Below are 72,089 nucleotides of genomic sequence, written 5' to 3' on the forward strand. Positions count from 1 at the left end.
TACAACACAATTTGACTTCTTTTCTGGATCTTATTGAATTAAGAAATTGTTATTAACAGGGTATATGACCTACTCAGGGTCACATATTCACTATATGTGAAAGGTGGAATTGAATAGAGATGTTAACTCTGTGTATGTGTGTGTGTGTGTGTGTGTGTGTGTGTTTTCTCTCTCTATTGTCTCTATTTCACTGCTCTGAGCCTCTATATTCTCATCTGTAAAATGATATCCACAATCCTTATCTTGTAGCAATGTTTTGAGACTCAAGTGAGAATATAAATAGCTGCATCCTTAAAGTTCTATTTAAACGGTAGTTAAAATGATGATTATGGTTTGTTTCTTAGTTGCTTGTTTTTTAGGGAGAAGGGTGTAGGTGAAAGATGAAATAACTGAGGAAAAAAAAGTTTGAGCCTTCAAGCATTTTAATTTATTAAGTAATTCATGGCAATTTTCAACAAACCAAGAGTAGGCCCTTCCTCACGTTAGGGCTGAACCTCAAATAAAGAGGCATACAGACTTTTATGCATTAAAAGCAAATAATCAAATAAGACCAATTAATTAAAGAGAAACAATACAGCATTGGGTAGTCTAATTTCTAATTGGAGGAAAGATTAGGAACTTTCCAAATTGGTAAGGGGAGAGCAAATAGGTGCAATTCCCTGAATTCAGAAAAAGACATGTTCCGTGCATGTAAACAATCAAAAGAACTTGGAAACAGTGACTGATTGATCAATTTGGGGCTAGTTTTTGAATAAAAAATGTGGGTTGCTTCAGATGTACAATTTTGAGTAAACTCCTTGCATCAATCTTTGGATCTGACTGGGTTTCTGGCCAGCATAACCTAGGTCCTTAATTAAGTGTCTCTAAACAGCAGAGAGAGGGTGTCCAGTTTTCTGGTCATGTAAGGCTAGGCCCAAACAGTGCATGAAAGTAGTATACCAATTCCCATAATCAATTTTTTTAATAAGATAGAATTAGACTACACTCATAATTAAATAAAAAGGGAACTGAGCTAGCTCCAGAATTGAGTCACAAGATGGATTCAGTATGATTTGCTCAATTTTCATCATTAACAACTTGATCTTCTAATCTCTTCAATTCTCTCTGGAGGAGGGTGGAAGGGTGGGTGGGTGTTGTATATATGAGCTTTAATATTGAAAACCTCAATATATTTCTGTGTCTTGGGAGTGGCCATCAGCATGTGTGGTGATATCTTCTGCTGTTCTTTTAAGGTCATTAATATCTATTGTCATTTTGCATTTTAGGCTCAGGAAACCTCCAGTGAAGATCTGAGTTTTCCTCTTGAAAACAAATGAAATTGAACTAGTTTCTAGCACTTCAAAATGCTATATGTTAAGGGATGGCTGAAAGAATTATGGAACATGAATACAAGGAGAATGCTATTATGCTATGAGAAATTATGGAGGGGGTGGTTTCAGAGAAACCTGTGAAGATTTGTCTGAACTAATGAAGAGTGAATTGAAAATAATTAGGAGAATAATTACAATAATAACAACATTGCAAAGAAAAAGCACTTTAATAAAACATGTTATCCAACTCTTGAAAAAGAGTTGATTAACTCAGGAAGTAGTAGATTGAGACAAGCACACACAGAGAGTTATAAATAATGTAATATAATACAATATCCTACTATATTATATTATTAATATTACTATCCTATTATAACATCACCCATGTGGGAATTTGTTTTGACACAAGTTACAAGGACTTTGTTGTTTTGTTGTTAATGAGGGGTAAAGTGAGGACAGAAAAACTACTAACTGAAAAAAATTAAAATGCCCAAAGTACTAGATTTTGCCACACAAATATGTCTTTCATCATGCCATGTTGTATTCTTAAATACTCTTTCATCATCCCCATGTTATGAAATCCAGTGCATATATATCTGTTGGATACATCCAATAAGAAATGAATTATAGAATTTGGAGCTTGAATTGAGCTTATAGGGAGAGTGGAACTTTAAGATGAATCTGCCTGAGTTGTGCAGAATACATTGGCCAAGTAATAGGACAAACTTGGAAAAGCACGTAAGTTTGTTCAAAGTTCCAGAGTATTTTTTCCTTTTTTTAATATAAGCAAGATTTCATTTTTTAAAAATGGAAGTACAGTTTCCAACATGAAGAAATACTTTCTTCCAGGTACCCATCTCCAGCATGATCAAATGCATCATTGTTATGACTCTGGCAAGTATAGAGAAAAGCTGATGAAAATCTTGTACATGAAAATATTGAATTTTGGAATCTGGTTTGAAGGAGAAACTAGTTTTTGCTCCAAGCCCTTTCCAACTCAAGGAAGCGATGTGAAACAATGAAAACAAATTCATCACCAAATACTATACTTTTTCCCCCTTTCTCTTAGAAATAATCAACATCCTGTTTAAATGTAATAATTTGTTTTCCTGCCTCCAATGCATGCTATCTCCAAATCATATTTTGGACTATTGCAGGAAAAAAGAAACTGGTAATATCCCTTTCCAACAAATGAATCTCATTAAAATCAGAATGAGACACACATCAGGTTTCTCACCTTTCTATTATGATTTGAGATCCACCTCCATTCCCTTCTAAGGTTCATTTAGAAACTATGGAGTGACAAATAAAATTTGTTAAGACTGATTATGTAGTGTCATTCCGTACTTCTTTATGCAGTGGACAGGCCTAACAGAACTTTCATTGAGCAATTCAACTAACAAAATAGCTACTCATATTTTACTCAAGTAACCAGCAAAAATACTGGGCAGACTATTCATTATTATAATGTTTGTGTTCCCTGTACTGCAATGCCCCTGGCCTTGGAATATTTCTTGAGAGCTACTGCAGGAAAATTCTCTGTGCTTGGCAGAAGTCAAGAATTTATGATGTGGCTCTGAGCAGTACTGAGGCAAATAGCAAAAACTGTTATCCTTAGTGCACTTTTGCAAGGCAACTGGTTAAAAGGCAAATCTGATCTGAAATGCTGCTTTCTGGTGCAATGCAACAATTACACTTCACTTGAAAAACCTGTCCCACATCAAGCTCAGAACTACATGGTTCTGAGAAACCAAATATTTCTTTTAAAGTAGAATTTCCCAAAGGAGTCATAAATACTGGAATATATTACCATAATTTTGCTAAGCCAGATAGAGTTATAGGGTGAGAATATCAATTATCATGACATAGCTGACTTTGACTAACAGTGTGACATAGTAGGTAGACTGTCAGGCTTTGTTTTAAATCTCACCTCTGACACCTCTTATCTGTGTGTCCATGGCTAGGTCAGTGGCCATAGACAACTCTTTAAGACTCTAAGTCAGAGAAGAGTTGCTATGAGATTGGGAGGGTGGAGGGGAGGAGAGTGCAGAATTTCCATGCTACAAATTCCCAACAGATGAAATTATAGGTCCAAACAACAATGGCAACAGGAGAAGCAACAAAAACAGTAAGTACAGCAAAGATAATAAAAACCTAGTAATTCCTCTCTCACAGGATTTTTGTAAAAATCAAATATGATATTATCTGTAAAGTATTTTGCAAACTTTTAAGCACTATAGAAATGGAAGTTATTATAGAAATGGCTGCTGGGGTTTGGCAGTCATGAAGCCCAGGGGTTGGAATGAGAGGATGCACTCAAGGTGACTTAATAGGAAAAATCTTTTATTCTTGTCAAGGCAAACAGTGACCAGTTCACCCATCTTCACAGAAACAGAAAAGACATTACTCAGGATGGCATGTACACAATGCAGGTGTCTCCCTAAGGCTGCGCTGCAGCTTTGGAGCCTAACCTTTAAATTCTGAGATCACAGGATTTTAGAACTGGATAGAATCTTAGTGATCATTTTATCCATACCTGTTATTGTGTAGATATGGAAACTGAAGCCACAAAAGAATGACCAGTTTGTCCAAAGACATGAAAGTAGTAAGACAAAAATTCAAAATGTGAATCCAGTTCTCCTAACTCCAAATCTGAGGCTCTTTCCTTAACTAAGCATAAGTGGAAGTGTATAGAGACAAAGCATATTCTTATGGTTTTCAGATCCTAGTTTAGTAAGCAACCCCAGATAGTTCTCTGGAATTTAGCATGTTTCCCTTCCAGCCTTGCAAATTTTAGTGTATAGATGGCATGAATGCTATTTTTGTGTTCTGGGCTGTGCTCATGTAGAGTAGTGTAGCCAATTACCACACTATTGTGTAGCTAGAGGACACTCTATTAAAAAACCATCTTTCCTGTTGAAGTGCCTCAAACTGATCTGTCAGAGTCCTATTTCTTTGGTACTATATTGAAATGAAACAACGTTGAGATGGGGAATGCACGAAACCTTCATAATTCATTAACATATTCATGGAAATTATTTTGTCAGCTTCTTTTCTTACAGAGCACATAGATGAGAGTGGACCATTGAAGTAAGTAGGATATAGGATAATTAGAAAACAGAGAAAGAAAGCCTATGGATGTGGATGGACACTTCTGATGACAACATTCCAAGAGACCTAGGTAGTACCACACATTTGTAGACATAGTTTGATGAAACAAGTCTCTTTGTTGTTTTTTTTTTTTTCATTATGTTAGGGAAAAGAGGAAGACTGAAACATTTATAGGATGAATAGATGGATGGGCCAATAATGACAGATGATAGAAAGAAGAAATAATTGTTTAATTATTATTTTAATCACATTTCCTCTGTCAAGAAAAAAACAAAAGCTCTTTGGATGGAAAAAGCTAAAAATGACTACAAGGAACTCTACGCAATTTAAGCCGAGAGAGACTGAGGAACTATCTAGTTGCCCTTAATGAGTTCAAGTCATTGATGGTCCAGTACATTCTTAAATACTAAAACAACTGGTAAATAAAATTTCTTTGCTATTATCAGTGATCTTTGAAAAATTTTGGAGAAGAGGGGCTTGACCCCAGCATTAGAGAAGAGCTAATGTTGGAATAAAAAAGGGAAAATAATGGAATATACAAATTTTATTCCCAGCAATGTAACTTTGATTCATGGCTAAATTCTGGAATGTATTATTAAAGGGATAGTTATTGGATGTCTCCAAGTGATTCAATGATCACATAAGAGCCGGCTTGGTTTATTCAAGAGCAAGTTATGTCAGATTAGACTCAGTTTCTTTATTTCTGAGGTCTTTAGATCAGATTTCATGTGATATAGTTTAATTTGATTTTAGGAAAGTATTCGAAAGAAAAGTCTCTCGTGCTATTATTGTGAATAAGTTAGTAAGATGTCAGCTAGAAAGACATAGTAACTAGATTTAGTACTGGTTCATAGTCAGATGTATTTTAAAAAATGACATCAGTAATTGAATAAGAATTTGAAAGGGGGTCTCCAATGAAATGTCAGTGGTTAACTCTAAGTTATCTAACAGTTTTAGCAACGGTATAGGTGGCCAAAAAGATAGGTGGTTGGCTTGCCCATTCCTAAAAGACATGATTTGTAAAGGATAGCTAACATATTGAGAAGAGTCAGAATCCCAAAACATCTTCATAGAACAAAGGATGGGGCCAAATATATTAAGATGAAATTTGAATCTGCAAATACTCAAGTGGTTCTGTAATTTCTTCAATTCAGTGGTTCACTCCAATAATGCAGATAAAAACCTCTTCATGCCTCTTCATCTTGTGCTTCTCTCATTCATGCCTTCCTAAAAGTTCACCACAAAAGGTCCAACTGTCTTACTGGAGGCCTTTCTTAATTCTTTTCATCTGGAAGAACAAAAAGTCCAGAATAACAAGGGAACTAATGAAAAGAAATGAAAGGGAAAGTAGCCAACTGTGGTACTAGCACTAAGAATATGGGTAAGTCATTTTGCCATTCTGAGTCACTGTGTCTTGGTTTATGAAACTGTGGAGGTGAATCTCAAAGATCTCTAAGACCCTTTCCACCACACAGTAGATTTTTTTTGGGGAGGCAATAGGGGTTAAGTGACTTGCCCAGGGTCACACAGCTAGTAAGCGTCAAGTGTTGAAGGTCAGATTTGAACTCAGGTCCTCCTGACTCCAAGGCTGGAGCTCTATCCACTGCACCACTAGCTGCCCCCACATAGTAGATCTTATCCTATAGTAAGTACCAAATAAGCAGTGATCAGGTGATCATCTATGAAGAGGCAATCTTGGATTCACAGACCCTGGTTTTAAGTGCTTAAGGAGGATTCACTCTAAGGCACATTGTTGCTTAAGTGCATATACTAAATGACTAAATGATTATGTATTCGTCTATTAATGTTAAATATCAAGTCCCAAGAAAAATGTAAAGGAACAGTTGCTAAATGAAAATCATGCTTTCTTTTTGTTTTGTTTTGTTTTGTTGCTTGTTTTTAAAGGTATATATTTACCATTAGGTGGGTCTGACAAAAGCATATATTCCAATAAATATTAATACTTCCTTAACATAAGTACTCCTAAGTCTTATAGGAAATAGGAATAAAACATGCTCATTATGGTTTATTTATATATTTTTATTGCTATCAAGTCCTTATTTCAGGATTCTTCAAAACCATTTTTTTTTTCTTTTTCAGCAAAACTGCTGTTTGGTTTCTAGGAAACATCTAGCTATCCATAACATAATAATCATAGCCAGCATTTATAGATCACTAAAGCCTTGCAAAGATATTACACATTATCTCATTTGTCACAACAACTTTATCAGTTAGGGACCATTTTTATCCCCATTTTGTTGTTTTTGTTCAGTGATGTCTGACTTCATGACCCACTTTGGGGTTGTCTTGGCAAAAAATATTGGAGTGGTTTGCCATTTCCTTTTTCAGCTCATTTTATAGACAAGGAACTGAGGCAAACAGGTTTTAGTGACTTGCCCAGGGTCACATAGCTAGTAAGTATCTGAGGCTGGATTTAAATTCAATTAGATGTCTTCCTGACTCCAGACTCAGCACTCCTACCACTGTGCCACCTACCTGGTATTTCACATCTCCATTTTACAGATAAGGAAATTACCCTGGGTCATATAGCTAGTAAGTTTCTCAGCCAGGATTCAAACTCAGGTCTTCCTGATTCCAAGTCTTACATTTCTGATCCTCCTAACTACCTCAGCTAATTAAGCACCACAATGGTCTAGAGAATATCATACAGTAGTTCACATAATTTTGTTAAGTAGACAAGAAATAAAAATTTTCCTTTACTTCTTTATTCTGCTAATTCATGTAGTTTATACATCTTCAGGTAATTTCTTTCCTTGAAATTCTTATTTTTGCTATCTTACCAAGCAAGGCAGGGTAGTGTAGTGGATAGAGAAACAGACTCAAAACCTGAAAGACATAAGTTTGAGTCCCTCCTATGACACTTTCACATTAAGGACAACTTAGCTGACTTCTCAGCCTTCTAGGCAACTCTTGAGCATTCTCAGTTTCTGAAAGGGTGTTCATCTTCATTGGTAGGTGTGCTTCCTTCATCTGATAATGAGTTCACCTTAACACAAAAGTCACAGGTCTGGTTAAATACTATCATTAATATTTGTCACTTGTTTTCTATAATACTTACTTCACCATTTTTCTTTTCCTTTGTATATTTTACTGCTTGGCTGATACTCTTAGAAATCATCATCTTCATTTCCCAACATGTTTCTCTCTCTTCTCCATCCCAGTAAAAAAGAAAAGACAGAGAGAGAGAGAGAGAGAGAGAGAGAGGTGATGTCAGATAAGCAAAGCTACCCAGAACATCAAATAAGTCTGACAGCATTTGAAATTTTCCACTCCCATAGCCCACCCACCGCCACCCCCAAACACACGCACATTTGAAAAGAAGGGAGAAAGTTCATTCTCATCCATGTTCTTCAAGAGGAAATTCAATTTTCTTCTTCAGTGGCAAACATATAATAATTACATACTATTCAGTTTTAATTTATGCTGTTGATGTTCTTTCCATTTGCATTACTGCATTTATTTCGTGTACTGTTTTCCTGGTTCTATTTACTTTGCTTTTCATCAACTTTTATCAGACTTCCCAGGCCTCCTCATAGTTTTTACAGTTCTTGTTTCCTATGGTCCAGTAATATTCCATTACATTCATATACCATAGTTTGTTTAGCCATGCAACCATTAATGACCTCCTTAGTTTACAATATTTTACAATTATAAAATATTTTGCTATAAACATTCAGGCAAATATGGGATTTTTCTCCCATTGATCATCTTGGAGTACAAATTTAACAATAAGATCTCTGAATCAAGAAATATTGACATTTTAATCACTTTGTTAGCATAAATCCAAATTGTATTCTTCATATATATCCACCTTGATTGACCAATTTAAAACTCTGACAATAGTAAATTAGTATTCCTATCTGACCTCAACCTTTCCATTGACCTTCACTATCTTTTGTAATTCTGGCCAATTTCCTAGGTGTGAGATTAAACTTTGAAGTTGTTTTGATTTCCCTTTTCTTCTTAGGAAGGGAGGAATGGATACTTATTAAGAACTTACTTAGTATCACGCTCTGTGCAAAGCTCTTTACAAATATCAGCTCATTTGATCCTGACAACAATCCTGTGAAGTAGATGCTATTATTATACTCATTTTAAAATTGAAGAAACTGAGACAGACATAAGTTAAGTAACTTGCCCAGAGTCATATAGCTAGTAAGTGTCTGAGGATAGATTTGAATTCACATCTTCTTGACTTCAGGCCCAGTGTTCTGGTGCAACCTTATTATTACTGATGTGAAGCAATTTTCCACATAATTTTAATTGTTTGCATTTTTTTCTATTTATTTAAGTACTTCTATATTTTTTGTTCTGTACTTAACTACCACAAAACTGCATCTTTATGCTCATAGCAGAAGTCATAAAGGAAGAATCTATGAAAAAATGAATCTCTATTTCATGATATTTTCTTTATTCAAGTATATAATAATCTTCCTTTCAAAATTGTCCTTCTTATCTGTGCTAACTTCTCATCTTCCTTCTGTTCTCTTCTGTTCATTTTTAAAAATGTTACAATGACTCTGCTTTTCATCACAATTGCTATTTATCTCATAATCCCCCTCCCAAATATATAGAATTAATTTATATTATAGAAGGAAATGTGGATATGACTTCTTTTGCCTATTTTTGTAAATAATTTTAGGATTTAATTTATTTGTGAATGTTTGATAGAATTTGCTTATGAATCTCTAGGGCAAGAAGTCCCCCAACCCCTTTGAGAGTATATTTATGGTTGCTGTTATTTTTTTTTAATTTCTCTTTCTGAGATCATGTTTTTCTAACTCTCTATTTCTTATTGTATAAATCTGGATTTTTTTATGTAAATATTCATCCATTTAAATTAAATTAAGTTGTATATTTCATTGGCATATAGCTGAAAAAATGTTTCAAATAACATCCTTTATTTCTTCTTCATTTGTTGTGAATTCTTATAATTTTTTTTTTCACACTGGTAATTTGGTTTTCCTCTTTTTAATCCTATTATCTAACAATTTATCAACATTTTTATAGATATGAAATGTATCTGTTGCATATAGAATAGCTTCTTGTATTTCTTTGTCAAGTGTTTTTCTTTTAATTTCTTAAATTTGTTTTCTATATTTAAAAAGTTTCACACCACATTCATTGATCTATTTTCAATCAACTAACAAACATTTATTAACCCCCCATTACGATCCAGGCACTGTGCTAACAGTGGGGATATAAATAAGGCAAAACGTAGTCCCTGCCCTCAAGAAGCTTAATCTAATATATACAAAGCAAGATATATACATGATAATTTTTTTTTAAAAATCAACAGAGGGAAAGAAACTAGAATTAAGAAGGGTTGGGGAAGGCTTCCCGTAGTAAATTAAAGGAAGTCAGGGAAGTCAACAGTTAGAATAGAGAAGGTAAAGTATTTCAGGCAATGTGGACAGCCCAAGAAAATAATCTTATCCCAGAGATGGAATTTCTTGTTCATGGAAGAGCCAGGATTCCAATGCAACTAGATCAAAGAGTAAATATTTGAAAATAAGGTGGAAAAATACTGGAAAGGTAGGAAAGGTAGGAGAAGCTATATTATGAAGGATTTTAAATGCCAAAGTATTTTAGATTTTATTTTAGAGGCAAGAGTGATTCACTGCAGTGTATTGAGTAAGGGGAGTGGGAAAACATGATTGATTTTCACTTTAGCCAAATTACATTAGTGCCTGAATGAAAGATGGGTAGGAGTGGGGAGAGATTTGAGGCAGGCAGACCCACCAGCATGAGGTAATACTGGCCTGTGCTAGAATGGTGGCATTATAATAATGGAGATATGAAGTAATGAGGATCTTCACTAAAGTGGTGACACTGTGAGAGGAGAGAAGGGGACTTATTCAAGAGATTTTTCAGGGATGAAATTAATAGGCATTGGCAACAGATTGATCATGGGATATGAGAGAAAATGGGGAGTCAGGGATGATTTCTAGTTTGTGAGACTGAGGGACTGAGAAGATGGTGTTGCCTTCTACTGCAATAGGGAAATTAGGAAAAAAGGTTTGGGTGAAAGATCATGAATTCTATTTTGGACATAGTTTAAAATGTCTACTGGATATTTAGTTTGAGATGTCTGAAAGGCAGTTGGAGATACAAAACCTGAGGTCAGTATAGTCTATATATTGATTTAAGAATCTTTAGTATAGACATGGTAATTGAATGTTATGGGAGCTGATGAGATCACTAAATAAAGTAATATAGAGGGAGAACAAAAGAAATTCCATGACAAAATCCTAAGAAACACCTATGGTTAGAGGAAATGATTTAGAAAATGATCCAGTGAAGGAGATAAAGAAGAAATAAAGGAGATAAAGAGGCAAAAAGTTATATGCTTTTCTCCATCTCTATTTGGCAGCATAAATGTAAGAGGGAAGGTGGGAGTGATCCAAGTCTAAGGCTTAGCTGAGTGTAACCAGGAATGTGATAAGAAAGCCTAGGGATACAAGAGAGGAACACAGCACAGAGCTAAATTGTATCACCAAGGGGTAAAGATGAGAAAATGATAGAGTGATTAGTGCAGGGAGGCTGGTCAGAGAGAGAATTGAGGAGTAAAGAGATTAGAAATCATGGAGTGGGTGAAGAGTAGAGTTTTGTAAGGGAAGACAGAGAGAGAAGTGAAAAGCCAATAGATCATGGGCATTTAAGGGGATTTGGGAAATTATTGAGCAAAGAGATAATGTATTTGTGAATGATGAAAAGACCAAGGGTATGACCTTTTGTGTGTGGCTAAGGTGAGATGGAGGGGTAGCTCATGGGAAGTGAGTAGGATGAAAATTTGAGCAGTTTGGAGATTTGAGAGAGAATCAATATGTATGTTTGTATCAAGTAGTATGAGGGCAAGAGTTAAGGAGGAGAGAAAACTTGTAAGGCATATACCAAACTCATTGAGGAAATAAAGGGTGAAACTTGAGCATGTATAGACAACAGCTATCAGAATTTTGATCAGGTGTTAGATGTGAGTATTAGGAACCTCAAAGAAAAAGAAATTACTGAGTGGTGGAATAAGGGAGGTGGGGAGAACCTGGAAGTGGCAATGGGGACCAAGTATCCCAACTCTTCCACTTTTATCAGGGAACTCAGAAGAATGAGTAAAGGTGCAACCAGTACAGAAAAAGTGTGGCCCAAGAGATTGTGTAATCTGGGGGAAGTCAGATTTAAATAAGAGCTAGTTCATGAAAGGAGTGGGACAAGAAAAAAAAATTGAAAATGAAGTTAAGAGGAGGCAGACCAAGATGGTAGAATAGAGGTAGCAATCCAGCCAAACTCTCCCATTATTGCCCACCAAATAACTTTAAAATAATATATCAAATCAAATTCTGGAGTGAGATAAATCATAAAAAGTAGAGGTGAGACATTTTTCCAGCCCAAGAAAACTTAGGAGGTCGGTAGGAGAGGTCTATGACATTGGGGTTGTTTTCAACCCAGAGAGCACAGAGAGGAGACATTAGTGGTGGGCTTTGTAAGTGACTGAGACAGTGTCAGCAGAAGCTTCAGAAGCTCTTACTGCCTAGAAATGGAAAGGAGGTTGCACAACTGGTCAGAAAAGATAATAGAAAACCCCAAGCTAGAAATAGTACTAGGTACAGTTTGGCAAATCTATTGCCTATACAGAATTCTAGGTTGCATTTCTAGATTGTATAGGAGCACTCATGGTCATTTACAATGGAGCAGGGACCCTGGTTACAGTTTCAGGGCATACAGGAGTACAAGGGCTTGTGGCTGCAAGGGATCAGAGTTCTTTCCTGGGGAGAAGACCAGAGTGCAGACCAGGAGAGAAGTGATGACATGTCTCTCAAGATTATACCACCTTGAAAGCACCTAAAACTTAAAGAACCCCTAGTACTGAAAACAGTAGCTGAAAATAATCTGAAGTTTGGGGCAGTGCCTCTCCACCACCAGAGGAGCAACTTTAACATAAATATCAAATTCAATAAATAGGCTGGAAAAATGAACAAACAACACCGAAAAAGGAACCTGACCATAAAAAGTTACCATGGTACAGGGAAGATCAAGACACAAACTCAAAAGAAGACAACAATGTGAAAACAGCTACAAACAAAGCCTCAAAGAAAAAAAAAATTGTTAGAAGTCCATCAAGCATTTCTGGAAAAGCTAAAGAAAGGTATAAGTGGTAGAGAAAAAAAAAGATACACAAAATTAAAGTGATGCAATAAAAAAATGAAGAGAGAATTAGCTGTTTGGTAAAAGAAAATTTAAAAAATATTGAAGAAAAAAGCATCTTAAAAGGAATTGGCTTAATGATAAAAGAGGCAAAAAAAAATCATAACTGAAAGAAACTCTTTTAAAAGTAGAACTTACTAAATGGAAACAGTACATAAAATAATCGATGAAGAAAATAATTTCTTAAAATTTAGAATTGGGCAAGTGGAAACTAATGACTCTATAAGACATCAAGAAACAATAAGACAAAGTCAAAAGAATGGAAAAAAAACCTAAAAGACAAGGTGAAATATTTGACCAGGAAAACAATTGATTTAGAAAATTGATTAAGGAGAGATAATTTAAGATTTCCTGGACTATCTGAAAGTTAAGGCCAAAGAAAAAGCCTAAGAATCATATTTTAAGAAATTAAAAAGGAAAATTGCCCCAATATCCTAGAAGTAGAAGGTTAAACTAGAAATTGAAAGAATGCACAAATCACCTCCTGAAAGGGATCCCCAAATGAAAACTCTAAGGACTATTCTAGCCAAATTATAGAGGTCCTAGATCAATGAGAAAATATGTCAAGCAACCAGAAAGAAACCATTCAAATATCATGGAACCATATTCAAGATTACAAAAGTTTCAGCAACTTCCATGCTAAGGGTACAATTAGCTTTGATAGGAATATTTTGGAAGGCAAAGGCACTAGGTTTTAATCAAGAATAATCTACCCAGCAAAACTGAGTATAACCCTTCAGAAAAAAAAGGATGATTAATGAAATAGAGTACATGAAAGCATTTCTGATTTACAAAAAACCCCAAAAAACACAGATGAAGAGAATTTGACATTTAAAAATAAGACTCAAGAGAAGCATAAAATGGTAAATAGGAAAGAAAAATCATATGGAAATCAACAAGGTTAAACTGTTAATATTTCTAAATATTTCTAAAAGATAATAAATTTAACTCCTAAGAACTTATCATAATTAGGGTAGTTTTGAATTGGTCTACATAGATAAAGGACATGAGTGTGAGTTGATTATGCTGGGAAACGAAGGGATGAAAAAGAGGTATATACTGGAAGGAGGGGGAAGGGAGAAGAAGGATGGGGAAAATTATCTCACAAAGAACAGGTGTGCAAGGAAGAGTTTTTATAGTGGAGGGAAAAATGGGAAGTTGGGCAATGTTTGAACCTTGCTTTCTTTAAAATTGGATCAAAGAGGGAAAATTATACACACACACACACTGAGTTGGGTATAGAAATCTATCTCATCTAACAAGGAAGGAAGGAGGAAGTGATAAAAAGGAGCATAGAAGTAAATCAGACTTTTGACAAGGGACAGAGTAAAAAGAGAAAAGGATAAACAGAAGAAAATATGATGATGAGAAACATGCAGTTAGGAAATATAGTTGTGAATGTAAATGGTATGAACTCATCAATGAAATAGAATTGGATGGTAGAACAGATTGGAAACGATATTCCAACTATATGCTGTTTATAAGAAACACATTTGAAAAAGACAAACACACATAGAGTTAAAATAATGGGCTGGAACAGAATCTATTGGCTTCAGCTGAAGCACAAAAAGGTAGGGGTATCAATGAGGCAGAAACAGAAAAGGCAAAAACAGATTTAATTAAAAGAGATAAGCAGGGAAACTATATTTTGCTAAAAGGTATTATGGACAGTGAAGTAATATCAAAAAAGCAAGTCTCTCTGACAAAGTTCTCATGTTTGAATATATGGAGAATTAAGTTAAATTCATAAAAAAATAAGAGCCATGCCTCAAATCATTAATGGTCAAATAATGTCAACAGGCAGTTTTCAGGAGAAGAAATCAAAGCTTTAGTTATATAAAAATGTCCTAAATCACTTCTGATTAGAGAAATGCAAATTGAAGCAACTCTGAGATAACACCTCACACCTATCAGCTTGGATAACATGACAGGAAAGGAAAAATGATAAATGCTGGAGGTAATGTGGAAAAAATGGGACACTGATGCACTGTTGATGGAGTTATGAACTGCTCTAACTATGCTGGAGAACAATTTAGAAGTAAGCTATAAAACTAGGCACATTTTTTTTTACCAGAAGTATCACTACTAAGTCTGTATTCCAAAGAGTTTAAAGAAAATGTAAAAGGATCTATACGTACACAAATATTTTTAGCAGTACTTTCTATGGTGACAAAGAATTGGAAATTGAGAGGACTCCTTTCAATTGGAGAATGGAAGAACAAGTTGTGGTATATGATTGTCATGGAATACTATTCTGCTATAATAATGAGTTTAAGAAAAACTTGGGAAGATCCATATGAATTGATGCTGTGTCAACTGAGCAGAACTGGGAGAACATTATACATAGTAATAGCAATATTGTAACGATGATCAACTGTGAATGGCTTAGCTATTTTCAGCAATATACTCTTCCTTTTCTTCCCTTCCCTTTCCTTCCAGATGCACTATAACAACAGATAATCTAGGAAAACTATTTAATCCTATGCTAAATACCAGTAACAAAATTCTCATGCTGGGTCATTGCTGAAGTCCTTCCCTTCAAGGATTCTGCCTCTGAGAACGGCATTACTGAATGTTTTATGAAAGACTCTGGCTATTTCCCATAATATTTACTTTAAACAATTTTTTAAAAAATCTATTCAAAGTATTCCTTCTGAATCTGTCAATAATCTACTTCATCAAAACCATTCCTGAATGCTTCTTTTGAGCCGTTATCTGAACTCTTGAAGTATAAATAGTTGCACATATTTCCTTCCTATCACACAAAGGAATGTATCATTTGTCTTGAATTCATGTTTTTCAAGCTTCAAGGATTTTCCCCAGGTTTTAGCATTATAGCATTAAGTGAGCAAGTCAAGATATATGTTTAGTTTATAATTATTACGAAATCAGGATGTCTGAAATTGCGACTTGGTCCTCAGCCTATAAACTTACATCAGTACTCATGATGATTTCTTCCTCAGCTTCAGAAACCACATACTGTACCTATATCAGTAAGTGAATAGTTAGTAAGAAATCACTAGCTATTTATTATAAAGAAAATTATATGAGCTTCTTGTCCAGAGGGCGTTATAGAGGTGGGTTATATACGGAATATAAATACATGAAATAGTTGAACGTGTTTATAAAGTTACATAGCAACATTTAAAAATATATAAAACAAACTCTACATATGCATATATTTATACACATATGTGCATATATATTCACCAAATACCTGTGAATAATAAAAAAATTATATATTTAATATGTGTGTATGCATTTCTAAAATGCACACGTATAGTATATTTATGTGGTTTGCTTTTATATTATTTGTGTATATATGTATATTTATAAGTGTCTATATATGTGTGTGTATCTCACTGTGTGTATAAATCTGTGTACAAACATGCATGTAAATGCAATGCATATATTAGTATGCATATACACATATATACATGTATGTATATATACATGTATGTATATATATATGTATTATATGTGTATGTGTGTGTGTTCAGCCATTTTTCAGTCATACCTGACTCTTTGTGACCTCATTTGGGGTTTTCTTGGCAAAGGGTCTGGAGTAGTTTGCCATTTAGTTCTCCAGCTCATTTTACAGATCTGAGGTACAGAGTTAGGTGACTTGCCAAGGGTCACAGAACTAATAAGTGTCTGAGGCCAGATTTGAACTCATGAAGATGAGTCTTCCTGATTTCCAAGCCCAATGCTCTGTACAACCTGTCTACATACATACATACACACATATACATGCATACACACGTACATATGCACATACATGTATGTGCATGTGTGCATATGTGTGTGTGTATACCTGTGTGTGCGTATATGTATATGCACACATATCTCTGTGTGTGTGTTTGTGTAAAATTTTAGTTTACATATATGCCAAAGTGTTACTGAATAGGAGTGATAGATTAGTCACAGAAGACCCTGGGGAGCATGAGACTCCAAAATCTTATATAATTTATAAGTGCTAGGGAATTGCCTGAGGTACATAGATTTTAAGTATTTTTTCTTGGGTAACATAGCTATTGAGTGTTAAAGTCTATAATTTATATCCAGGTCTTCCTGATTCTAAGACATTGTCTCTTTACTGGAAGAAATTACTTTGAAATCAGTTTTTGAAAAAGTTTAATGGACTAGTAGAGTAGGGGAAGGAAATTGTAGGTGAAGAGAATGACTTACGTAAAGGCTCAGAGATGGTTCCATAAAAGAATAAATTATAAAGATACACAGGAATATTCTATATTCTATTGAGCAAAACTCTATCCAGAATCACAAAAGGATAAAGAGGCTAGGCCCAGCATTATTATCTAAATTCATTCTTCCTACAAACTTTTTACTACTTATAGTTCTTTAGAATATAATATCTTTAAGGAAAAGGGCTGTTTCATTATGTTTTTATGTCTCTATCACCTAGCAGAGTGTCTAGCACAGGTAACTTGCATAATAAATGTTTGTGGATTTATTATAGGTCTAGATCTGATAGGTGCAGCCCACAGGATGTCATTCTCCCCTTGCATAGCAAACCATTGGTCCCTGAATAGATACATGTCTGCTGCCTAATTTTGCATTGTGCCTCACTTACACAGAAAAGAAACAAAGTAGAAATCCTAAAATAATAATTAAGAGTATAATAGCCTCTTTTACATGCTGTTAATCCACTTATTCATAAAAAGAGACCAAGTAAAGTCTGGAGTTTACCATACAATTCTTAATTAAGATAGTTTTGAATTGTGAGCTCTGGGATTGACAGAGAAAAGGAAGCCTCACAAGTTTAGATATATTGGCAAAAGTAGAAGGGAAAACATGAAGCAAAACAAATCCAGTTAACCAATGTATCTCAGGCACAAGAAAGCCTAAGCATGATGATTTGTGATTTAAAGACTGTGCATGTTTCATTGTTCTTATTTTGTTTTTATTCCCAAAGGTGTATAAGATGTTTGTGATCTTAGAATTTTATTCACTCAGATATTCACACAAATTAGCTAGCAAAAGGTGGGGTGTATTAATAAGACCCATCATACCCATTTGCATAATGAGAGACAGATAGGCAGAGACAGAAACAGACCAATAGAATTAGAGATAAATTCAACTAAATTCAGCAAATATTTATTGACCCACTCCTTTCTATAAGAATTTCTCAACGTTGAAATGAAGTCAAGTAGATCTTTATTCAAGAAATGCAAACCACAGGGTTTATCAAAATATTTAATCAAATGATTAAACTATTAGAAGATGTAGGCCTCTAGAGGTAGAAACAACCACTCAGTTCAATATTATGACTCCCCAACACCAATGTCTCCCATGGCCCATCATTTCGTGTTATTTGTAGAAAGGCATACTCCTTCCCACAATTGGTCCCAGACATTCTTATAACTAATCAGCTGAGGGAACTCCACTCAGAAAACATCATTTCTTCACATCCATAAAAACAACATTCTAATCAGGATCTTGGATTGATTTGGTATACAAGCTTTCTCTACTTGGTCTTTCTCTTATCCTATTGTGAAAAAAATTCATAACTACTGTTTCCCTAATTCCTGTGTTTTATAACTTCCATTACAAAGATAAAAGATCATAGAACCACTACTTTTTCTTGATTTCTCATTCTCATTCATCCAACTCAGCTCTCCAGTTCTTATCCATTATTTGCCCATCAGCACTTCACTGTGCCTCCAGGAATCCCTAGTATAATGTTCCATAAGATATCTTTAATCGTATAGTTTTTCCTTTCATGCTACTTCTACCCTTTCACATTCACTGTAATAGGGTTTTCTTCTGAAGACACCTAATCCTTGCTAGTCTTTCAAGTGTCAGCAGCTTCTTCTCCCATACCCCTCAATACACAGAGTGAAAAGGGAGAATTTGCACAATCTTTGTTCCCTCTCTACTGCCAAATTCCAAACCATCCCTTTGTCACCATGACTCAACAGCCTGTCTTTGACTTTCATTTTTCTACTTATGTCATCCTCTCCACATTCTTCTTGTCATCTTGCTCCTAGTCAGTTTTCCTCTTTTTTTCAACAAATTCAGTGGAACATTGGAACATTATTGTCCATGTTATGCCAACCTTTACCTTTGTGAATGATTGCTTCATTATTCATACTTATGACACTTTAAACAACATAGTCTCTGATTTCATTAACTCCTCAACCCCATGGCTTCTCTTTCAAGTATTCCATGCCACTCCCAAGAGGAATCTCATCTTTAACCTCATCATCACCTCAAACTGTTCCATCTCAAAAATCTTAAACTCTGAAATATCAATATATAATCACAATCATCTATTCTTCACCTTGCCCACTGTCTCATTCTTCTGAAAACTAGTTTTGGTCCTCATTCTACGTTGTAGCCCATTACCTTTATTCTGTGCTCACTTTCTTTGCTTTCTAAGGATTTCAGGGTCTGGATTTGAGTCTTGCTAGCTGTGTGAGAATGAGCTAGTCGTTTTATACGAGTTTTAGTTTGGTGATACAATAGATAGAATTCTGGGCCCAGATTTGAGAAGACCTCAGTTTAAATCTCACCACATGCTAACTATATGACCTTGGCTAAGTGATTTAACCTTTGTTTGCCTCATTTTCCTCAACTATAAAATGAAGACAATAACAGTTCCTACCTTGCAAAGTTGAACAGAGGATCAAATTGCACTTCATACTGTGCTTAGAATATAGTAGGCACTATATAAATACCTGTTCCCACAACCTTCCCTATCCTTAATCTGTAAAAGGGGGAAAGAAATGAACATTTATTAATGGGAGATGGACACTCCCATAGGACAGTGTCCTCTCTAACACCTTCATTGTTCTGAGAATGAAGCATAAAGGAAAAAAGGGAATCTGAAGGATATTTTCTATAAGGCAGTAATTTAAGCCAACTAGAAGAGACAGCCTAGAATGGATACCTTAGAAGCTCTGGTTAAATGAGGAATACAGAGAAAAGAGAGAGGCCAGACAACTACAGGTGTCATGAATCAGAGAATTAAGGTATACAGTAGACAGAGGGGATGGATTAGGAAGAAAGTGAGAGAAATCCTTTTCTAGAAAGGTTACAAAAAATGAACTGAGTAGTTGAAAAGAGGAAGGGGGACTCTACTGGAATGAGAAAGAAAAAGGAGGGGGAAGAATTATATAATGGCACAAAAGCAGGAGAGTAAAATGAATTAATAAGTAAAACCCCAAATGAAAAAGGGCAGTGAATGAAAGGAGATGATTAAGGGTAAGGGTACGAGATCCAATGGAAACAGGGCCACCTTAAACAAATAAACAAAAAGATTAAGGTAAAGTAACTAAAGAAATATTGTACTACGTTTACAGAAGAAAAGGGGGAAAATTCTTAATTTAAAAATAAAAATAATATTAGAAATAAATGTATAGAAACACAAACCTAGCTTCCATAACTTTAAACGTAAATGGATTAAGCAATTCAACAAACTGAAAAAGAGTGACAGATGGATAAGAAAACAAAACCCTGCCATCTGTTTTCTTACAAGAAACACATTTTAAAAGAAGACATAGACAAAATGAAACTTAAGGTATAGATAAAAATACATTATACATCAAATGAATAAAAAAACCAGGACTTGTAATCATGCTACCTAACAAAGCAAAAACAGTCAATAATGAAGGAATAAAAATGAAACTATATTATACTGATAGAAACAAAGGACACTAACCCAATATCAGTTATGTATGTATGTTCTCCAAATGCCTTAGCTTCCAAATTCATAAAGAAAACATTATCCCAACTACAACAAGACATAGATGGTAACACAATAGTGATAGGGGACTTGAATATTCTTCTCCTAGTTTTGGATAAATCTAAAAGAAAGATAAGCAAAAGGGAAAATATGGAGCTGAACAAATTCCTGAAGAATTTAAAGTTCAAAGACTTGTGGCGTCTGCTAAGTTGGATAGCAAAAGAACATACATATTTCTCAGAACTACATGGCACTTTTACAAAAATTTACCACATACTACAGCACAGACATATTGCAAACAAATGTTAAAAGCAGATAATAATTAATATATTCTACATAGACCATAATGAAACAAAAATAGTAATTGGCTCAGGAATCATTGACAAAAGATACAGACCCAAATGAAGACTTAACAATGGAATCCTGAATAATGAGTAAGTCAAAGGACAAATCATAGAAACAATTAATAACTATGTAAAAGAAAATGATAATGATGAAGCAACATACCTAAATTTCTGAGATGTGGCTAAATAGTCTTCAGGGGAAAAAGCATTTTCTTACAAACATAAATTAACAAATAGAAAAAGGGAGGATTAATGAAATGAATATGGATTATTAAAAATTAGAAAGCCAACAAATAAGTCTATATTTCATCTTCAGCTCTACTTCATTTGATCTTTGTCCTTCCAGGTTACGTTTCATGACTTCTAATCTCATTAACATACTACTAACTCAAATCTTGGATACTCAGCACCTTACAATGTCCCTCAGACTCCTAACCTCTCTGGTTAAAGGGCTGGGCTATGGAATACTAAATCCTTCTAAAGTCTTCCTTTATAGAGGGCAGAAACTGGGCTCATTGCTCACTCCACTTTCCATCTGTAACTCTGCTTGGTTTTATCTTCACAGAACAAAATGCTCACACACTGGGTATGCCAATGTGTTTATTCCTGCCATCTCTTTGTCTTTCCAGCTTCCTTTTGTGTGTTTTCTTCTGCCCTTAAATTGTAAGTTGCAAAGAAGGAAAGGCAACTACATTCACATATATATATTCTTCAGGGTCAAGCTCAGTCATGGTTATAGCATCATATTGCAATTTTTCTTTTTATTATTATTTCCACTTAAATTTTTAGTTATTGTATTTATGTATTTATTTTATTGGTCCTACTTACTTCATTTTATATCAATTCATGCAAATATTTTGGGATCTTTGTATTCTTTATAATCATCATTTATTACAGTGAAGTAATAGGTCTTCATATTGGTGTACCATAAGTTACTTATTCATTCCCTAGTTGATTGATAGCTAGTTTGTTTCTATTTTTCTAGTACTAGAAAAAAGTGATTTTACTTGTTTATTTATTTTCTGTATATTGGGCTTATTTTTTCCTCTTCCAATCTTTGACCTTTTTGGTCAAAGGGGTACCTTCTCTAGGCATCGATATTTTAGTCAATTTCTTAATATAATTTCAATTTTTTCCCTGCAAGTGCTAGGAGCAATTCATAGCTACAGCAACTGTGCATTGGCATGATTTTCCTTCTATAGCCCCTCTAATATTGACTGTTCTCAATTTTTGTCATTTTTGTCAATTTTCAGGGTATAAGGTGAAACTCAAAGTTGTATTAAATTGTATTTCTCAAATGATAAGTAATTTGGAGCAAAATTAATTTTATTTAGCTTTAGGCCTAAAATATTTATTAATTTATAACCTGCAACACAGCAGAATTTAACACAGACTCATAAACCTATAGCCTGAGATAAATTTTATTTGGTCTTATATATAATGCTTGGAATGAAATAGGAAGTTTAATGATGTTGGTTATGAAGAAAAACAAGTAAATAATTTCCAGGGGTGGGGGAATGATTATAGAGTGTTAGGGTTCCACAACAAATTAATATGTTCCTTCAGGCTCAGATGATCAGATCAACCAGTCTTCACATCTATAAATAGCAGAATCTCAAATTTAACAAAGTAGCAAAGTAGGACCTAAATGTGGGAAAGAGGTAGAGAGACAATGTGCTACACTGGTAATTCATTGGATTTGGAGTTAGAGAATTTGTGTTCCACCCTCGACTTTACCACTTATTCCTTGGGTGAGTGACTTTATGCCTCTGGGCCTCCATGGCCTAATCCATGAAATGAAGAGTTTGCACTAGATGACCTCTGAGATCCCTTCCATACCTCAAAGATATGATCCTTTGACCTGTAGGTTGAATATTAGAAAAATCATTGGAAAATAAAGTTTGTTCCTGATCTCATCACAATGTAAGAGTAGGACTTGGAGCAAATGACTCCAATTGTCTTCTCTAGATCTAACATATTATGACTCTATACCAATTCAAAATAGTTTTCTAATATCAGATCTTGCTGCTCCCAGTATTGCTTGCTGTAGTCAACCCAAATTGGATAGTGATCGTTTCCTGCTAATGCCATTGCTTATTCTCTGGATGCTATCCCTCCTGCTATTATTCTACCTATCCCTTCTTCTCACTTCCAAGTCAAGTTTAAGTGATAATAGAAAAAAAAAAAAAGAAAAACATGGATGTTTCATTATGTTTCTTATAGGAAAATGTAATTCCTTTTAAGTCATAGGATGTTACTTTCTTGAGTTGCAGTATATCTGACTACCTAAATTCTTGGAGACTTTGAGCATGTGATCATCTGGCAATTTGTATGGACATTTTATTTCAAGATTTCTCATTACATTTAATTTCTGCTGTAGTTTTAAATGGAATATCTATGGCCTGGCTAGTTTGGGAATAGAGGCAGTCATTTAGCAGGCTGCATTTTAAGCCTATTGCAACTCTAAAAGGAGACATTTGATAATGATGATATGCTGATAAATAAGGGAAATTTAATGTAGTCCAGCTGAGAACCTCTTTTGTAATGAAAAACCTGGTTATTACCCTGGCCAAATGACTTCAATAGATAAAGCTGAAATCAATTATTTGAGCTAAAAAGTTTATGTGAATAATTATCATTTATTACCACTAATTTAAAAACAATTTTTCCTACTCTCTTTTTGACTATGGTTTTGGAAAGCAACCATTTCCCCTGAGTTGAGTAGCAACGTAAAATTTCACATCGCTGAGTGGTTAATTAAATTCAAACATGCATTGCATTAGATACTTGTGTTCATGCCAAAACCTAATCCATTATGAAGTCATCCTTCTATTATACCCCATGTTAACTGAGTGTGAATTGCAAGGGAAGTAACATAAAATAATAGTTATTGTGCAAATAGAAAATACCTAAATATTAGATATTGGTTTATACAAGTAAGTTATCAGATATCTCTCAAGCAATTAAGGACATAATAATAACTGATATTTATTTGGGAAGAATAAGTGGGAAATGTAATAACACGTATTTTTCACAGAATCCTAGATTCTTAGAGTCAGCAGGAATCTCAGAGGTTGCCTTGTCCAAACCATATCTGAACAAGATTCCTTTCTTCCTCGTTCCCAGGAAATAGTCACGTAACCTTCATGTGAAGATCTGCTGGGAGGTGAAACCAACTGCGTCTGAATGCATACCAATTTACTTTTGGATAACTCTAATTGTTAGCATGTTTTTACTTATGCCAAAATTAATTCTGCTTCTCTATAATGTCTCAGTTGTTTTGCCTATTACTGCCTGTTGAGGTCATTCAAATATGTATGAAGGTGGGGAATCTGTGGCCTCAAGGTCACATGTGACCCTCTAGGTCACAGAATTTTGTGAAGTTTGGATTCAGTCAAGGGGTCACACTTGAGGATGTAGAGGGCCACATGTGGCTTCGAGGCCACAGGTTCCCCACCTTTGACTGAGAATATGGTTATCATCCACCCACAAAGTCTTTTATTTTTCAGGCTAATCTAAATGTCTTGCAAACAATTTTTGAATAACTGGACCTCAAAGCCTTTCACCATCTTGTTCATTTTTCTCTAGTTATTGTTCAACTTCTTGATATCTTTTCTAAAATGTAGTGTTCAGAACTGAACAAAATATTACCAATGTGGTCTGGCCGGATGTGAGCTCAGCAGGACTGCCACCTCCCTACTATCGGATGGTACACTTCTCTTAATGCAGAGTATATCAACTACAGAGAGTAATCTAGTAATGCTGCCATATCTTTTTCACATAAACTTTTCATCTAGCAATATTTCTCCTATTCTACATTTGGTAAATTCCTTTTAAGTGTACAACTCTTACTTGAGGAAGTCTTCTTTTAGCTATAGTCTTCCATCTATCTTATTTCACAACCAAACTCCTGGTTGGGATTGGATGGGATAAAGAAAGGCAGGGAGAAGATGCCAACATTTATTTTCCCCTCCCTTATTGACTTAAGAGGCATTACCATCTGCTTTGTTGCTATACCCTAATGACCATCAGGATGTTCCATCTGAATTGGAGAAGAAACCTATGTTATGTATGTATTTGTATATATACATGCATATGCATATTTATATGTGTATGTGAGTATTGTATGCCACATTAGAATGTGAGCTTTCCAAGGGCAGTGATTGTTTTATTTTTTCCTTTTATATAACCATAATACTTTCCGCATGCATTCAACATACAATATGGATTCTAATCTCATATAACTCGACTAAACTATTCTCTCTTACAGATCTTTTAATTGCAACATCCAATAACTTCTCAGTCCTTATTCTTCTTGACTTCTCTGTAGTATTTTACACTCTTAACTAACCTCTCCTTCAGGATAATCTATCTTCCCAAAATTCCTAAGAGAGAACTTTTTTTGATTTTCTCCTCTTACCTCCTGTCTGATCACTCTTTCTTGACCTTATTTGCTGGATCCTCATCCATATTCTATCTCTTAACAGTGAATCTACAACTGGATCTCTCTCTCTCTCTCTCTCCTCTCTCTCTCTCTCTCTCTCTCTCTCTCTCTCTCTTCTTCTTCTTCTTCTTCTTCTTCTTCTTCTTCTTCTTCTTCTTTTTCTTCTTCTTCTTCTTCCTCTTCCTCTTCCTCTTTTTCTTCTTCTTCTTCTTCTTCTTCTTCTTCTTCTTCTTCTTCTTCTTCTTCTCCTTCTTCTTCTTCTTCTCTCTGTCTCTCCTCCATCTTAATAAATCAGCATAGGCAATAAAATGGATGTTATAAGTTTCAAAAGAGTGAAAGATTCAGCAGAGGTTGAGCAACTGGAGACTATACCAGGGTTTGCTACTAAATGCAGAACTTGAGACCAGTAAGAAGCACACCCTAAGAAGCAACTTGCTTGGCTCAGCCCAGCTGTGAATTGACCCAGCAGCCAAGACATCCTGCCTTGCAATCGAGAGAGTGACTTAATCATTGGCTATGCTGGAAATTTAACCTGGTTGGTGGAACGGGGAAAAGTGTTGAAGAGCAGCCACTTGTGATGCACGAATTCCAAAGAAAGATTGGGACACAAAGTCAGAGTGGATGGTCCAAAATTTATTAAGGGATGTACTTTCAGGGCACTGCAGCAGTAACACCTTTTGATGGAGAGCCAGCATCATGGCATAAGTCTGTGCAGGGGTTTAAGGTATTTATGTATTCTGCTGAAACCGTTTAAAGAGGGAGTGGGCTGAAAAATGTAGGATATATGGGGGAGAAAATAGGTGGATAAAGTAAGCAGGATATAAGTTGGTTGCTTGTCACTTCTATTCTTTACCTAATTTTAATTGGTTATATACTACCAGAATTCATTAGTGAATCCACCTGGACCTGGTGGAATTTTTCTTGCTTTTCCTTCAAGAGTTTACTTCATTTACTCTTGCTTGCTTGGAATATGAAACATACTACAACTTTATGTGATCTCTATACTTAGTTTGTTCTACTTTTCAACTGATTCCACACAATGATCACAACTTAATCTTTTTTAATCAGTAAGCATATATCATTACTCAAAAAACCATGAATATGTCCTCATTTTCCATTTCCTTATCTTAATGTTGACTTCTCTCCACAATCTATTTCCAAATTAACTCACCTTACTTCACTTCAGCTATACTATGTTTCCAAAAAAAAAGTATGCTACACATCAAAAATTGTATTTTTTTAAAAAAATGTATTATTCAAAAGAATGTGATTGCTCATGAGAATCTAAGGATGTTTCTTTTCATGTTGTTTGTTTTCACCACCATGCTGAAAATTTCCCCCATGCCTAGAATTGTTACCTTTCTTGGATCTACAATCTGGCTTCCTTGGCTATCTTCAAGTCTCAGCTAAAATCCCACTTGCAGAAAGCCTTTGCTGATCTCCCTTAATGCTAATGTCTTCCCTGTGTCAATCATCTCCAATGTATCCTGTCTATATCTTGGGTAGCTAGGTGGTACAGTATATAGAATGGCAGGCCTGGAGTCAAGAAGAATCATCTGACTGAGTTCAAATCTGGCCTCAAAAACTTAATAGGTTTGTGACCTTAGGCAAGTCTTTTAACCACATTTGCCTCAGTTTCCTCATCTGTAAAATGAACTGGAGAAGGAAATGGCAAACCACTCTGGTATCTTTGCCAACAAAATTCCAAATGGGTTCATGAAGAGTTGGAAATGACTGAACAACAACAAAAATACCATGTTGTTAAACAATAATTTTCATATTATCTTCCTCATTATACTTGTGAGCTCCTTTTGTTGAAACCCCAGGGCATAGCAGAGTGCTTGGCATATAGTAGATGCTTAATACATACTTAATGTATGTTCGACAAGCCTACTGAAAAAAGAGTAATGGTATGAATGATAAGTCTTGTATTTGACCTGTGTGATAATTGTGACTTTTGAAATATATTGTTTAATGTAGTTCTAAATGAAAGGACTCCAATATGGAGATAATTAGGCTAAGTGGTTCTTTAGACGATAAACATCTAAGCAATAACAGCCTGTACCTTTCTACTGGTACCCTGACTACACTTCTTTCTACCCTGACTCATTCTGATTCAATTAATAACTTCCAACTACTGATTGGACATGACTAATCCAGATGGCTTCTGTAAAGCCAGAAAAATTCAGGTTGACAGCAACTCCTTTAGTTCCCAGTTACCAAGAGAGACTCTCACTTAATTTCTTATCCTACATAGGAAACTCCACCCCAATCAAAACTGCTTGTTCATATCCTTTGACTGTTTATCAATTGGGAAATAACTTGTATTCTTATAAATTTGACTTAGTTCTTTCTATATATTAGAAATGAAACCCTTATCAGAGATACTGGTTATAAAAATTCCCAGTTTTCTGCTTCCCTCTTAATCTTGGTTGTGTTGGCTTTGTTTGTGCAAAAACTTTTCAATTTAACATAATCAAAATCACCCATTTTGCATTTCATAATGCTATCCCTAGTCTGGTCATAACTCCTTCCATTCTCCATAAATCTGACAGGTAAACTATTCTTTGCTCTCCCAGTTTGCTCAGAGTATCAGCCTTTATATCTAAATCATGTACCCATTTTGACTTCATTTTGGTACAGGGTGTAAGATTTTGGTCTATGTCTAGTTTGTACCACATTCTTTTCCAGTTTTCCCAGAAGTTTTTGTCAAATAGTGAGTTCTTATCCCAGAAGCTGGGGTCTTCGGGCTTATCAAATAGTAGATGACTAGAGTCATTGACTACTGTGTCCTGTGTGTCTAATCCATTCCACTAATCCACCACTCTATTTCTTAGCCAGTATCAAGTAGTTTTGATGATTGCTGCTTTGTTATACAATTTAAGATCTTGCATGGGTAGACCACCTTCTCCTGCATTTCTTTTCATTAGTTCCCTTGATATTCTGGACCTTTTGTTCTTCCAGATGAATCTTCTTATTATTTTTACTAGCTCTATAAAATATTTTTTGGTAGTTTTATTGGTATGGCACTGAATAAGTAAATTAGCTTAGGTAGAATTTTCACCTACCCGTGAGCAACTTATGTTTTTTCCAATTATTTAGATCTGACTTTATTTTTGTGAAAAGTGTTTTGTAATTGTGTTCATATAGTTCCTGGGTTTGCTTCTGTAGGTAGATTCCTAATTATTTTATATCTACAGTAACTGTAAATGGAATTTCTCTTTCTATCTCTTATTGTTGGGCTTATTTGGTAATATATGGAAATGCCAATGATTTATGTGGGTTTATGTTATAGCCTGCAACTTTGCTAAACTTGGTTATTATTTCAAGTAGTTTTTTACTTAATTCTCTAGGTATATCATGATATCATCTGTGCAGTGATATCTTTGTTTCTTCTTTGCCTATTTTAATGCCTTCAATTTCTTTTTCTTCTCTTATTGCTAAAGGTAACATTTCTGGTGCCATGTTGAACAACAGTGGTGATAATGGACATGCTTGCTTCACCCTTGATCTTATTGGAAATGCTTCTAGCTTATCTCCATTATATATGATGCCTGTTGAAGGTTTTAGGTACATGCTACTTAATATTTTAAGGAAGATTCCATTTATTCCTATGTTGTCTAGTGTTTTTAATAGGAATGGGTGCTGTATTTTGTCAAAAGCTTTTTCTGCATCTATTGAGATGATCACAGGGTTTCTGTTAGTTTTGTTGTTGATATGATCATTTATGCTGATAGTTTTTCCTAATATTGAACCATCCCTGCATTCCTGGTATAAATCCTACCTGGTCATACTATATTATTCTCCTGATAAGTTGTTGGAATGTTTTTGCTAATATTTTATTTAAAATTTTTGTACCTATATTCATTAGGGAAATTGGTCTATAATTTCTTTTCTCTGTCTTGACTCTTCCTGGTTTAGGTATCAGCACCATATTTATACCATGAAAAGAATTTGGTAAGATGCCTTCTTTGCTTATTTCCCCGAATAGTCTGTGTAGTATTCCTATTAACTGTTCTTTAAATGTTTGATAGAATTCGCTTGTAAGTGCTTCTGGCCCTAGAGATTTTTTCCTAGGGACTTCATTGATAGTTTGTTTAATTTCTTTTTTTTTCATAAATGGAGTTATTTAAGTATTTTATTTCCTCTTCCATTAATCTGGGCAATTTATGTTTTTGTAAATATAAATCCATTTCACTAAATTTGTCAAATTCCTGGGCAAGCAATTGGGCAAAATAATTCCTAATTGTTGCTGTAATTTCCTCTTCATTGGTGGTGAATTCACCCTTTTCATTTTTGACATGGTTTTCTTTTTTCTTTTTTTAAAAATTAAATTGACCAAAGGTTTACCTATTTTATTGTTTTTTTTTTCATAAAACCAGCTCTTAGTTCTATTTATTAGTTCAATAGTTTTCTTAATTTCAATTTTACTAATCTCTCTCTTTTGGTTTTCAGTGTTTCTAATTTGGTAATTAATTGGGGATTTTTTAATTTATTATTTTTCTAGTTTTTTTAGTTGCATGCTCAATTCATTGATCTCCTCTTCTTCTATTTTATTCATGTAAGCATTTAAGGATATAAAACTTCCCCTAAGAACTGCTTTCTCTGCATTCCATGAGTTTTGGTATGTTGTCTCATTATTGTCATTATCTTGGATGAAGTTATTGATTGTTTCTATGATTTCTTGTTTGACCCACTCATTCTTTAGGTTTAGATTATTTAGTTTTCAATTAATTTTTAGTCTATCTTTCCATGACTCTTTATTACATATAATTCTTATTGCATCATGACTTGAAAAGGATGCATTTAATATTTCTCCCTTTCTGCATTGTATTGTGAGGTTTCTATGACCTAAAACATGGTCAATTTTTGTGCATATGCCATATACCACCGAGAAAAAAGTACATTCCATTCTATCCCCATTCAATTTTCTCAAGAGGTCTACCATATCTAACGTTTCCAAAATTCTATCCACCTCCTTAATTTCTTCCTTATTTTGTGGTTAGATTTATCTAGTCCAGAGAGGGGGAAGTTGAGGTCCCCCACTAGTATAGTGTTGCTATCTATTTCTTCCTGTAACTCCCTAAATTTCTCCTCTAAGAATTTGGATGCTTTACCATTTGGTGCACATATGTTTAGTAATGACATTACTTCATTGTCTATGCTGCCTTTTAGCAGGATGTGGTTACCTTCCTTATCTCTTTCAATAAGATCTATTTTTGCTTTTGCTTTGTAAGAGATTAGGATTTCTACCCTTGTTTTTTTTTTACTTCAGTTGAATCATAATATAGTCTACTCCAGACTTTTACCTTTACCCTGTGAGTGGCCCTCTGTTTCAAATGTGTTTCCTGTAAACAACATATGCTATGGTTTTCAATCCATTCTGCTATCTGCTTCCATTTTGTGGGAGAGTTCATCCCATTCACATTCACAGTTATGATTACATATGTCTTTCTGTCCATCCTATCCCACCTCCCTTGTTTATGCTTTTCTTCCTCCTTTTCTCCCTTTCCCTTCTCACTAGAGTTTTGCTTTTGACCACCAGCTCTCTCAATCTGCCCTCCCTTCATCAGCCCCCTCCCTTTCCTTTCCATTTTCCCTTACTACTTCTTCTCTCCCTTCTAGTCCCCCGTTCTCTTTTCTTTCCCCTTTCCCCTCTTACTTCTTATATGGATAGTTAAATTTGTATACCTGAGTATGTCATTCCCTCCTTGAGTCAAATCTGATGAGAGAAAAGTTCAAATAGTGCTCATGGACCTCTCTTATTTCCTTCTACTGTAATATGTCTTTGTGCCTCTTCATGTGATATAATTTACTCTTTTCTGCTTCTTCCTTTCCTCTTCTCCCATTATAATTTACCACTTCATTTTTTTTATCATCGCGTTAAAGTCAATTTAAACTCACCCCCCCGTCTATGTATATCCCTTCTAAATGATGTAATAAAAATACAGTTCTCAAGAGTTATAAGTATCATCTTCCATGCAGGTATGTAAACGGTATAAGCCTTATTGAAAAATACGTTTTTTCCCCTTTCCTGCTTACCTTTTTATGTTTCCCTTGAGTCTTGTATTTGAAAATCAATTTTTCCATTTCCATTCTGGTCTTGTCCTCAGTAAAGTCTGAAAGTCCCCTATTTCATTGAATTTCCATTTCCTCCCTTGAGAGATTATGCCCAATTTTGTTAGGTATTTGATCCTTGGTTGTAATCTAAGCTCCTTTGACTTATGGAATATCATATTTCAAGCACTCTGATCTTTTAATGTAAAAGCTGCAAGGTCCTGTGTAATGCTGGTTGTGGTTACATGGTATTTGAACTGTTTCTTTCTGGATGCTTGGAGGACTTTCTCCTTGACTTAATAATTCTGGAATTTGGCTCCAATATTCCTTAATATTTTCAATTTGTTATCTCTTTCAGGAGGTGATCAGAGAATTCTTTCGATTATTATTTTACCCTCTGGTTCTAGGGCCTCAATGTAGTTTTCCTTTATGATCTCCTGAAAGATGCTGTTCTGGCTCTTTTTTTTTTTTTCATCATGGCTTTCAGGTAGACCAATAATTCTTAAGTTATCTCCTCTGGATCTATTTTCCAGGTCAGTTGCTTTTCCAATGAGGAATTTTACTTTTTCATCTATTTTTTTCATTCTTTTGATTTTGTTTTACTGATTGTTGATGTCTCATAGAGTCATTAGCTTCCAATTGTCCAATTCTAATTTTTAATAATTGTTGTCTTTAGTTAGCTTTTGTACCTCCTTTTCTATTTGGCCCATTTTACATTTTAGGAAGTTGTTTTTTTCAGTTCACTTTTTTTCCATTTTGTCAAATTTATTTTTAAATGAATTATTCAATTTTTCTTCTATGTCCCTTATTTGACTTTTAAAATCCTTCTTCAGCTCTTCCAAGAAGGCTTTTTGGGCTTGAGACCAGTTCATATTCCCTTCAGAGTTTTCAGATATGAATATAATGGCAATGTTATCCTCCCCTGGATTTTAGATTTGAACTTGCCTTTCACTAAGATACTTTTTTATGGTCATTGTTTTTCTGTGTTGCTTCTTGCTTATCTTGTTTGCCATTTTTTTCTGGCTTTTAAAGTTGATCTCTGCTTCTGGCACACAGGGGACACTGTCCTAGACTTCTTGTGTTGGGGTCTAAGGGCCTGGTTACTGATTTGCTGAGGCAGAGTTCACCACTGGCTTGCTGGGATGCCTCCCTTCCTGTACTGGTCCCCTTCAGCCACAACAATAGGGATCTTTCCCATTAATCCCCCTAGCCTCACAAGCTAAAAGATTGATGTATGTTGTCTTTCTGCTGACTCTACCATTTCAGGATTTTTCCTGGGGCAGTATTCTCTGGGTTTTTTAAGGTCAATAAAGGAGGGTGAGAGTGACTTACTGCTTACTCCATCATCTTGGCTCCTAGATGTCGAAATAGATGACTTTCAAACTTTCAGTCTGTGGTCCTCCAAGAGCAGTGCTGCTGCTTTGGCCTCCGCTACTGCTATTGATTTAGTCATTCCCAAAGCCGGTTTCTGGTTTGTCTGGCAGAGACTGTATTGGCATGTCCTGCATCCCTGTGCTTGACCATGCTTCTCTTTCACCCAGCTCTGACAGACTCTTCCTCCTAACTTTCAAAGTTGTCTCTGGTGTCTGTGGGCTGAGAAGACTGGAGCCCACCACTGCCACTAGTGATTCAATTCCTGAGTGGCTTTGCTTAGGCCTGATCTGCTGCTGTGCCCTGTGCTCTGGACTCTCCTCTCTCAGGCCAGAGAAACAGACCTTTCCTGTTGACTTTCCAGGTTGTCTTGGGCTGGATATCTGCTTCATTCTGTCTCTTTGTGGGTTCTGCCGCTCTAGAATTTGTTTAGAGTCACTTTTTAGAGGTATTTGAAGAGATTTGGAGGAGAGCTCAGGTAAGTCCCTGCTTTCATTTTGCCATTTTGGCTCCAACCACCTCAACATTCACTTCCATAAGATTTTGAGTTCTAAATTTTCTCCCTTTCCCTCCACTCCCTCCTTCTCAAGGCAGTGTGCAATCTGATAGTATGTGCATTCATACTAAACATATTTCTGGATTAGTCATGCTATAAAGAAGAATTAGAACCAAAGGGAAAATGAGAAAGAAAAAACAAACAACAAAAAAAAAGAAATAAAATGGTATGCTTTGATCTGCATTCAGACTCCATAGTTCTTTCTCTCAATGTGGATTACATGTTCCATCTTGAATCTTTTGGAATTTTCTTAGATCTTTGTATTGCTGAGAAGTGTTAAGTCTATCAAAGTTGGTCATCCCACAATGTTGCTGTTACTGTGTACAATATTCTGGTTCTGTTCACTTCACTGGGCATCAGTTCATGTAAGTCTTTTCAGGTTTTTCTGAAGTCCACGGATTCATCATTTCTTAGGGAGCAATAGCATTCTATTACATTCATATACCACAACTTGTTTAGCCATTCCCCAATTTATAGGCATCCCCTCAATTTCCAATTCTTATGCACTACAAAAAGAGCTGCTGTAAATATTTTTGTACACGTCAGACCCTATAATCTTGTCAGTAGATGCCTTCCTAATGTGAGTAACCCTAGCCCTTTTTGCTTTGTGGCAGAACCTGTCTATTTATACACATACATACATACACACACACATGTGTGTGTGTCTATGTATGTTGCTTCATTTTTACTTGCTTGCTGTGTTACACAGCAATGAAGTCCAGGCTTGCACTGGCTTCCTGAGTACCAATTTTTTGTAAATCCTCAAGTCCTGCTCCTTACTCTACCTGAAGCCATGAGGCCAAATAGAGGAACCTCAGACTGAAATTCCATATTCTCTGCTCCCCTTTTCACAGTGTCCCATTGAGGATGAGATGAGCATTCCAATTCCCCAAAGACATTCTTGAAGAAGTGAAAGGTCAGTTTATCCCCTGTCACCATATTGATGGGAATAGTCATCCAAAGGGCATTCTGTACTTTAAAAAATAAAACAAACAAAAAACAAAACTTCTATGGCATTCAAATGTAGCATGCTGCAAAATGTTTTGGTTCATACTTTTTATTTTTTTCAAATCAATGTACATACACCTTACAAAATTATTTGGGGACATAGGAATCAATTTTATTCTATATTTAATGGCAGGGCCATGTCTCCAACTCTTGAAGTACAACAAAACTAATCATTGCTCTTACAGAATCAATAGTTTCTCCATAAATAGTATGATTCTGAAGGCTGACTACATAATACTGCTTTTTTCCAAAACAAAGTCATTTTTCTGGCTTAAAACAAATAGTACAATATAGAAATCTCTCTGAGGAGATTCATCCCTCGTGAATATCACCTGCTAATGCCGTATTTTGAGCATGTCCTTTAGAATAATAATTTAATGTATATATTTAGAAATTATGGGGCTATCCAGAAAATTCTCACATTGGTAAGTTGAGGCCAAAAGCTCACTAGACATATCTGAAGTCACAGGAATCCATATGTGATAAAAAGTCTTACTTTCCCTCATCTCAAACATATAGTAAAACTACTAGCTAGAATATTCCTGATATAAAAATAGAAATACGATGAACAATTTCAATGTATCATTTTAAACTAAATAAACATTGCATTTCTAAGGACAGGTTTGTAAGTAAACTAGATTTTTGCTAGCTTATGTCTCCCTATGTGTTTAATCCAAAATTACAGAACTTAATTCAAAGGCAGATATGGATAGTCCTGGCTGAATCAGGCAGCTCACGTTGTTGTTGTTGTTGTCCTAGGCCTCAAGGGTATCAGGGGAGAAGATGAGCCCTCAGCTCTCTATCTTTGCAGAATGGAACAGGTTTCATATTTGGGGCAAACATATGCTACAATAAGTGCCTGGAAGATAATTTAATTCTTGAGAGGAGAAAAAATAATCTGTTTAGGCACTGGGCTTTGTGTTCAAAATATCAAATATGAGTATCAATATGAAACCAGCAAAACACATTGATTTTAAAGGTTTTGCAAGCTGTTAAGCTTCTTAAAAGGGCACAGAGCAAGGATATAATGATTTTAATTCCTTTCATGTATTTCTTATTAGAGTTTCCAAGTAGAGCTAAAAAATTCAGGCAGAAATGAACTTTTTTCAAACCACTTGTGCAAAATTTTCTCCTGGATTTTTTTTCCCTTCTCACTGGCTTTAGAAGCAGGTCTTCAGTCCTTCAACTCACATCTCAAACTATTTTTCCTCCTCATGCTAACTTCTCTGGCAGGATGAGATGGTTCTTTTTCATTTCTTTAATCAATCTGTAATCCTTTGTAAGACACCTTCTATGTGTCAGGAACTGTACTAAGTCATCAAGAAGTTTCTCAAGGAGGTAATGGGAAATAAATAAATGAGTATACACACACAAACATCCATACACATATGTACATATATAGTATATATGTATGCATGCTTGTATGTGTATATATATATATGTGTATGTTTATGTGTGTATGTGTACACACACACACACACACACACGCACACATACATATCCCTTGGAGGGGTGGTAGAGAAATGAGAGAACAAGGAGAGGGATGCAGAGAGGCTTCATGTGAAAAGTGGAGTTTAAGCAGATATTTGAATTAAACAAAGAATTTTAAAAGCAGGAGATGAGGAAGGAGTATGTTCCAGGTTTGCAAAGACAAGAGATAATATGTTCAGTGAAGAATAATAAGAATTAAAGTCTTTAGTCTTATTTGAAGCTTCATACAAATTTCAATTCCAAAATGTTATTACATAGCTTTCTATGAGAAACTATATCGTTCCCTCCTCCCTCCACCACCATACAGTCTGTGACTTCATAATAGGATTAACATGACAAGGCACTGATAAGTACAATATAGAATTGGGAATGAGGGGGCAAAGGAGAGGTCCAGTAATGTACTTTAGGAATATTTGCAAAGAACAAGGACATAATCAACTCAGGCAAAAAGATTGTTGTTGTTTGTTTGTCCTTCATTCTCTCAGAGGACGATGACATCAGGAAGATGTCTTGACTTGTAAATGAATTGAATTTAAGTGAAGGAGTGCTTAGCAAAATCATAAGCCTCACTTTCTCCTCCAGAGCCATCCAGGTCTGGTGGCAATATATAAGTCAGGACAATTGAAGATGTCCCTGGATACAGTGGGAGACCTTGGCCTTTTAAACTAAGGTCTTTCCCAGGTCTCAGTTTGACTGAGGCCATGCTCATTCAGTGATTAATGCTAGGTAAGAAATGAGACAAAGAATGGCCTCTTTTACCTAGTTAAAAGAAAAAAAAGGGGAAAAAATGGATGAGGAGGACAATATTAGGGAAGGAGTAGATATCAGCGGAATTGGTGTATCTAGCAATATTTTATTTTTCCTATTCAAAAACATTGAAAATTATCATGAGTAGAAATGACTGTAGAAAATCTGAACACTTAAGAACTATTTTCCACACAATGAACATTCTTATTTCTAGATTTGGTGAAGGTATGAATTTTCTCTACATGACATTATTATCTGTAAGAGGGAAGGGCCTTTTTTTGAGGAGGGAGGGACAGGAGGGGGTTGTAGAGGTATAGTGGTTGGGTGAGAGTGAGTTGTAACAGCAGAGTCAAAATGTCAGAATGAAAGCAGTGACTCGTTTGACCTTTCCCCCAAACTCCTCCAAATACCTGTAAAAATGCCTCTAAACAAATTTTAGAGCAGCACAGCCCACAAAAAGACAGAGTGAAACAAATTTCCAGCCCAAGACAACCTGGATGGTTAATTGGAAAGGTCTATTACATCTGGCTGGGAGAGGAGTACAGATCAGTGTGGGTCATGCAGGCAAAGACCAGGTCTCAGCAAACCTGAAGCAGGCCTCAGGGGACTGAATCAAGGGCAGCTGTGGTGGTTTCTGGACTTTTAAACCCACAAACACCAAAGATAACTTAGAAGGTTAGTAGGAAAGGTTTGTTGGAGCATGGTGAGAGAAAAGTTCAATACAGCCTCAGTCTTGGCACAGCCCCGGGGCAGCAGCTGCTTCCTGAGTTCTTGGCCCACTGATAAAGGGTGAAGCAAGTGGCTTGTGTGAGGGGGATTGCAGAGATCTCTTTGCTGGTGCTGAGGCAGGATTCTCTTGCTTTGCCCATGCTTGGATCTGGGTCGTACTTCTGGGTGGTGGTCGTGGGTCAAGAAGGAGAGCTGGCATGGTAGAGCTTGTGGCCAAGGTACAGAGAGAATCCTCCTCACATTTCCAAGGCAGAAAAGAGTACTTGTGGTCATTCATAGACAAAAGCACAGTCTAGGAAAAGAGTAAGCACCTCGCTCTTGATCATACCACGTTGGAATAAATGAAAATTTACAGGTCCCTAGAAGTATCTCTGAAAACAGCTGCACAAAATCCTCCAAAGCTTAGGACAGTACATTCTTCACACTGGAAGCAAACCCCTACCTTAACAAAGAGTTTAATAGTCAAGTAATTGGCTGGGAACATGAGAAAACAGCACAAAAAAGTCAGACCATAGAATCTTACTTTGGTGACAAAGAATATCAAAACACACAACCAGAAGACAGAAAAGTCAAAGCTCCTACATCCAAAGACTCCAAAAAAAAAATTTCCTCCAAGGAAAGGCTCAAAAGGGATTTTAAGAAGCAAGTATGACAAGTAGAGGAAAAACTGGGCAGAGAAATGAGAGTGATGCAAGAAAATTATGAAAAAACAAGTGAACAGCTTCCTAAAAGAGACTCCTCCCCCCAAAAAAAAAAACTGAAGAAAATAACACCTTAAAAAATTATCTTAATCTAAATTGTAAAAGTCCAAAAAGCCACTAAGGAGAAGAATGTCTTAAAAAGTAGAATTGGCCAAATGGAAAAGGAAGTCCAAAAGCTCACTGAAGAAAACACTTCCTTAAAAATTGGAATGGAGGCTCAGATTCCAAAAATCTAGCCACTGCTCGGATTTTAATAATCTAGCTACTGCTTACTCATGTTTGGACTCCTTAAGAGTCTGCCCAATGTGACAATGTTCTAATAAACCTTGTCTTTGGCTGAAAGAAGGCTTGGGTCAAATTCTTTTGAGCAGGACTCACATGTTGTGATTTTGGGGTCCCAGTACCCCTGAACTCCTAAACTGCATCATTTTGGTGGCCTGTATGGGGAAACTGCCTAACCCCAAATTCTTCTCCAGCCAAGACTGGAAGGTATGTAAGTCTCCCCCACACACACACCTTTCTTGCTCTGCAGTGAGGTTTGTTCTCCAAGCACCAAGGCTTGAAGGTGCTTTTTTGGCAGACAGTTATGAACTGTCTCTCACTGTGCCTGATGTTCTCAGGCTCTCAGTCCACTAGGTTGGTTCAAGGCCGTGGACCTGAGTATACCTTCCGCAGCATAGAAGACAAGGATGGATGCCCTATCTGGAAGAGTATTTTCAATTCTGTTAATTCCCTCAGTGCTGGGGAATTGGGGAAAACTGCAGTTGTTTTTTGGTTCCCTGAGGCTAACTTACTCCCTTCCCTCTGCACCTCTGAATCCTCCTTCATGGAGTTTACAGAGAATGTTAGAACAGCTAAAAATATCTTGGCATATTCTGGAGGTTTTGAGATTCACCATTAAGGAGTTTTGAAACACCTGTACAACCTGGTCACTCCCTTCCCTTGAGTCAAAAGGGTATCCGTTAACCCCTCTCATAGGAAAAGAAAGTTTCACCCTTTACCCCTTACCTTTGCTTTCACCCTCTCCCACCTAGGAAATGAAGGAGGGCAGAAGGGCAGCTATGGCACAGGTCCCCCGATAATGGCCTTGGGCTCTAGGGCAACCTTTGCTGGAAGCATCACCCAGGTTCATGATGAGATGTTGATTCTTTGGGTAAAGTAATTTGGAAGTGCATTTAACAAAACTGGTCACCTGATTTCTAATGGGTTTGTTTCAAGTTTCAAACTGGTAAACTTTCTGTATCAGTTATGTTAAGCAACTTTTTGTAATTTTGTTACTGCTAAAATAATTTAACTATTGTCAGTTATTGTTTTAATGTGTAAACTAGCCTAAAAGCTTTTTTGGTTATGTGTGGCTTGCTGAGAATTTGCAAGTGTATAGAAATATCTAATGGTTGGCTTTTTAAACCAGGACAAATTTAAGTTTGAAATGTAAATCCTGGAAAAGTTTTTCCTAAGCTGTGATTAGTGAAACTTGCTGTTTGATGTAACAGCTTATAGGATTTTATTTTGAGTTGTCTGATGGATCACAATCCATCAATAATCAATAATCCACCATCATGAAAGAAATGCCATAAGCTACTCAGAGAATGTGATACTGATGGGAAGTCAGAATTGGGAAAACCTGAGAGGACAATTTTAGCCTTAGTCTAAGATGGGATCCTCCTGGCTCAGTTTCCCCATTATGTTCCTTTGAAAAGGAATGTTACCCACCTGGCTATTCCTGAGTCTGGCTACGAGGTGGGTTTGATATGCATGGTTGGAAAACTGAATTATCTGAATCCAAACAGAGCTAAGGATGTTTTATTCTCTCAAAGTTGGGCCCTAAATCTAGTCCTTGTTTTGTATATGGGCCCTGCAGTTTTTTCTGTCAGATCCAGCCAATGTCCCCCCATTGTTCCCTGGATGCAGCCTGCACTTGGTTCCAGTCAACCCCCCCTTTGGGACCCCCTTGAGTTAGGGACAGCTCTATGCCCTTTGCCAGCAAGTAGCAGTTTCAGAAGCTGAGACCTTCATCCCTTACCAAAAGAATTGGGGTCCCATTTGTTTGGGGGAAATGATGGGGTTGGGATCTGGGCCCCAGAAAGGAAAAACCTTGGACTTTCCCACATGGCCAAATTTTTGGTGTTTGCCTGAGGCTATAATCCCATCAACTGGCCTTTCATTGTGGCTATACCCAATCTCCCTACCACTGTGTTACCTCCCCATGGCCCCTGGCCTTTTCCCACCCTTAATCCTAGCTGCACTCCATTCTCCCTAGGCCACAAGAACCAGGTCCCAGGAGTTCTGTTCACTCTAGTTTACTGGCCACTCCTAGGTCCCTCCCACAGTCTTTCTATATATAAGGTCCACCTTGTCTCCATTAAGATGCTCAGACTCTTAAAATCTAGCCATTGCTCAGACTCTTATAATCTAGCTACTGCTTACTCATGTTTGGACTCCTTAAGAGTCTGCCCAATATGACAATGTTCTAATAAACCTTGTCTTTGGCTGAAAAAAAATTAGAATGGAGTAATTAGAAGCTAGCGCCTTTATGGGAAATCAAGACATTGTAAAACAAATTCAAAAGAATAAAAAAAAATAGAAAACAACTTGAAATATCTCACTGGAAAAACAACTGACTTGGAAAATAGATACAGGAGACAGAACTTAAAAATTAATGGACTATTTGAAAGACATGAGCAAAAAAGAGCCTAGACATCATCGTTCAAGAAATTATCAAAGAAAACTGCCCTGATATTCTAGAACCAGAGAGTAAAATAGAAATTGAAAGACTCTACCAATCACCTCCTGAAAGAGATACCTAAAGGAAAACTCCTAGGAATATTGCAGCCAAATTCCAGAGTTCACAGGTCAAAGAGAAAATATTGCAAGCAGCTAGGAAGAAAAAAAAAAACTATTGTGCAAACACAATCAGGATAACACAAGATCTAGCAGCTTCTACATAAAAGGACCAGAGGACTAAGAATATAATATTCCAGAGGTCAAAGGAGAAAGGATCACAGCCAAGAATCACCCACCCAGCAAAACTAGTATAATCCTTCAGGGGCAAAAATAGACATTCAGTGAAATCGATGACTTTCAAGCATTCTAGATGAAAAGACCAGAGCTGAATAGAAAATTTGGCTTTCAAATGCAAGACTCAAGAGAAGCGTGAAAAGGCAAACAGGAAAAAGAAATCACTAGAGATTTATTAAAGTTAAACTGTTTACATTCCTGCATGGAAAGATATTTGTAACTCATGAGATCTTTATCAGTATTAGGGTAGTTGGAAGGGAAAAATTATAGCTAGCTAGCTAGCTAGATAGATAGATAGAGGGCATAGGGTGATTTGAAAATGAAAGAGTGATATCTAAAAATAAAATTAAGGATTGAGAGAAGATTATAATGGGAGAAGGAGAAAGGGACAGGCAGAATGGGGTGAATTATCTCACATAAAATGGATAAGAAAAAGCTTTTTCAGAGGACATGAATTGGGAGAAGGTAAGAGGGAATGAGTGAATCTTATTCTCATTGGATTTGGCTTAAGGAGGGAATAACATACACACTGAATTAGGTATGGAAATCTATCTTACTCTACAGAAAAATAGGGGGGAAGGGGATAAGAGAGGGGATGATAGAAGAGAGGACTGATTGGGGAGGGGATAATCAGTAGCAAACACTTCTGAAGAGGGACAAGGTTAAAAGAGAGAATAGAATAAACAGGGAACAGGGTAGGATGAAGGGAAATAGAGCTAGTTTTTTACAACATTACTATAGATGTGTTTTGCATGACTACACATGTATAATGTTGCTTGCTTTCTCATTTTATTTTTTAAGGAATTCTTCTCTTCAGTGAGTTTTCGTGTTTCCTTTTATTTTTGACCAATTCTGCTTTTTAAGTAGTTGTTTTCTTCAGTTAATTTTTGTCCTTCCTTTTCTAAGCTGTTGACTCTCTCTTGTATACCTCTCATTTCTTTCCCAATTTTTCTTCTACCTCTATTATTTGACTTTTAAAATCCTTCTTGAGCTCTTCCAAGAAGACTTTTTGGGCTTCAGACCAGTTCATATTCCCTTTTGAGGTTCCAGATGTGGGTTTGCTGACAGCGATTTTTTTCTTCAGAATTTCTGCCTTCATCTTTACTGTTCCCATGATAAGAATCTATAGTACATTTATTTTTACTTGTGGTGTTTGCTTATTTCCTGGCCTTAAAGAGATTGAGTTCTCCTTCTGGGGAACAGGGGGCACTGACCAAGCTTCTTGTGTTAGAAGCTAGGGTCCTGATCACTGGCTTTGTGTGCTGGGGCCTCCAATGTTCTTAGTTGGAGGCTGCAGGGCTCTGGCAGCTTATCTGGTGTTGGTCTTGAATCAGCAACACTGGAACCCTAGGGGTAGGGATGGGTAGTATGGCCCCTGGACATTGCCTTCAGCTTCTTTTAGATAAATGTTTCACTGCTGGGGATGTTTCTCAGTCTGGGGCTTTCCCCCTTGGAGCTATGTTTCCCAGTTTTGCTGAGTCACTGGGAGACTTGACTGCCATAGAACACAGCATCACATGGTGGTTTTCTGAGACAGTTTCCATGGATTCCCCTGCTTGTACTGAGGCATTCATGGGTCCTGGTGTTGGTATTTGCCTGTTCTACCACCTGAGGCTCAGTATCTCCCCCAGTATGCTGAAGTGGGGCTTTCTGCTAACATCTCCCATTCTGTACTTCTCCCCCTCTTCCAGGACAAGATGGGCCTTCTACCAGGCTACTGCATCTCATCTTTCAGCTGGTTCAGCTCTTCCAAGGTTTTTCCTGGAGTGATATTTTCTGGGCTTTCAGAGGTTAATAAGGAATGGTGAGAGCAACTTACTTCTTACTCCACCATATTGGCTCCCAGAAGCAGATCTTTGCTTGCCTTCTCAATGAGGGTGGGTGGGGAGGGAGGAATGGAGAAATTTGGAACCCAAAGTTTTAAAAACAAATATTAAAAAATTGTTTTCACACGCAATTGGGAAATAAGTTATACTGGCAATGGATTATAGAAAACTATCCTGCCCTATAGGAAAATAGAAGGAGGGGATAAGAGAACAGGGAGTGATACAAGGGAGGGCAGACTGGGGAAAGGGTATTCAGAATGCAAGCTCCCTTGGGGTGGGAGGAGGGGTAAGATGGGGAGAAAATTTGGAACTCAAAATCATGTGGAAGTGAATGTTGAAAACTAAAAATAAAGAAATTAATAAATGTATAAAAAATTAAAAAATAAAATAAAAAATAAGATGAGATTGTTATTAATCAATGTGTTTTTATTTAAAGTATCAATAATTAAAATAATGTTTATACATGGAAAAAATAGTGAGTTATAAAGATAGGTAATTTTAAAAAAATGATGAATTATTAAAATACACAGAAAAGAACAGAAGTTTAAAAAGAGGTTTTGTCAGTGGGAAATGTTGGCACTGCCATAATAATTTGAAAATATGCTTTAAATATCAAGTGGTAGATATGAAGATTTGTTGTTTTATCTGGTCTTTGTATAGGGAGATGTTTATTTTCATTGAGTTCAGAATTCTACAAAGGATTTTTTTTTGTTAGTCTGCTGGTGGCATGGTAAATTTTTTTCAAAAAGAAAGAGCCTTGAATAAAACACGTCATTTAGGAGGATTATATAGCAGGTGTGAGATACTATATACCTAGACTAGGGCAGTATGGATTAAGAAAGAAGCAAATTTGAGAGGTAGGTCAGTGGATAAAGAAGTATATATTAAGCACATTCTACATTTCAAAGTGTTGTGTTAGGTGTGAGGAATAAAAATAGAAAAAGCAAGACAAGTTTCTGTTTTCAAGGACCTTACATTCATTTGAGGAAGACAACACACAGAGGAAAGTTCAGCTACAGGTCAGATGAAAAGGTATGCACTGGCAAAGCAGATGGGAATACATCTTCTTTCATGGTATTTCCATTGACAATATCCTATCCATTTCTTATAGCGAACCATTGGACAGTCTTAAGAACTTCGGAGGCAAGATCTTTTCCAATACCTCAGTAGCTGTGGCTGCTGAGAAAGCAGGTACTAAAACACTGATAGAAGCAGTTGCCAAGTTCCACCTAAGAGAAATAATTAATCTCTATTATATTAATAGCCCATTATTAATTAGTATCTAGGCTTTTTATTTCATCATTCTGGGACCAGCCTCTGTAGGTCAGCCAATCTTTGAAGGACAGGGCTGATAGATGAGATTGCCTTAATTCTCCCAGAACACCCTCTTCAATCTGGGGCTGGACCCTACCCAACTAGTAGTCTTTACTTCTGTTTAGAATGAAAATAGAATCTAATCTAGAGGAATTCCTGACCTAAAGGAATGACCTCATGCCCTTATACCCCTTGGCGTTTAGGGACACAGCTCAAGAAGGAGAAAACCTAGCAGAGTGGTCTGCAGGAGAAGAATTCCTCTGTACAGATTGCTAGAGGCAGCTGAGTCTCATAATCAAGTCACATTCTTAGTAGAAGGAACTAAAGTCTTTTAGCCTTCTTCTTCATTTAAATGTCCACCAATCAGAACCAATTTCTCCTATCAGGAGCTTTCCCTTTCAAAAAAAAAAATGAAGGCATTCAATATATCTCCATTAGATGTCTTTGGTTGCAGAGAGAAACAATTGACTATCAATTTATTATAATAAATTATTATTAATCAACCTAATTAATAAACTGATTATTAATTACCTAGAAACTCTGTCTCTCAGGCTTTTCATTCATCACACATCCCTAAGAAAGAAAGACTAAATTGGTATGCTGGCAGATTACATATGATAAAGAGGTATGTTCACACAATTTGTCCAGTTATTGTGTCAATTGAATGTTTATTTGGTTCAATGAGCTCCTGTGCAGGACTCAGAATACATTTGGGAGGGCAAATTAATCAGTCATTTAGGAATTTGTTTCAATTGCTTTAATAAGATCAACCAACACCTAACTGACACAGCTTGTTTTGTTTTGTTTTTCTTTAAAGACCTATAATTTCATTGGTATGAGGATTTCCTGATAAGGAAAACCTCTCAAACAATGCAGTACAGTATATACTTAACAAATGATAATCTTAATTTGTTTTAGAAATGATGTAGTGACTTGCTAGGACAAATAGCCACTGTCAGAACTAGGACTTGAATCCAGACCTTCTGCCTCTGAAGCCTGCACTCTCTCTTTTAAAACACACTTATTCTCTTAAGACAAGACTTAATAAATTATCATGGGAGGAGCAAGAGTGGAATGGTTAGGCAATAGAGGGGGAATGAGCAAAGAAGAACTGGGTATGAAAAGGAGAAAAGAAAGAAAAAAATATAGGAGACTACTAATATCCTCATGTATTAGCTTTCTCCACCTTCTTCATATTTATTACGGGTGTTCAAGGTTTCCCCTTTCAAGGAATCTTCAAATACTTACCTCTTATCAAAGCTGGCGGGCCTACTTTTTAGATCTTTCATTTGCCTGAAAGGCTTACTTTTCTATTATACATATTCTAATTATTTTATCTTATACCTCTCCCCAAGTCTAGCATTTGTAACAAATACTATTTTGAGTGTTATATAAATGTATCTTTACATTTAGTGATACATAATGAAAAAATAACCATATATTCGTACTTACTTTATTGAATTTTGAATTTCAATGATTCCCATTAAAAACTGAAAAACTGGAAGCTCATTTCTTTGGGGTGGGAACCAGAAGTTACAAAATATTGTGTGTTTTTGTATCTATCTTTGTATTATATACATCATATATAAGTATGTTTTTAACAATGTGAAATGATATACTTATGAAAAAATAAGACAATACACAATAAACATTTGGGAAATTTTCCATTGCTTTCTGTAATTCCAAACTGTTCACTATGACAAAAACACTTTTTCATATCAAGAATTTCCTGGTGATTTTGTACGGATGTAAGTCATGAAATAATAGATCTCATGTGAATTAACATAATCCTAGCCTAAAGGGTAATTTATTACCCATGGATAACATAAGCCAACCACATTATGCTATCAAATATGACTTGTATATGAGAAGTAATATGGTACAATGTATATACTTAACACCTTTTTATACATATGAAAATATTTAACATCATTAACAACACCTATATACAGGACAATAAAAATTTTTTTTGAGGCAATTGGGGTTAAGTGACTTGCCGAGGGTCACACAGCTAGGAAGTATCAAGTGTTTGTTCTGAGGTCACATTTGAACTCAAGTCCTCCTGACTTCAGGGCTGGTGCTCTATCCACTGTGCCACCTAGCTGCTATGAGAAGCGATATGAGACATTACAAAGGGCATATACCACTGGGAAAGGATATGAGCCAGTTATTTAACAAAAATGCTGTAAAAATGATGGATAGCTCACATGGTATGTTTGTTACCTATTGTATACTAAACAAATAAAAAAGCTTTTTTAGGATAATTGTTTAACTATTTCACAAAAAGTATTTTGTTTAAAAAAATGGAGGAGAATTTTACAGCTTAAGAAGGCACGAAGAAATGGGTTTTAATTTGTATTAGTTTGTGGACTAGAAAAAGTGATGAAATCACAGATTCATGAAAACAAAAACTTTGCTCCTAATTCTCAAGCCTTCTTTTTGCCAACCACCTTGCCTAACATGTTATTCTTTATCTCTCCTTGCACCAGCCCCCTTCCCACCTCTCAAATCTAGCTAGAATCTTGAACTGTGATCCAATCAACAGTACAATTTTTCCTAGGGCAATCTACTTCCCTCCAGAGTTGTACTCACCATGTCTTTGACTTTCAAACCAAAGTTACCCTAGTGGGTATTCCTTGTGTATTTTATCTCTCTCATCAATATAAAATCCTTAAAGAGAAGGTAATGTACTTCCTTTTGTATTTGTATCTTTAGAGGTTTATCATAATTTTTGCCCCATAATAAACACTTCATTTATGCATTTCTCCTTCACTCATTAAAAAAAATGAAAAGTAGATAGGCTTGTTTTTTATTTTCATTTTGTCCCACATTAAGTCCTGACTATGATAGGAAATTGGGTGGAACTTATAGAGGTAATCAATTGGTTCATCAACCATGGGCCTGATGAGGTCTATATGTTTAGGGGTGCTGGGACTTCAAGATCATGACACTCAGGGCCTGCCTGGATGAAATAAACCCAAATCTTCTTTCAGCCAGAGAAGAGGTTTATTAGAGATAAGCCATATAGGCCAGACTCTTAAGGAATCTGAACATGAGTGATGCTTCTAAGGATGAGAGGGCAAGAAAGTCTCAGCATTTAACTGGGGGATAGGGTGGATCTTATAGACACTCAAGCAATTTTGGGTGACCAGAGGATGGGTGGCGAAGAGGAACTGGGTGACTGGGGGAGGAGTTTAAGGAGAATGGGAGTGACTGGGTAGGGTCACCCAGGAATAGACAATGAAGAACTAGGCTTTTATCAGGGTGACAAAGAACTGGAAGAGGTTGATAAGATCAAAGGTGGGATCAAAGACTAGGCTTCTTTCTTAGGATTTCAAGGACAGACTTCTTAGAGAGATAGAGGAAGAACAGAATAAGAATAAGAGAGAAGGAAAGGCCAGTTGAATCAAGTATAAGGGTTTTCTGGGGCCCATAGACAAATGGGAGCCAATTTCTTTTTGGAGAAAGGGGGAAAGGTCTCAGCTTGGGCCCATACCCTATCAGGCCCACATTGTGAAAGGACAATTAACTGGCTACCAGGATTTAATAGAAGAAGGAGAGTAGACCAAATTACCTTTGGGAAATTGTACAGTGCATTTAAAGACTCCCAGGTTCTCCCAGAAACAAAGGCCCAAAATTTGAATTTCACTATTCTACTGCTGATGGTGAATTTCTGCATCATATACTAACTACTAATATCTCTACCCTCCATAATCATTTTTCTGTTTTTGTTTAACTTTACCAAATGCTATTTTGAGTGTTATTTAAATGTAAACATTTATTGATACATAATGAAAGAAATAATCATATATTCATGTTTGACTTATTGGAACTTTGAATTTCAATGGTTTCCATTAAAAACTGGACAATTAGAAGCTCATTCCTCATGTTAATTTTGTATATACTTAGTATCAACTTTGTATATATTTGGTATCAACTTATTTGTGTCCATGTCTCCTTGATAGTTCCTTGAGGATAGGGATCCTTTCATTTTTCTCTTTGTATTTCCAATGCTTAGCATAGTGCCATATGCCTAGCGAGTGCTTACTAAAGTTTGTTGGAATGGGAGGGGAAGGATTAAGCATTTATATAGCACTTATTATGTGCTGTGCACTTTATGACTATCTCATTTAATCTTCGCCACAATCCTGTGAGGTAAGTTCTGTTGTTGGACATATCCAGGGTGACTATCTAGTAATTTTCTGAGGTAGACACCTAGATGCCTCAATTTGATTGATTGTTAAAAGTTGTGCATCCTTAAGCCTGCAATGGAAAGATGCGTGATGGATTTGAGGAAGTTGTAAGTTTGACATCACTTTGTGTTTGTAGCATATTATTAATAAGGAATTATTTATATGAAGCAGCATAAGGGACATCATTAAAGTGTTAGATGCCTATTAAAGAAGTTAACCTTGTCATGTTATCCACACAATTTCAAGAGATCCAAATTAAGTGCACTGTTATTTCATTTGGACCCTCATTAGAGGATTCTTGGGAGTATATGGGAAAGAGTTATAAAAAATAAAATGCATGGATGAGTCATTATCTACATTATCTACACAAGGGAGAGAATACTTGTAACGATAAGAAAATAGATCCACTATAGTATTAAAACAGAAAAGCTTAAAACTCAATTGGAATGCTTCTTAATCTATAGTCTAGAGATCCCTAAAATATATGTGAATACACACACACATACACATGTATGTAATGTACATACACACATTTATGTGTGTTTATATACATATATGCATATTTATATGCATAAATATGTGTATGTCCATATAAATACTCATGCGCACACACACACACACACACACACACACACATATATATATATATATATATATATATATACATATATATGTATATATTCAACATAATTGATTTCCTCTGCAATACCAAGTAATTTCTTTTATGCATTTAAAAATGTGTTTCTGAGGAGGGGTCCATCAGCTTCCTCAGACTGCTAAAGGACCTCATAAAACCTTGAAAGATGAAAACCTCCTGCTCTATAGGAATCACAGGAATATCAACTTGATTTAACTTGAGTTAAAAGTTACTTAGCTTCTATAAAATCTCCTTCTTCATGGTCTACTGCAAGTCATCTTTCAGTTCTCTGAGTGCTTAGCCCCCTTTCCTCAGGTCTTTATAAGGGATTAGAGATCAACAGCCTGAGCTGGGCTGAAGCTAAGAGATAGCATGGGAAAAATTCATCAAGTAAAAGCACAATTTTCACCGTATTAAACCTAGCGAACATTGGCTTTAGGAGATAATTGCCCCTCAAAAAAGAAGCGGTCTTTATACAGATTATTAGAGTAAGTATAGTAGTAGAAGTATAGGTATAATCAATTAATTTGGTGTTCAATTTTCATGTAATTCTTAGGGTAAAGATATCCTCATAACCCTGTTTACATGTTTCATTATCACCATTTTAAAACAACATTTTATTTCCCTCAGTTACAATTTAAAACAATTTTTAATATTTTTTTAAAGTTTTGAGTTTCAAATTCTATCCTTCCCTTCCTCTCTTACCTCCCTGAGACAGTAAGCAATCTAATGTAGGTCACACATGTGCAATCATATAAAACATTTCCATATTAGTCATTGTGTAAAAGATAACTTAAACAACAACACAGAATGAAAGAGAAAAATACTATGCTTCAGTTAAGCTATTTGATATCCTTATATGCTCTTAATGTTGATGTTGTTTTTTTCAGGTTGTAAACTTCTAGAGGGCAGGGCCAGATGTGACACTAGTTACTTATAAAGAAGGCATTATGCAACACATTAATTTAAATGACACTATATTAAGTTTAAGAAAACAGAGGATATTAGCTTATATTCTGAAGTCTCAGAAATAGGCTAGAATAAAATTACTAACTTCCCCCAGCCCTATTCTTTCTTATTCCTTCCAATGTTATTACATTTTTCCATGCTTTACTTTTAAATTTTGCCTATTGAAAGGAAAAGAAATTTCAAGGTAAGAAAACATAAAGAATACTGGTTCTGGAATCAGAGGTCTTGGGTTCAAATATCACCTCTTGCTTAGTACCTATGAGACCTCAGTAGCCTCTCTGGGCCTCAGTTTCCTCATCTATAAAATGAGTGAGTGGAATTGAGGGGCCTCAAAGTTCACTCAAAACACACATAACACAATCTTTTAATATTCATTTTAAAAAGAAAAAAAACTTAGAAAAAAATTCAGTTCTCTCATGATTCATAACTAGACATGAGGCACAACACCCATCAGAAGAAAAAGAAAACTAAAAAAAAAAGAGGAATGTGATTGAAATTTTAAAATAAAAACCATGAATAAATGGTGTTGTCTGCCTTCTAATTTAATGGAACGATTAGCCTCTCCCTGCTTTGTTCATGGGAATCAAATTAAGTTTATTGCATGAACAACTCCAATCTAGAATTTTTTTAAAAGAGTATTTAGCAAATAAATTCTGCTTGAAAGGAAAACTTTGGAAATCCCTTTCCTTGTCTTAATGCCAGAACTTAATTTTCCCCACGTGTCACAAAGTAAACTCAATCTTCTAATCACCATATTGAGAAAACAAACCTAGAATCATCATTTGGCCATGTGTTTCATCTGCCTAAAACAATCACAGAATTTTAGAATTTGAGATATGGAAAGGACTTACCTCCACGTCTATTTAGACTGACACATTCACAAAGGGAATTCCCACTGTAACTTTCCAGATGTGACAAATGCACAGCTTCTTGTAGAAAATTTCCAAGGAGAGGGAAACTAACCCCTCTTGAGACAGGCCGTTCTACTTCTTGACTGTTCTAATTGTTGGGAAGTTTTTGTTTTCACTGACACCAAACCTAATTCTGACTTTTTCTAACTTCCTTTCATTGTTCCCTAGTCTGTCTTCTGGTGCCAAATGTAAATGCAGTTCCTCTTCTACATAACAGCATTGCCCATATTTGATGATAGCTAGAGTTCTCCTCTCTAGCTCTTCTTTCTACCCCTCCCAGTCTTCTCCAGGTTAAATATGTCCAGTTCTTTCAGCTAAGCCTCATACATGATGGCCTGAAGGCTCTTAGCTCTACTGGTTGCTTTTTTTTTCTTTTTTTTTTTTGGGTACAATTCCCAGTTTGTCACTTTCCTGCTTAAATTATGGCTGCCAGGAATGAACACAATACTCTAGGTGAGTCCGACAAGGACAGAGTACTGGGAGTCTATTACTTCCCTATTGAGCCCCTCAATGCACTCTGAGATTGCATCAGCATTCTTGGATTCCAAAAAACACTCTATGATAATTTAGATTAAGCTTCTATCTCACTAAAACACCTCTTTCTTATCTCAGAATAATTTCTATTTAAACATACCTCCTCCATCTTCTACTTGTTAATTTCTTGTACCTAAACTCAAGACTTTACATTTCTCCCTCTTGAATTTCTTATTAGCTTCTGCCCTGTGTTTCATACTGTTGAGATGCTTTTGGAAACTGAGTTTTCACTCATTGTATTGGCTATGCCTCCCAATTTTGTGTCATCTGCATTGTTTACAGGTTGTATTTTGTTTTACTAATTTCAGCTTCTATTAGGGAACTTGTCTCAGCTTGCTCTCATGGTGTTTGATCACTCAAACAGGCATTATTATTATCTAGGTCCAAAACCTCACTTTGCAGAGTGCTTGGATACTTGGGAAGACACAAATTTTAGAGCTTGTAACAAAACTTCACTCTAAGGAATATGATATGTTGCCTTCATCTGCGAAGGGGTTTGAGAATTCCATGGTTCTCAAAACTGATAAGCAAATCAGAACTCAATTCAATCTTTTCAACAGTTCATTTTTACTCTGGATTATATACATGTGTATATGTACATATATATGTACTCCAGAGTGCCTATAGATAGAATGTATGTTTGTATATCTATACATATCCACATATAAACAAATAAGGATATACAGAGACATAGATTACATACATGTATATGTATGTATAAATACATGAATAAAAATAGACAATGGTCTAATAATTGTTTCCAATTCAGTGGGGTACCAAGGAACTTAGTAACATTTTTGACATACATGCACATTTACCTAACTTGTTTAATAGTTGTAGGAACTTCCAAAAATAAATTACACTTCAACCTCGAGTTATATCCTCATTTTCTACATTGCAGCTTAACTTTAAAATTGCAACTTTAGAATTTCAAATTAGCATTTACTGATATGATAATGGATAGTGTTTATAGAATGTCTTACATATATTATCTTTTGATCCCCATAATAACCCTATAAGGCAGATGATATTATAATTCTCATTGTAGAAATGAGAGAATTGAATATGAGAATGCTTAAATAACTTGCCCAAGGTCAGTCAGTTAATAAGTATCTGAAGCAGGATTGAAATTCAGGTCTTTCTCACTTCATGTCCAGTATTTTGTCCCTGTGCTACTTAGCTACCTAGTATGATGTGAAAGCTTTATTAAATCTACAGAGAATTAATCTCAGCTGCCCCAAATGTTTAATCTGCACTCTGGTGAGTGTTCTTTGCTTATCTTATGCATTACATTAAATAAATGTAAGCATTACACTAAATAAGCTTATGTGAAATAACTCATTTGCCAACCATTGCAAAGTGACAAGCAAACTGGTCAGTCTAAAGTAATTTCTAAGTTTATGCTGAGGAATGTGTATGCTTATACTCTATCAGATTTATACATTATGTTTATTCCTTAGCCAAATTCATATCATATGTTGTTAGCAGTTACCAGGAACACTAATAGCATAAAAATTCTGTACTGGCTCTAAGATAGTTATTCAATTTGTTATAAAGTTTGTTTTTCTTATCTACTTAAGATTTAGTCAAGGGGTCATAAAGAGTAAAAAGAATGCTCTAGAAATGGAAACTGGAAAATATTGTCTTGATTTCCAAAAGGTGGAAAAAGAGGCACTTTCACCAAACTATAGGATGGTAATTCCTATTATTCTTACAACAAAAAATGCAAGAATGAATTATTAAAAGGGTGATTTGTGAGCATTTAGAATGAAAAGTGCTGGTAACTATGAAGGTTTAAATAAAACCAGATCAACCTTATTACCTCCTTTTAAAAAAATGACTTTCTGAATGAAAAGATTAGAAGTATTCCATATCAATAATACATCTGCATTTTAACAAGATTTTTGACAGTTTTTTCTAGTATCTCTGTGGACAAAAGAGGAAGATGACAAATAAATGACAATAAACTAAGGTATGTTCAGAACATGTTGATTTGCTGGACCAAAGAACAATATTTAATGAACAGATGCTAAGCTTGAAAGAGGGCCTTAGCTGTAGGCTCCTGTCTTATCTCAATACTATTCAAAATTTTTAAAGACATGAAAAGATTGATAGCTTACTTAAAATTAATAAAAATAGCAATAAAGACTCACATTTGTATGGTGTTTTACAGCTTGGTAAATGCTTCATGTATATTAGCTCATCAGCTCCTCACAACAACCCTGTGGGGATAGTGCCATTATCAAAAAACTTGGCCCTGGAGAATTGAGAAAATGCACCTCCCTCTCCTTTCCAAGGGTGAGGGACAATGGGCATTAACGTCACAGATATTACCAGAATTGAGAGATCTCTGGCTTTTGATCTGATTTAGTCTGGTTATATTGAACTCTTTTTTTGTTTGTTTTGTTTTATGTTTAATTCTTTGTTATGAGAGATGACTGACTTGACAGGAAAGAAACAAGGCTTATGTAAGGAAATGAAAACAACACAAAAGCAATATTTTTGGTTTAATTGAATATTAGTTAAATTTTCAATTGGATTTTACCTATTCTCACTGATTAGGTTACTGTTGTGGGTTTATAATCTGCAGCTTGTATTTGAATCTCCCTGGGAATTCTAGAATAGAATTCTTTCAAATAAATTGTCGATCACTTAACTTATTAACTAAGAATTGACTACCAACAGCTACAAAAATAGCTCTTAATCTTATCCCAGGTTTAGCCATGGTGCCTTTGGGTTAAGGTTTTAATATTTTAAGTTAACATTTTTAATGGTCTGATATGAATAGAAACCTTTGAAATCTATTATTTTTGAATTCTTTGTAAGAAAAATTACTACTCTGTGAAATAGATCTATATTACTTACATTATCCAGCCTTAAACAGAATGGGGAAATACTTTATGTAATCTTCCTAATGGATAATAGTCTACTTTCTGGATGTGCACCTAAAGAAGAGATGGAGGATGGATCATGTGATTTTCAAGGTGGTAGAAGAGTTACTGCTTTCCAGCAATTCCAAAATGGGAGAAAAAGAAGTTATTCATCAAGAATAGAATGAAGAAAACTGAATACACATGATATGAAGAGAGGAGTTGTCAGGGTTTGGGGAGGAATTAGCACAATGCAAAAGCCCAATGAAACCACACTGAAGAACTTAAAATACTTATTTCTCCCGTTAAGTATCCACACCGTTCAGCTTTCTTGGTTCATTGATTCAGTGAGAATGTCAGTCTATAACTCAAAAACATTTATTAGGTGCCTATAATGTATCAGGAGCTATGATAAGCCCTGAAAATCCAAAGAAAGCCAAAAGTCACATGGGTAGGCTTATGATTCAAGTGTGAACTTACTCATCAATAACACAGAAATATTCAGGGGTTCTAACACAACACTTTCTTGACCTGGGTATCATTTAACAATGGCTAAAATTCATGACTTTAGGGGTGTGAAAGCATTTACATTTCTAAGTTCATTTAATCTACTAAAAATTCTAATATACATAGCATAATGATCTTTTCAGGAGAGGTAATGTGTGTGTGTTTGTGAGGTGAGGGGAGCAAGCACACTGGCCTTAGAATAAGAAAGACCTGAGCTCAGATACTGCCTCTGCTATGACCTGGTTTGATGGCCCTGGAAAAGCATTTAAAATCTTGGTTCACAAAGTAAAGCTCTTAAGATTGAAAGCTGTAAAAGAGTTAATGCAAAACATTACTAGAGGGAGCTTCCTTACTGAAAATTCCCTATCCCAATGAAATCATAGGTCCAGACACAAAAAGCAAAAAGAAAAATAAACAAAAAGTTCTTTCAACATACATAACAGTTTTCCAGTATTCTGTTTTCTAAAAATATGGCATAGCTCTGACTGTAAGCATCAGGAATTCTGAATCCAAAAAAACCTGAAAAAGCATCAGATGACATGAAATTAGTGCCATCATCTTTCTTCTACCCCAAAGACTGGCCATGCTTTCTAAAAGTTTTCTACTTCTGAAAACAAAGAGTGCATATCTATAATTGGAAAAGCCTGATTCATTATTATTACTATTATTAATAGCATTAATAGAATGACAATCTCTTGAGAACAAGGTTCCTGTCACTCTTCTTACCTACCCGGTAGAATGGTGCCTAGCACTTAATGGGAATTGATTGAATGAATGAGTGAATGAATGAAATGAAATATAGGTCTAGATTTCTAAATTTCTAATGCAATCTTTGGGATATCAATGGAAAACTAAAAAAAGTCAAATGTTATAAGCTATTTTTTTAAATGTCATGAACTATTTTTAAATGTCAAAATGTCATTTAAATGTGTGGCTTGTAGCCTCAAATATTTAGATAAAACATTTAGCCTCCAAAGTTCTCTGACTGAAGGAGTTTGTGTAAGCCATTTCAGCTGTAAGTTTCTCATCACAGTGGTTCTCTCCATGGATTACAGGCTGTAGATACAGTTTGAAATCGATTATTGTACTTCAGTGCTAGACTAGTTGATTTGAGATGCTATTAAAAAGTTTGGAAAGAGAGATGCAATCTGTCTCTTAGGTTCCCAGGTTATTCATCCACAACCAAAAAAAAAAAATCATTTCAAATGATTAAGTCAGCAAATAAAGACAAGGATACTTTATTAGACCTAGAATTCTTTGTCTTAAATAGGTTGTTAGATTGTTTCCCTTTTCCTCCTAATAAATATTTATTTTAAATGTACCTATGGAAAGCAAATGAAGCAAGAGTTATATGAAGTGCTTAGAACTCAGAATTTAGATGCTAACATTTCTAGTGGATTCTCAGCAATGTTGATATGTATGTATATGTAATGGGAGGACTGGCCAATGAGGGCCTAGTACAGTCTCCACATTACCTACATCACATACATGTACATATATGCATATGTATGTGTGCATGGTATTTTTTTTCTGTCTTCCTGCCCAAGGAGGTGATGTTATCTCTTTTATTTATTTCTTATAAAAGTGGAATTAGAATTACCCTCTAGCTTATTGTCTCACATTTCTTGTTATACTTAAAGCTTGTTTAAAGTAGTTCTGTACTCTCAAAGCTTACTAAAATGGTATCCTGATTATTTTTCCTTGAATCCTCTGACCTAGAAATAACAAAATGTTAACATGTTAAATATGTTTTCAATTATTTTTTGGAGTTGGAACATTTTTTCCATCTGCTATAATGCCCCCTCCTAATTTAATGAAATTAGTATTATTGGCCATTTGTTTTTTATTTCTGTAATTATAATAAAATGAGCCTAAGAATGGATAAGACTTAACCTTGAGAAGATTACTACATTGTCTGAAAGATTATTGGAAACTTTAAGAAGAAAAGAAAAGAAGATGAAAATATGAAGCAGATCATTCCTGTTAGGAGCCACTTATAAAATGAGGAAATAGGTGGCATGCAGAAAGAAAACCTTCTGCAGCATCTGAACATGAATATTCAGGGAAGCTTTGATCATGATCATTATGCAAGCCACCATCCATTGTCTCTAGGATATCTGCAGTGTATGGTTTAGTCAAGGGAATTATTTATTACATACGCAGTATGTGAGAACCACACAGGAAGACACCTCCCATCACAGGAAAATGTTTTAACTAGTAGCCAGTATGCATACCACTAAAACTTTGATGAGTATTGAAAAATCTATGGATTTTCCTCGAGTTTCAGGCTCTTCCTTTGTTTGAAAAAGTTAAAAACTAATCACAGAGCCTAAGATGAGATATATAATTAACCTTTAAAATATGCACAGATATTAAACATAAAAGCATTCTAGTTTTTTTATCTGAGAAAAAAATGTTGTATAATTGCATATAGACAGTTGCAATGTACATTGCTACATGATAGATTTTCCCATGATTTTTCTTAAGAAAACAAAAAAAAAATTTGTAGGTGTTATGCAGGTATACAGATTGTCTCAGCAAATATTCAAAAGTGTTCAAACCTAATGGTCATTGCAAAAGTTTAAAAGATACTATTTCAGGTAGGAGTCTAGATAAGGCCACTGCTTTTATTCTATACATTTTTCCTTCTTTAATGAAAACAGATGGTTTATACAAGATGTGAGGCAGAATGATGGACTAGAAAGAGTAATTACTGGATTTGTAGACAAAGGAACTAGGTTTGAATCCTGGCTTCATTTATCATTCTCTGAATGGCCCTTGAGTACATGAAATCTCCCTGGGTTTGAGTTTCTTGATATGTAAAATGAGGCGGTAAAATTTGATTATCCCAGAAGTCCTTGCTAACTCTAGCTCTTCAAATTTAAATCTGTTGGGACTTTTTATGGCATTCTAATGGGCTCTGTGCTAGACATATATCAAGTGTCGTATTTGTGGATTGATAGCTCGTGCACTTATTATATTTATATTGTGGTATTATATATTTTATATTTAGGAAGAATTTTGAATTAGAATAAAGTAGAATTTATGTTCCTGAATAATGACTTAATTGTTTATTCATAGTCATCCATCCAAACATTGCTGTGCTGTCAAACTGCCCCTAAAGTCCAATAATGATACAACATTGTTGCTTGGGATTGGTTCTAGTTACTCAAAGTAAATGCCTATGGGAGTGCAGGCTCTTATACCTTATATCAAGCTCAAAGCATAGGTCTCAGGTGTATCTAAGTGCTAGAACAACCAGAGTAAAGAGGATGATCAACAAAATATTGAGTGCAAGGTAATGATTTGGGAGGAGGCATTCATGGAAACACAGAAAATTAGATAGCTTGTTATCTATGTCAACGATAGGACAACTCACAAAAGAAATCAATGCTTTGAAGAACTGAACATAAAGTTTACCCTCCAAATTTACTGTTTTCAAATGATCAAACCAAGAAAACCAAAATGGCCTGTCAATATGGACTTTGATGTTCAGTCTCTTGAAAGTTAAGGGCCAGGAAGATGTGATAGTGTAATAAGAGTACTAAGCATGCCTCTCTGTTTTTTGTTATTCTGTTTTGTATTTGTCCTTCTCTTGTCATATGACTTTTACTGATAGAACTTAACTTTAAGGCATGGCTAGGACTTGTAAAATCCTAGGAAAGGAACTGAGGAATTAAAATGGCATTTTCATTTTCAATCAAAGGGATAAACTTTATAAGTGAAAATTCTTTCACTTCCCAAAAATTTGAAAAATGAACAGTTGATTAAGAATGAGAAAGGCATATGATTGGTAACATGGTAGAGAATTTCCTTTCTTTCAAATCTTTCCTATTCCCAAACTCAGAAAGAGTAATTATGTGCCAGATATAGAAGACATAAAGCTGAACCTGCAAGAAAGGAATATTAAAATGTCACATAAGGTAAAATTATCAAAGAACACTGGACAACCGTAATATTCAGAGTTTCCATTTGACATTTCTACCCCTCAGTCAATGACATGTACTGGGTTCAGTAAGTGCAAGGGAACTCAGGTGATGTTTGTGAGGGTTCTCTTCCTGATCCTTCTATCATAGTGATTCACATTTCCCCCATAATCTCCCCATAAGAGTTTCCAAATTCTGATTCTTCCCAGCCACATGAAAGAAAGGGAGAGGAGGATGAGATTAGAACAGAAGACATGGGCAGTACAGCCCTGACTCAATGGGAAAATATTTCCATGCCTAAGGTAAAGTAAACCAGAAAGCAGCCTGGAGTTTCCTCTTGGAGTTTCCTCTTGGGCAGACTCAAACATGCCCAGAATCAAAATTGTACATCCTAGAGGTGGAGGCCTCTGTAGCAATTAGGAAAAAAAAAGTAGAGTAAATGAATTAAGACAGAAACCAGAGGTTAATGCTCCAGAATAAAAGAGAAAAGCCAAAAGACTAAAAGTCCCAGGAAGAAAGTCTGTGTATAAACCAACTTCACAAATAGATACAAAGCATATCTCTTCAGAGAGAGACTCAGTCAGATGGAAACATCAGTAAAGAATCAAAGAGAAGCTAGAACATAATGAACAACTATTATGTTACAAAGGGAAACGAACTAAAACATCTTGATGAAAAAGTGAATTCTATTGACTACATAAAGGTTCAAAGGAAACATAAAACTTTTAACATGAATGGCTATTCATTCATTTATTAACCCATATGTGCCATGCACTGAACCAAAAGAGACTAGAAAGAAAATGCTCCAGGTGTTGGAGATGATAAATAAATTGCATGGATTTTTGATACCTGTAATTCTGTAGAATTTAAAATACTATTTCTACACATTTTATTAAAATGAAGACTTTTATTTCACTGTATTATGGGTTCAAATGTGAAGAGGGAGAGAGAAAGAGAGAGAGAGGGAGAGAGAAAGAGAGAGAGAGAGAGAGAGAGAGAGAGAGAGAGAGAGAGAGAGAGAGAGAGAGAGAGAGAGAGAGAGAGAGAGAGAGAGAGAGAGAGAGAGAGAGAGAGAGAGAGAGGGAGAGAGAGAGAGGGAGAGATTGACAATCCAACACTGAAAAAGCTTTCATAGAAGGGAGCTAATTCATAATGTGGAATAGTGGCCAGGGAGGGATGTTTTGGTTTGGAAAGTCATAGGGATGATGCATACTGCTATATAGGGGAGTAGATGGACATATCCCTTCCAGGAGCAAACGCAGGATTGCTTGATTATGTTCCCAGAGCTGCAAAGTAGTTTAGTAAGAAAGAGTAGGAGGTATAAGTATCAAGTGAAAGAAAAGAAAATATGGTGAGGCTATAAAGTGAAGCATGGCTGGTACTAGCTTGATATAATAGAACTTGTGAGTCACTCAAGAATGAGAATAGCATAAGGCCCAAAGTGGGAGAGTTGAAATGGTGAAATCCTCATAAAATAATCTATTTGGAATGGAAATAGGGCAGAAATTAGAGTTCTTAATGAGTATATTAGAAAAAGCAGGAAAGCAAACCAACAACAACAACAAAACCCCAGCAAATTAAGAACTTAGAAGAACCAAGTGGTATTATTTTAAAGTAAAAGGTTCTAAAAGGGAGAATGGTACCAAAAACTACAGAAGTGAAAGAAAATGCTGCAGAACAGAAGCACAAGGTAAAAAAGGTAAAAAAGATACAAATTCTACCAAGTTAATTCAATCAACCCCTCTGGTCTCAGTTCACTTATCTATAAAATGAAAGAATTGGAGTAGATATCTTATATGTTCAGTTAATTTCTACAATTCTATGATTCTGTGTACAAGATATTCTAGATACAGCCAATTAATAGGCATTTGTTAAGTACCTATTAAGGTCCAGACTTTGTGTTAAGCACCAAGGATGCAAAGAAAGGCAAAAAAGGATCCCTGTTCCCAAGTCTAATGGAGGAGATAACCTAAAAACAATTATGAAGAAACAAGCTAGGCTTGGAATAAATAGGAAATAATCAAAAGAGGGAAGGTACTAGGAGGAATTAGGAGAGGCTGTCTATAAAAGATAGGATTTTAGCTAGAACATGAAGAAAGCCAGGGAATCTTGGAGGTAGAGATGAGAACAGAATACATATCAGGCATTAGGGCTAGCTAATGTGAATTCCTGAAGCCAAGAAATAGAGTGTACTGTAGGAGTCCAACTAACTGTCCAGTACCACTGAACTGCTGAGTCTATGAGTGTATGGGGGTGGGGAGGGGGCAGAGTCCATAGGGTGTAAGAAAACTGAAAGTGGAGAATAAGTTGCAGAGGGCTTTGAATGCCAAACAGAGGGTCTTATCTTTGATTCTGGAAGTGATACAGAACCACTGGATTTTATTGACTAAGGCATGAAGGTGGTGGTAAAGCTACATGCTTAGATCTTTGCTTTAGGCAAATCACTTTGGCAGCTGAGTAAAGGACCAGCTGCGGAGGAGTACAGGCTTGTGGTAGTCAAACAAACCATCAAGCTATTGTAATAATCATAATATTGTGCAGACATTCAATAAGGACTTAAAGGACTAGAAATCTACAGTATGACTCTGATAGCAGGTGCCACAGCAGACAAGTATGTGGAATATTCTGATGTCTGATGCTAAGAGCAGGAGATCTTTCTGTAAAAGGTAGAGCTCTGTCCCTGAAGCTGGGCTGTGGAGCCCAAATTTCCTTCTCTATAGAATTACAGTCAATGTAGGATGTGCTCCTAGCATCATCGTTCATGTTCCACATCCATTATGCACAAGGTGGTGGCAGTGTGAGAAGAGAAAAGTCAGCATATTTGACTGATATTACAACGGTGAATATGACAGGGCATAACTGGATACAGAAAGTAAGAGTGAGGAGTCAAAGACTGACCTAGGCAACTGGGAGGATGGTATTGCCCTTGACAGTAATAAGGAAATTGGGAAGGCATAGGGATTTGGGGATAAAGATTTGAGTTCAGTTTTGAATATGTTGAGTTTACTGTATCTATAGAATATCTGGGAAGCTAGATAGCAGAGTGAATAAAGATCTGGTGAAGAAGATCTAAGTTCAAATCCAGCCTCAGATACTTACTAGCTGTGTGACCCTTGGCAAGTCTCTTAACCCTGTTTGCCTCATTTTCCTCATCTGTAAAATGTGTTGAAGAAGAAAATAGCAAACCATTCCAGTATCTTTGGTAAGAAAATCTCACAAGGGGTCATGAAGAGCTGGACACAGTTGAAAACAACTAAACAACAGGCTATCTAGTTTGAGGTATAGTTGAGGAAGTTGGAGATGTAAGATGGAAGGTTATCAAAGAAGTTAGGACTAGATAAATAGATATGAAAAACATCAGCAGAGCCAGAGTAATTAAATCCATTAACTGATGTGATCACCAAGTAAAATGGTATATAGGAAGAAGAGAAGAGGGCCTAGGACAGAGTCCTGTGGGAAATCCATGGTTTGTAAGTATGATCAAGATGAAGATTCAAAGGCTATGAAGACAATAATCCTTGTGTTAAAGGAGCTTTAATTAAAATGAAGGCATGACATGAACAAAGAAAATGAAACGTGAAGAGTACATCAGAAGAGTTCAGACAAAATGGGATAAATATATGAGAATGTGGAGATCATTTTCATTTTGAAGAATAGGGGAACAATGCATAATGGATGTGGAACATGAACAATGATGCTAGGAGCACATCCTACATTCAGGAGAACTCTGGTAGGACTGCAAAGAGCTATCGTGAATAATAAGTTCAGGAAACAGCAAGTTTAAGTTGGCCTAGAGAAGACGAACCTTTGATTTGAAACAAAACAAGAATGTAATACAGGTTGAGGCCAGATTCCAGAGGTCTTAAATGCTAATCAAAAGAACAAGCATAGAAGGTTTTTGATAAAGGGGCAGTATATTCATAACTGTTTATTAGAAGGCTATTTTTGCAGTGGAGTGAAGGCTAAATTGAAGAAGAGAGACCAGTCTATTACTGTTGTCCAGCTCAGAGTTGATCAGGGACTGATGTAGGGTAAGTGAAGAAAAGTAAAGATATATGTTTTTTTCAATAAAAGTTAGCAACTGATTAGATGTAAAGGGCATACAAGAGTGAAGAACAAAGGGGTACCCAGAGGTTACTTATTTCAGTCACTTGAAAGTTGATCAGTAAAAGAAATAGGGAAGTTGGATAGATGGGCTATTTTGTGAAGAAAATAATGTCTTAGTTTGAGACAGGACAACATATTTGGGTATGAATGTTCAGCAAAAAGTTGGACCTGTAGGTCTGGAAATGGGGAGAGAGAAGGGGGATATATAGAGGGATTTTGGAGTTTTGCGCTGAGGTGATAACTGAAGCTGGAAGAGTTGATCAAATTGTCAAGAGAGAAACTATTGAGGGAAGAGACAGAGGTGCATTTTTGAAGGACAAGTGGAAGCAGAAGGAAGATAATCCAGGAAAGGAGACTGAGAAGGAACAATTCTGACAGATTAGAGAAGTAGGAAAATAATGCCATAAAAATAAGGGAGAAGAAAGTATCAAGAAGAGGGTTATAAACAGTATCTATTGCCACAGAAAGGTCAAGAAATAGAAAATGTAGAAAAAGTCATTAGATTTGACAACTGAAGAGTCATTAGAGACTTTGGAGAGAGTAGTTTCACTAAAATGGTGGGACAAAATCAAAATTTCAAGAAGTTGTATGACAAATTGGCAGACAAGGTGTGAGGGTTTTCTACAATTCCTTTAAGTATAGCAGTGAAGGATGGAGCAGCTAGGTGGCACAGTGGATAGAGCACTGGCCCTGAAATCAGTAGGACATGAGTTCAAATCTGGCCTCAGACCAAATACTTGACACTTACTAGCTGTGTGACCATGGGCAAGTCACAACCCCAATTTCCTAAAAATAAATAAATTAATTAATTTAAAAAAATAATAGCAGTGAAGGGGAGGAATGATACTAGAATCATAGCTGGAGAGGGTAAATCTTGCGAAGATTTTTGTTTTCAAAAAGTTTTTTTTCTCCATATTTTGTAGGCAAAGAGGGAAGAATCAGTAGAGAGATAGCTCTTTAAGATGAGAGAGCAAGAGGAAATGATTGATGAAATAAGCTCCGGAATAACCAAGAGGTTTAGGGGACAAATAGGCACATTAGACTAGGTTTGCAGGAGGGTCAGTTCATCCTCTAAGATGGAGACAAAGAAGTAGTGGTTTAAGACTTTGTTTTGAGATATGAAGAGGTAAAATGAAGGAATGTGAAATAGATCCTATCCATATTCATTGTTATATTTCAGGTCTGCCTATTAAAAAAAATAGTTCTGGCTGTAGTAGTAGAACTCCTGACTAGTTTTCCAGTTACATACATGTATGTATGATAGATAAAACACATTCATTGGAAGTATTCCCCCACTATATTAATGTTGATAGACACATATATACATATATGATGTTTTACATTAGCAATGATATATTGCATTATGAAAGACAAATTAAATTGGGCATAGGAGAAGAGAGAGAACAGAACATGTGTGTGTATATATGTGTATATATATATATAGTCCTTCATCAAAGAGAATATCAAAAATGACAGCACTCTGTCAGAGTCAAGGTATAGTGTGTCCAATTGTGGTTGACCAGACCAGTATGAGCTCAGAAGGCTCTACCACAAATAGTCCACGTGAACATTTGGAGTAGAGATGTCTCTAAATTATTTTGAGCTACTGTAATTCTGCTTCACTCATAGGGCACAACAACTTCTTTGATGAAGGCACCCCATGCTTGGTGGACCTTTGCCAATGTCTCCCATGTCATGCAATCAGTTCCAAAATTCTTTAAAGAAACTTTGGGAGTGTCTTTTTATTCCTTCTTCTGACCTCCATGTGAACACTTGCCTTTGTGAGTTCTTTGTAAAATAGTCTTTTAGGCAAATGTACATTTGGCATTCAAACAATGTGGCCAGCCCATGGGAGTTTATACTCTCTGCAGTACAGTTTGAATGCTTGGAAGTTTAGCTTGAGAAAGGACCTCAGTGTCCAGTACCTTATCTTGCCAAGTGATCTTCAGAATATTCAGAAAATTTGAATGGAAGTGATTCAGTTTCCTGGCAAGGCACTGTTATACTGTCCAGGTTTCACAGGCATCCAACAATGAGGTCAACAAAATAGCTCTGTGGACCTTCAGTTTGGCAGACAGTCTAATACCTCTTCTCTGCCACACTTTCCTTCGGAGCCTCCCAAACGCTGACCAACCTCATCATCTATGTGTACATTCCTGGAAAATATACTGCCAAGGTAAATGAATTTATCCACAGTATTCAAAATTTCTCCATTTGCTACAGTCCATGGTTCTACATATGAATAGCATGGTGGTGGCTGGTGGAGAATCAGTTTTCTTGGTGTTAATTGCTAGGCCAAAATTGGCACAGGCAACAGAGAATTGATCTATACTCTGTTGTATCTCAGCTTCAGGGGCTGCATTGAGTGCACAATCAACTGGGAACAAAAAATCATGCACCAACTCTCCCTTCACTTTGGTCTTGGCTTATAGTCTTTTCAAGTGAAACAATTTACCATTAGCACAACAGCTGACCTTTATGCCCTTTTTGTCCTTGTTGAAGTGGTCTGACCACATTGCTGAAAACATCATGCTAAAAAGCAACGAAGCAAGCATGTAGCCTTGCTTCATTTCATCGGTGACTAGGAAAGAGCAAGAGCAAGGAATTCCTCAACCTGGATTATCCATCTGTCCTTGTTGCTTTTTTCAGCATACAATTCCTCTCAGCTATGCCAGCACATTTCCCTCATTGGTGAGTTCCTCCTAAGGCCTCTGTTTGGGGATGGCATCCAGGCAGGTCCCCCTTCTTTCTCTTCTTGTCTCCTCATCTGATTTTTCCCAGCTTCAATACCTTCCCCTCTCCTCTAGCCTTCTGGCATCTTTTTCTATGTTGTATTCCCCCATTAAAATGTAAGCTCCTTGAGGGACACATACTAAATGCTTAATAAAGGCTTGTTGCCTTGCCTTGTAAGTATTCTCATTAACTTCGATTTTTAAAAAATTAGCAGCATTATTTTCTCTCTTTCAAACTCTCTTCTCCCCAAAGTGGGGAAGGAAAAAAAAAACAAACAAAACCCTTGTAACAAACGTACACAGTCCAGGAAAACAAATTCTTTCCCAGTGTAACAAATGGATCCATATGGATTTATTTCCAAGAACAGTTACATTCCCAAATCACCTTGTAACAACATATTTGATCAAGGACAAAACCAAACAGTTCAGCAATTCAAGCAAAAAAAATTATGGATTTATTTCCAAGAACAGTTACATTCCCAAATCACCTTGTAACAACATATTTGATCAAGGACAAAACCAAACAGTTCAGCAATTCAAGCAAACAAACCTATGATTTTTTTTAACCATAAATCTACACCATTGTCAAAATGGAGAACAAATTTTATTAAACCATAACATGAAAAAGTATACTTTTTTAATTTTGCTATTATAATAATATTTCCATTTTCTAAGAAAAGAATACTAATTATTCCCAAATACTATTATTCTCATAAATATTTGTACCTGTAAAGAAAGTAAGCCTTTTCTCATACCTCCTAAAATCTGTAAAAGGTGATGAATATTTGTTAAGCATAATAATAATATGTTTCTCCAATGTGTCTATTTTGTGAAAAAATAATGCCATGAAACTAGTGATTTCTGCAGCTCATCATTTCAAAAGCACGGCATCTTGGATACCAAGCATGAAAAACAGTTGAATAGTATCAAATCATATTTCCTGGCAGGTGGTTCAAGTACCTTATTTAGTTTCCAATTGCCTAGAAAAATAAACTGAAACAATGGTCATATACTTTGATATCTATAGGGATCTGTGATTTCAGTGACTGCTTCCATTAATTCAGATGGAAAATTGTCCATACTTTCTTATAATGGATCATTCGTGCTCATGTGTTTATTATTTTTTTGGCTGCTCCCCACCCAACCCCTTTAAATTTTCCATAGTGTATCCACCAAGTTTCTGGAGACCTTTGTCTGGTGTTTTGGTATCTCAAGTTTACACATACACCTCTTCTCTATTATCTTCCTTTCCAATAAATACTTCCTTACCTAATTCTCTATGTATCCATGTCTTCTTTAACTTCTGTGATATCACCCCTTGCACGGAAATCATCACTGATAACTTGTTGTAGCCCATGTATACTCACCATTTCCTTGTTGATACACTGTGGTATGCTTATAATTTTGAGTCATCCGAAATAATGAAATTTAGTAATTTGTAGTTATATAGTATATATGGTAGATTATTGATAACAAAAATGGAATTTTGTTGTAGTAAGCAGTTTGAGATCCTTGAAAATATTAGAAAAATATCAACTAATATCACTAACCCATTTCAACACTCAAATATTATCCAAGAATCCAGTACATATTTAAGAAATTGTTCTCTATAACTAGTTTGAATTTCTACCAAGAATACAAGGGTGGCTTAAAATTAGGATGACTCTCTGAAATATGCCAATACATTTATGATCTCATCTATACAGCTATTTCCCTCAATGATACACCTCTGCCTTCCCATCCTGTGTGACTCTTGTCCATGTTCTCTCAGAATTTCACTACAGTGACACTACCCAATATGTAGGGGCAGGAAAAGAGACCTCTTCAAATTTTCTTGATACTGTAACAATAACATTGAAGCATATGAGTTATACATAAGTTATCACTCCCTCTCATCTTATGACTAGTGCGTTTTCTCTCGTGATCAGATTTTCCTTGACACTTTTTACATTTATTTCGTGGTATAGATTCTTATTTGTAACATGCTTTGCACCGCCTGCCACTTCATTGCTCTTTAAGTAATTGCCAACTTCAAGTCTTTGGAGAAGGCAGTGTCCTTTAACACTCACACATAAAACATAAACAGAAGCATATTGGGATTAAAAAGTTGGCCCCAGTTTTCAGAGGAGGTGGGCTAGAAGAATTCAGCTCCTCCTGCTGAGACTGTTACTTGATCATGAGACTAAATTGCCTCCAGAAATCTGGATGGAGATTCATCTCTATCCAGACCAGTCTTGTTGGATTTCTCTCTCATGAGCAGGTTGACCCTCAACTCTAATGGAGGGTACAAGAACAAGGACTCATTTCATCTAGACAAGAACTCACCTAGACTAGATTCTGTTTGCACTCTAAACAAAAATAAGGTCTCCTGGTTGGGTGGGGTCTGGTCTAACATTAAAGACATGTTCCCCAAGAGTTAGGGTTAATTTCAATTAGCCATGTCCTTCAGAGTATGCTCTTCTGTAGGAGTTGGGCCTCAATAAAGAAAAAGAACAGAAAAAGCCTAGATCCTCATTTAATAATTGGTTAATAATTTCTCTCAGCTACTTAAGTACATGTCCATATGTTTGTTTTGTAGGTCATTTTTGCTGCTGAAAATGGGGTAGGAACAAAAGTTTCTTTGCACTTCTTCCTCAACGTTCAAGAAAGCAAGCCTTTGAAAAAAGTGATGGTTCCAAAACATTAGAATCTTTTCCATAGCTCAACCTCATACACCACTGAGAGGGCACTTTCTTCTGACAAGATTCAACTCTCCCCTCTCCCTACTTCAAATTGACAATACTATTTGATTCAGCTGCAGAGACTAGGGACTTATCCCCTGCAAAGGGATAATGTGAACCTCTAACCTCATCAAAGGTCATGTTCACACCCTCTAATGCCAAAAAGCTGATTAGAGAATTCATTGAATTGAACAGAGATGCTCTTGACCACCCTTACTAACACTATAAATAATATTTAAAGTTATTCTCTATCTTTGGTTGTTTGCTTCTCTCTCTTAAATATCTTGAGACAACTTTGCTTAGCTGAACCTCTTGCCAAGGTTTATTTAGAATATTTCCCACGTCACTGTTCCTAGCTGTTTTATGAAGTAAATCTGTTTATAATCTTCTACCACCCTTTTCATCACTTTTTTTTTTTTTTTTACTTTGGCCACTTAGATCATTTATTTATTTATTTATTTAGGAATTTAGATCTTTAATTTATTATTTTAAATTTTTTTTAAATTTATTTATTAATTTATTTATTGTTTTCAACATTCATTTCCACAAGATTTTGAGTTCCAATTTTCTCCTCATCTTGTCCCTCCCCCCCACCCCAAGATGGCATGCATTCTGAATATCCCTTCCCCTAATATGCACTGCCTTCTATCTCTCCCCTACTTCTCTTATCCCCTGCCCCTTCAATTTTCCTGTAGGGTAGGACAGATTTCTATATCCCATTTCCTGTACGTCTTATTTCCCAGTTGCATGTGAAAACAATTTTTTTTAACTTTTGTTTTTAAGACTTTGGGTTCCAAACTTTCTCCCTTCCTCCCTCCCCACCCACCCTCATTGAGAAGGCAAGCAAGTCCATACAGGTTATACATGTGTAGTCATGAAAAACACCTCCATAGTAGCCATGTTGCAGAAAAACTAAGTATATTTCCCTTAATCCTATCCCACTCCCCCATTTATTCTATTCTCTCTCTTTTGACCCTGTCCTTCCTTAGAAGTGTTTGCTTCTGATTACCCCTACCTCAAATCTGCACTCCTCTCTATCATCTCCCCACTGTCTTGTCCCCTTTCCCCCCTATTTTCCTGTAGGTTATTTTCCATACCTATTTGAGTGTGCATGTTATTCTCTCCTTACGCCAAATCTGATGAGAATAAAATTCACTCATTCCCTCTCACCTTCCCCCACTTCTCCTCCACTGCAAAAGGTTTTTTTTTGTCTGTTTTATGTGAGATAATTTGCCCCATTCTACCTCTCCTTTCTCCTTCTCCCAGTATAATCCTCTCTCACTCCTTAATTTTATTATCCAGATATCACCCCTTCATCTTCAACTCACCCTGTGCCACCTATCTATCTATTTATCTATCTATCTATCTCTCTATCTATCTATCTATCTATCCATCTATCTACCTTAATAAGTCTCTGAGAACATATTGTTCCAAGCTTCAGGGGGTTTGTGCATCTATTTTCAGAGATATTTCTAAGTACCCATAAATTTTCAGTTTTTCCAAGGTGCCATGATCAAGGGCAAGGTGTTTACTCCTTTCTTGGCTTGTGCTCTGGTCTATGAGTGACCACAAGCACTCTTTTCTCTATTGGAACTATGAGGAAGATTTCCTCTTTACCACCAGTACCAGCTTCACCAAGCCAGTGCTCCTCCTCTCTCCAGGACCACCACCAGGAACTGTGACCCAGATCCAAGCATAGGGAAAGTAAAAGAATCCTGCATAGCAAAGAGATCCCTTCAATCCCCCTCTAATCAGCCACTGGATTCCCCCTTAGTTTGTGGGCCAGAGGCAGCTGCCACCCTGGGCCGAGTTTAGGGATTGGGGCTGACACCGGCCTGTGCTTCTGTCACACCACAGACACAGACTTTTCCTACTCACCTTCTAAGTTGTCTTTGGCATTCATGGATTGAGAAGTCTGGAAACCACCACAGCTGCTGGTGATTCAGTCCTCTGAGGCCTGCTCCTGGTTTGCTGAGGCCTGTGGGCACATGGTAAACTGTACTTCTCTCCCAGCCCAGCACAATATACCTTTGCAATCAACCATCCAGGCTGTCTTGGGCTGGAAATTTGTTTCATTCTGTTTTTTTTGTGGGTTCTGCTGCTTTAGAATTTGTTTAGAGCCATTTTTTTACAGGTATTTGGAGGGGTTTGGGGGAGAGCTCAAGCAAGTCACTGCTTTACTACACCATTTTGGCTCCACCCCCCATAACATTTTATGAATAAGTTTATATCCTAAACCAATGCTGCACTTGACTGTCATGTCTCTCTATCTGGGAGTAACAGTTTGCTGGATAAGGTGGTTTGTAGCCTCTTTTTATCTCACCCTTACAATAATCAACTTATATCAGTCAAGATATTAAACAAGGTAGTTCTAATTAGTGTTTATGTGATTTCCTCCATTCATCCTCCATTTTGGAGTCAAATTTTATTTACGAAAGTCAGGTTAGAATTATTTTATTGGGATACTAAACATTTTTACTCTTTTAGTTTCAAATAAATTTAGTCTTTCTCTATTAAGGAATACATTAGGAAAAAGCACTGGGTTTTGGTGTCAAAAGACTTGAGTTCAAATTCTGCCTCTGATGCTTATTATTTATGTGACTTTGGATAATTCAATTAACATTACTGTGTCTTAGTTTCTTGACCTATAAAATGACGGTGTTGGAACAAATGGCCTTTAATGTTTATTCTGCCTCTAGAGGTGTTATTCTAGCTAAGTTCATGCTATGACTGCATCTAAAGAGCTTATTCAAGAATGACTCATACCAATAACAAATTATTTCCTGTTTCTCATATATAATTTCTACTTTTACGCAATTCTGTTTGATATTTTCAAGGTCCAATAAATTCTGATACTTTTCTTAAAGAATGCATTCACGATTAATAATATAAATACTCAGTGTAATCTACAAGTTTTTCATTTCTTTTATTTATCTATGTTTCAGATTTTCTGTTAAAAAAAAACACTTGTTGCCCAAACCTGTATTTGCCTTGAAGTCACTGAGTATCAATGCAAATGCTAATTTAATTTAATTTAATTTAATTTTGAGGATATTATTCAGTATCTCTTAGAATTTCCCTCCCACTACATTTTTTGCAAAGGATGTTGGTACATAAGCTGCAATTATCTTCATGGTGGTCTTTTTGCTAACACATAGTGAACACTGAAATGTGAGATTACAAAATAATTATGTTTCTTGTTGCCTTTATGTACATGATAAAGCCAACCAACTGCACCAACTTTTTTTATTTGCTTCTCAAAAGACAATTTATGAGTTCTCCTTCCATTAAACTACATCTTCCTTTTTTCTTTTCATTTTTTAATAGAGAATGTTAAGCTTGATATGAGTTACTACTTCCTATTATATTTCAACTCATTGATCATTATACAAAGATTTCACATTTATAAAAACTGTAATTATAATAAATCATACTAATTATAACTAATACAATTACATTCCTATAGTAATAGATGCAGAAGAGGTCTATGAAAAACTACAGAACCATTTATGTTAAAACACTAATAAAAAAAACCTTAGAAACATGAGTATTTTTATATATGTAACCACAGAGATAGCTCTGTTCAACTATATTTTGATTAGCAATATCAAATTAAATATTAAAGAAGGCAATATCTGTTCACTAATATTATTCACCATCACTGTGAAACTATTTTGCACAGTCTAAGTGGAAATAGGATTTGCTAAAAATGGTGAGGCTTTTGAGATAATCCTATTTGCAGATTCTAATTATATCATTATTCTAACTATCACTGAGAACAGAGCAGAGCTTCAGTTTGACATTCAGTTGAGTGGATAGTCTATTGATTTATACCTTTAATACAGATGTCTTTGGCATTCAGAAAAACAATAAATGAAAACCACAATTGAAAATAGGAAAGTGGCCTAACTGATCAGTAGCATCAAATTCAAATAGAAACAGGGACCATTAAACTGAAATAAGGATCCCTGTAGGCCACATATTCACTTAGAAAACCACATATTAATATTTATGCTTTCTTGTAATTTTGT

The 72,089-nt window shown here is 35.8% G+C and overlaps 1 long non-coding RNA gene across 1 annotated transcript; it reads right to left on the bottom strand.

Moving 5' to 3' along the window:
* Positions 1-1,514: 1,514 nt before the first annotated feature.
* On the bottom strand, positions 1,515-50,936 carry LOC110222209 (uncharacterized). Its single transcript, XR_002328313.2, has 3 exons — positions 50,603-50,936; positions 7,501-7,589; positions 1,515-5,709 (listed from the first exon to the last, which is right to left on the bottom strand). It is a non-coding gene; the product is annotated as an uncharacterized LOC110222209 (long non-coding RNA).
* Between the last annotated feature and the right edge of the window lie 21,153 nt (positions 50,937-72,089).

Source organism: Phascolarctos cinereus, unplaced genomic scaffold (assembly GCF_003287225.1).
Source record: "Phascolarctos cinereus isolate Bilbo 61053 unplaced genomic scaffold, phaCin_HiC Scaffold_4;HRSCAF=312, whole genome shotgun sequence".
In the NCBI taxonomy this organism is placed as follows: domain Eukaryota; kingdom Metazoa; phylum Chordata; class Mammalia; order Diprotodontia; family Phascolarctidae; genus Phascolarctos; species Phascolarctos cinereus.